Genomic DNA, 58,437 nt, shown 5'->3' on the forward strand with positions numbered 1-58,437 from the left:
TTATGCAACACTCTGAGAAGAGGAACCTGCTCTGCTGACGGAGGGTGCCAGGAGCCTGCTTTGTGGTTAAGTCTTCTGGAATGAGTTTCTGAGTCAAAGCTGTTCTCTGGAGAGCACACGCTGGTGTTGAACTACACGTTATACAGAGGAACGCTGTATATGTGCTGCTGTGATCGTGGGTGCCACAGGGCTGTTCTTAAATGTAAAAACGGATGTGTACTTCCCTTTTTCTCTGCAGGACTGTGAGCGTTTGTTGCTCTTATCAAAAGTGGAGCCTGTACTATACACTGAACTGTTAGGAAGGACCCCGATAAGGTTTGAATTACATCAGAAGGAATCTAGCGTCAGAGTTGAAATTTCGACGTCTGAACGACGTTTAGTTTTGTTAGTGTCCTTTAAAACCACCCATGAGACAGACATAACTTTAGCCAGACGGTGGGTTTCGGCTGGCGGGGCTGCCCTAACAGGATCCACAGGCGGCGGGGTTGCTGCTGGACCGGGTTGCACAAGCTCAGCGGCCACGTTCCTCCCGCGGCCGCGCTGCGCTGCGCGGGACAGCGGCACGCCAGGCTCCCGTTAGTGAACAGCGCGGCAGCGGCCCGCTCCGCTCCTCAGCCAAGTGAAGCGACGGCGTTTAACGCCTTCCGCAGCAGCGGCTCGGCCGTGCCCGCGCGTGGCTCCGGCCGACCGCGCCCGGGCGGCAGCCGTTGCCGGCCGCTGGCGGGCGGGCGGAGCGGAGGCGGGCGGGTTTGAAAGGGAGGCGCCCGCTGCCATGTAAACGCCTGCCGGGAGCGCCGCGGCGGCGGCGGCTGAGCTGGGGCGGCCGCCGCTCGGACCGGCCCGGCCCGGCCCAGCCCCGCCGTGCCGCCGCGCTCCCTCCGGGCATGGGAGCGGAGAGGGGCGGAGGGGAGCTGCCGCGCGGCGCCGAGCGGGCCTGGGGACGGCCCCCGGCCAGTCCCCGGCCCATGGCCTTCATCATGATGAAGAAGAAGAAGTTCAAGTTCCGCGTGGAGCTGGAGCTGGACGAGCTCTCCTCCGTGCCCTTCGTCAACGGCATCCTCTTCTGCAAGGTGCGGCTGCTGGACGGCGGCAGCTTCAGCGGGGAGTCCTCCCGGTAGGTGCCTCCGGGGATCGCGAGTCCTGAGACTGCCCTGGCGCCCACTCCCCTCTGCCGCGTCCCGCCCGGCTCCCGCGGTGCAGCGGGCGGAGGTCCGGGGCCGGGACGGAGCGCTCGCGTCGGTGGCTGCCCCGGGGCTTCGGGCGGCCCCGATCCCCAGCCAGGGCCAGCGCCGGCGCTGGCGAGAGTGCTGCTCGCCGTTCCTCTTGGGAAGAGAAGCAGGCGCGGACGCTCAAAGCTCTGTGCCTTTGCACAGCGCGGGCGGACTGCCTGCCTCCTCGTCCCGTCCGCGTTCCCGGCAACAGAGTAGCTGTGGGAGCACTTGTAGGCTCCCTGTTTGCGGGGCTGCTCGCTGCCTGGAATCATAACAGGGGAAATGAATCCATGAGTGCGTGAGGGCTATACTGGAGAAACCGGCCTTTTGTGCCCGGAGCCGTAAGGACTGCTATTGCATGGGCGACGGGAGGGTGCGGACACATTTCTTGCTACCAAGCCTGAAGTCAGAGCTGCCGCCTTTGAATGCGAATTGTGCCACCTGAATGCTTTATTCTGTTGGACACTGGCTCACTGTAATTTATTCTGTGGATGTTTACATGGATAGTTAACAGTTCCATGGAAGAGTCCTCTCTTATTTCCCATATGTATTTAGGTCATATGTGTTCATGCTTAATTCTGCAGTGGAAATGCAGCAGTAGACAGTGGTCTTTTATTCTTTTTCTTTCTTTTCTTTCTCATCTTTTGTACCTCTGCAATAGAGCCGTTACCTTCTGTGACAGTAGCTTCTCCACCCGATGGGTAAACAGACTGCAAGTGGGCTGTTTGCAGGTACCAGGCAGAGGCAGAACCTTGTCAATAGGAAGGGTGTGCTGTGGCTTCAGGTCTGGGAAGGATGAGACTGCCTTCCCATTACACTTGTTCATATTGTGTGGGTTATTGTATTACTTTAATGTTATTACAAAAAAAGATTTACTGAAAAGTGTCCCCTGGAATTCTGGGAGCAGACAGAAATCAGTAATAAATCTATGAATATTCAGTTATTTTCTTGTTAAAGTACTGCTGTTACAGAGCTTGCAAGATTATCTGCTTTTGATTCTATAAATAGAATTCATGAAGGAGAATAAAGAGCATAAAATTGTAACCTTGGCCTTAAACCTCCTTATTTAACCATTCCGTTATACTGGCATCTATAATTGAAGATTAATTTTTCATCTGTACAGTTGGAGGGTCTTCAACGCATCAGTGTTCTCATTTCATGTCTATTCAACATTTTTCTTGTGACCAACTTCTTCATGAGTAATAGATGATGATAATCATGATTTCAGGCACTAATGTGCCATTACTGTCCTAATGCAGCCCTTCCTGCCTTGAAGTAATTTTCACAGCCTGACATACATCTTCTGGATAGTATCTCTATTTTAAAGGAGCTGATTTCAGAAGAGCAAATGTTTTTGATACATTATTGTTATCTTAAATTGTTTTGCCATGCCTACTTCTGATGCTAAAATTAAAAGCTTGAAAGCATACATGCAGATCTTTATGAATGTGAACAAGATATTAGATTAAATATGCATGATGGGAGGCAGTATGTGTATGTAGGAAGTGTCAGTGGAAGTGTGAGGATGTAACAAATGGTATTGAAGTATTGTGTTGGAGTCAAGCTTTGAAATTCTTCCATTTTCTTTTTTCTGGGGGTAGGGCTTAAAAATAAGAATGGCAGCAAAATATATGCTGGTAAATCATATGTGAGTGTACCTGTTCCATCCCTGCTGGCTTGAAAAGTATGCTCATAGGAGGTAAAGAATTCTTCTACAGTGACCCTTCAGTGCCAATTTAGGGAGTGTCTTTGCTCTTGGCTTAAGGATTAACAGATGGATTTTCATGATGGTGATTCAGCAAAGGTCTGAATAAATAAGAAATTAAGTTAACATCAGAGTAACAGCATTTCAGAACTTGTCAGTTGCAAACTTTTTTTAATGGGCATCATCTTCTAGTTGCATGCATATTATTAATTCCACTGTGAGCTGTCAGTCATATCCTTAAAGTAGTGATCTTTATAGTGTTACAGAAGAAGTTTGAAGAACTCCGTTGTTTTCCAGAAGGTAATATACAAACACTTTCCAAATGTTGCATCATACAGGAGAAAACTGACTTGATTTTCTTAACAGCTTTTAGTTTTGTTACTGAGTTTAAGAAACCTACAGTTCTTCAGGGAGAAAATATGGAGAATTAAGCTCTCAAATTGGTACTGCTTGAGACCAATACCCTGCTGCCTCTTGCCTTATAAAAAAACGGTGTCATAGAACAGTCTATAAACCAGCCTGACGTTATTTAGCATTTTCGTGCTGAAGCTTACTCATTGAGAAAGAAATGTCATAAAAACACAGGCTGCCAGCATTGAAACAAAGGCCTACATAAAGTGAGTTGTGATGAAAACAGATTCAAGTGGTTGCCTTTGGAGCCCTGCATGGGTCATGCTGTATGAATGATTAAAGACCTGATCCTGCAAGCAATGTGATACCTACATCGTCCCCCTGAACACTGAAGTGGGATGAAGACAGATAAAAATTTGAGCATGAAAAATACTGAGAAGCATTTTTTTTTTTTTTTTTTCCACTTCCCAGATCTTTACTGGGAAAGAGATATGTAAGAAATATGAAGACATGGTCCATATCAGTGGAAATTTGTTGTCACAGTCCAACTTGGCTAACACAGATGTGTGCCTCAAGTGCACAGAAATTCTGTGGCCAGATAAAAGCAACTTGCATATTGCAGTATGTAGTGAGCTGGTTTGTGTATAAACAGCAACCATGTTGTTTACACAGAACTGTGAATTTTTGTGTTTGTACGTAGGCATTTAGAATTCCAATTTGAAAACTTCTATTCCAAACATCCCTGTGTATATTTGTGAATATTTACTGTTGGAAAACTGTATTCTGTAATATAATGCTAAATGCTTAATTACATGAGAAAACAGTCAACCTTTTAAAGTTATCTGATACTGTCAAATAATATTTTGATTAAAGGACATTGAACAGCCAAGCAGTACCAGTGTTTATACTGGGGGCGGGGGGGGGTGGTGGTGGTGGTATTTGCCTGCATGTGCAAGAAGAGGATTCTGGAGTTCTAGGGAGAATAAACGGGTTATACACTTTGACTCTGCGACATGGGGAACCTTGAAGGGAGTTGTGGGAGGAGGTGGATTTTTTCAGTAGTTTTAGTAAACTGACAGCCATACAGTATCATTCCTGCCCTCTCCTTTTTGAATTTGCTTTCTAATAGAACTTCAGAATCTTTTCAACAATATTGTCAGATTTTATAACAAAGAGTGGACTGTCAGCAGACTGTGGAGGTATGCAAAGCCATGCTAACAAACCTCATTTTCATTTACAAAACTTTTAGCTTAAGCCTGGCTTCCTATGTGGAAAGGCTTCTTTCTACATTTTATCCTTCCCTGGGCCAATGGTAATAGATATTTCTCTCTGAAACAGGATACATTAATACAGGATGCTTATGCAGATTTCAGGATGCTGTTTATCTATACACTACCTGGTCAAAAAATATTGTGCACATAATGTCTATTGCACCATGACAGGACAGAAGATTATTCCAGAGCAGAAATTTCAATTATGAATATCTTCAAGAGAAAAGTATTATTTTAAAATATAGACTTGACTAAATACTAAGCATATTTATTCAAGGCCAGTGTAATGCAGATGTAAATATATTGAAAGTGTCTGTTCTTTGCAACTGCCCTCATTTTAATAGGCTGAAGAAATAATTGATGGGCCCCTGGGGTTAGATAACTACTCATAGACTTTGTTGCTCAACTAGAAGCAAAAGAACAGATGGGATATGAGGAAATCAAAGAAGTTTTGGCAAGTAAAGGATCTTATTTCTTGAGGATGCACTTTCAACATTGTGCTGTGTAGATTTAGAGTACAGGAGCTGTAAGCCTGGTAGTCACATTTTTAGCTCTGTCTCCACCTGCATCCCATTCAAGGAAAGGTCTCCTTGGTTGGTGTGTTCTTAGGACTGCACTCATCAGTTTGGTCATATTCCCCTGTCTTTCAGATGCGATTTCTGACACTTCAGACAGCTGATGTCTCTCTCTTCATTCTTTTACAAAACAACATTCAAGACTAAGAAGCTGATTATGATTGATATCTGTGTGACAGATAGACATTAGGGGTGGCTGAGATCTATAACTTTGTCATCAAAACATTATTCTCCAACAGACTCTAGACTCTTGAGAGACAATCTCAGAGACTTGCATTACTTGCATGAATATATTCTTGTTTCTAACAGATACAGGCTAGAGTATGTAATTGTATTCTGTAGAAACTGATTTCTTATCTTCCAGATAAGAGCTTCTTCCAGATAAGTACTTCTTACTTCTGATGATTCGTAGCTACATCCTTCTCAACTGCCTAAAAATACATCTGGTTTTTGTGACTCCAGCAAGTACATTTTCTGTCTCACTGGATTCTTCAAACTGCTTTTAAATCACTGTTTTCCCTGTTGTATTTCAAAGGGAATCTTTCTCCTCATAATAATACAGCTTAAGCAGCTTTCTGTTTTTAAACAAAAGTACTCGTTAGAAAAACCTACCTGTCACATGCAATTACTGTCCCTATCACTCTCATCTTCCTGCATGGTGTATGAATCCTGCTGATAGTCTTCAGAGTTGGTAATGGATAATGTTACTTCTAATGGCCGTTTTCAGCTGTAACCAGATTTGCAGTTGGTTAAACTGAAACAAAGTAAGTTTTCAAGGCAAATCAGCAGTAGAATAATAATCCTGGCTTGCAATTTTTTACTTGCTCTTTTCCCAAATGTCCATTTAGTGTTTTCTCAGTTGTGAAGACTGATGGTTGAGCAGCTTCCAGGCCCAGTCCTTCTCTGAAGAAGAGGTAAAAAGGGGAAGTTCTCTACAGAAATGATGACTTTTTTAAATGTAGTTTCTTTGTACCTCTTCAACATTTCATTAATAATTATAAGCAAATGCATTTAGTCAACAGATTTAGAGAATATGCTTGAGAAAGGTAACATGATATACAAGAATTGGTGTGGATGTTCTGGACAGGGCTGAAGGGGAAGAAGCTAAGGCTGAAATATTAATGGGAGAGTTCATGTATAAAAATGTAACAGTGTGGAAATAAAACAGATGAAGGAATTAGGTCAGAGGAAAAAAATCAAAGAATTAATCAAATGAGTGAAGAAAATAAAATTAGATCTGAAGAGGGTCATCTTTGACCTACAGTAGGAGATGAGAAAATGTTTGCATAGACTGCATTTAGCATGAGATGCAACTGGTATTGCAGATATTTTCAGGGCTCATTCTTGTGAGGCTTTTGCTGCTGTAAGTACTGGTAAGAGATACAGCATCAGCAAGCTTTTCAGGAAAAAGTTCCTGATAAGAGGTGCATGACCAGCATCTGTTAAAGAGGAAGAGGTAGGTGGAGAAAGCTTTAATGCTTCATATGTCTATCTGGCTTGGGCAGCTTGCACAGCTTTGGCTTACAAGAGCTGGTAGTGATACTGTTGCCCTCGCTCCCAGCACGGTACATGGAGCACAGCACTTCCCTGTCATAAATTTGCCATGTGCAAGGTCCAGAGCACCTGATTGCCTTCATATTTTAAAGACTATTTCTGTTCATGGAACAATTTAGCGTGGAGGGAACTGCTTGAGACCATGTAATCCAACTTGCGGCTCAAAGCAAGACTAACTTCAGTTAGATCAGGAAGTTCAGACCTCTGTACTGTCAACTTTAGAAAATCTGTAAGAATGGGGATTCCAGTCTTGGCAGACAACATGCTGTTCTGCTCCACAGTTTTTATTGTGAACATTTTCCCCCCTTATTTTATTGGAATTTCTCTTTTTATTGCCTCTTTTCCTTTCTCTGTTCCCCACTAAGAAATGTCTGGATCCATCTTCTCTCTAGCTCAATAGAGGTGGCTGAAGATAGCAATTAGATTTCCCTTCACCTCTTCTGCAAATTGTAAAAATCCCATGTTCCCTACTTCTGCATCAGGTTACTTCACCCCTCTCATCGCTGACTCCAGGCCCTCATCACGTCCCTTAGGACTTGCTTTAGTTTATCAGTGTCTTTCTTCTACAGAGAGTGCCCCAAAAATGGATGCAGTGTTGCAGATACAGACTCACAAATGTCCTACAGAAGAGAACAATCATTTCAACTGCTGGCTACAGTCTTACTAATGCTGTTTGCCCTTCACAGTGCTATTTCCCTTTCAGGTCTCTGCATTTGCTGGAACCAGCAGTTTTTCATAAGCAAAAGTATTCCAAAGCAGCTCTATTCCCATGTGATGATCAGTTTATACATATAAGAAATAGCTGACATGAAATATTGTTAAGGATTTACCCTGATTATTATGAGTAAAAACATGTGGAATAGAAAATGATTGCTCTGTTAAAGTTTTGTATGTACTAGCAGCAAATTCACTGGGGAGTTGTGCACTGTAAACAAGTGGAGCCCTTCCTGCAGAGCCAGCTGTTTGCTGGTTTGCTTAGTGCTGAAATTTGTGAAACACTGAAGCTCTGTTTGTAAATGACTGGTTTTGTTATGGGGTTTTTTTGTAATGCTTAGGAAAAAATGTTTTTGTTGGAATGTATCTTCTTATATGCCTCAGGCATGAAGGAAACACAATATTAAAGGAAAAGTAAACTGTATTTCTTCCTGAATATAAGAAATAAGTCGAAGCTTTACATGTTTATTACTACAGTGTATACTGTGGAGATCATGCTCTGAGGTCTAATTTCAAGAGTTCCATCTTTCTGTACAGACTAAATTTAGCATTCTGGTTATCACATAATTTAAAGTATAATTTGGTATTTGGAAAGTTATACTGAATATTTTTCTGCTTCTTTGTAGCTTCATGCTCATATGATGAAGTTGGAATTGGTACATGCAGGGGCAGCCTGTACAGGGCAGCATGTTACATGTATTAGATGTGTATTAGATGCATAGACTACATTTGAATAAAACTGGTACTTCTGTTGGTATTATATCTTTTTATTTGCTTTAAAATACCTGTGTTAATTTCATATTTGTCTGTTTGTATTTGGTTTTACTTCAAATTAAACTAAAATTCTTACTGCTAATTGATAATGGCAAGTGACAGATCCCTATTGGGTGATCTTGTTTATAGTTTTGCTTGCAAATACAGTACAGATATTAAAAGATGGGAGTATGGATCTAAACCAAACAAGAAGACTACATTTCTGAGGTTCTTAATGGTTTACAAGTACCGAGCTACTTGGCAGATGCTGGGAGACTGAATAGTAGTGCAGTGTTTTGCTTGGAAGTGGACCGATAAGACAGCCACTCAGTTGCTCTGGGAGCTCCTTGCATGAATGCCTGCATCTTTCCCTCAACTGCAAGACTCTAGAGATTTTAAATGGAAGTAGATTTTGGGGTGCAAGAGGGTATTCTTCTCTTGCATGCCAAACCGTTATGTGTTCCCAAGTATAAATGCAAACTCTATACCTTCCTAATGCTAAAGATAGATAGCCTAGAAGAGGTCAAATCTTACCATAAAGTATGTGAACCACTGAGGGCACTGAAAGTGTGATTGCTAAACTGTGAGATTATAGGCTAATGCCTTAACTCATGTCTCTGCCAGGTAGGATAATGACATTGGCATTCTTTGTTAGGTGCTCTGGTATTCTGCAGGAGAAAGATGTTTGTGAGTGTATATATAAAATATATATATGAATGGGATATTGTTCCCGTTTTAAAAGACTATTTCCTACATGAAAAATAACTGTTACACCAATCCACAAAACACTGTATTTGTACCAGGATAGAGCTCACTTTATTAAGTTGATGAAGGGAAGCTGTTAGGTTAGGTGATAAAAATTCATACATACACCCACAAATGAGTGCAGGAAACAAAGGCAGGGGAGGGTGGAGCAGCTAAAATAATACCCTGCCCCAGGTATTCCCAGGCCTGTCACAAAGCCATCAGCCCAGCACAGGCCCATCTACACAAGCCCAGGACACAGAGGCAGGTGGGGAACTGAAACTGTCTGAACGTGACAAGGGGACACCCTGTCCAGGCCCTTCCCAGGCATGTCCCAGGAGAGCCTCAGCCCCATTGTCCAGGCAGGAAGCCCATCACATTGTGCTAATTCTAAAGCATCTTTTGGGCTGAGGGGAGTTACTGCATAGCACTATTTGATGCATTAGAGGATGCAGGGGAAGAAGCTTATTATGGGATATTTGAGGGAGGAACTAAAGGTGGAGAAAAGGGTGAATTTAGGTGTTCTGAGGAAGAGGTGTGGGGAAGATAACAAAGAAAGAGGATGAAAGGGCCAGATAGATATAAAGTTTGCTGATTAGTATATCGATCTGGTCATGCACTGTTTCTAATCAATGAAGTATATCTTCATATTGAACTACATTCTAACTCTTTCCTGGGTGAAGGACACTCTTTTGTGTGTTGTATGGGGGTCTGAGTGTCAGCAACTGAAGTGAAGCCTGCATCAAAGGGCTCAGGTGCCTGTGGTGCCAGCACCAGGAAAGACCTGAGTGAGATGACTTATGTGCCAGCCGTAAGAGTGGGACTGTGAGTCTCAGTTGCTGCTGTGCCAGCAACTGGCCTGGAATCATGGGCCAGCAACTGGAGAGACCACATGAGTGAAGCCACATGCCAGCCCCTGGGGTGGGACAAAGAGTCAGAGATTTGTGTGCTTGTAGTGCCAGCACCTGAACCAAGTGCAGGCATGCAAGTGTGTAAATGCTATCAGGGATCTAGCTGGACTAACTCTTGAGCCTTATACATACATATATATATATATATATATATATATATATATATAGGTCTTGCTAGCAGACCTCTGTCCTGTTCAGCCAGAGGGGAGTGGGATGAGGCTGTTGGTACTGGCTGTTTCTGTGAGTACTCTGCATGTCTGTGATCTGTGTGGCCAGCTCTGTACATGTGATGTGCATGGGGGCTTACTTACATCTTCAGCCTTGCTAATGGTTGAATCCAGGGAGTGGAGCTGCAGCAGCCTCACTTCCCTCAGCCTGTCTCATCAACATGACATATTTTCCCCTAAAAGAAGCAAGCAAAACTTAGGCAATACTGTAAAAGTTGTACTTGCTCAGAGATAACTCCTGTAAAGGCATTTTATTCACTGTACTTTGGACTCTAAGAACCTGGCCTCAACAATTCTTAGAAGGCCAAAGCAACCCTCCCATCAAATTACCAGCTTTAAAAAGATAATAACAACAATATTCCCATTTATCTCACGGAGCTATTTTTTCAAGGTATTTATAGTGAGTAGGTAACTCATGTTCTGTCCAAAAGCTGCAACATGTCTAAGCAAACACCCCTTTCTGTAACATACCAATGAAGTTGATTCCAAAAGTAGTTCCAGTAGTTTCATGTGACAGTGGTCTGATATAAAGGCTGAATGGCACCTTAAAACTGAAAACAAATGCTCCCAATATTATGTTTCTTCAGCAACCAATGACTCTAAAATAACTGCACCAGAAAAATAAAACATTTAACATAATCATCCTAATATGGGTAAATGTAGTAATTGGCTATCTAGAATAATTCAGATAAAAACTTGACTACATGATTTTGTAATTAATGAAACACAGTGTTTTGGAAAATGCCAACAATACCTTCTTAATTTCTAGGGCTCTGCTACCAAAGCTTTTCCATTTGGCAAAAAGGGATTTTTCCCATGACACTTAAGGTCCTTAAAATGATTTATTTTTACATTTTCATATCCTTTATCCACATGGAAATGAACAAATGACCTGCTCTTCATAAACACCATCCAAAAAAAAGAGCCAGGTGATGACCTATTGGCAAATTAGGATAAGGAGTTGACTGGATTAGGATTTGTTGTTTCTTTTGTGTTGGTTTTTTTTTTTTTTTTTTTGCTGATTTTTCTCTTTGGTGGATCAGAAGAAAAAAAAAATCAAGACTTTTATTCATCATTCTAAATGGCAATTGCATACAGTACCTAAAACATACAGAAAAAGACTTGGTCACAGCTGAAATCTTGCATTTGAAATTTAATTAATGTGAAATTGTCCTTCTAAAGGAAAAACAATTTGTTAAACTGATGTTAACTTATACCATACTTCGGAATCATTTTATCTTGAAATATCTGTCTGTGGAATTTATTCTTGGTTAGATATTACTGACAGCACTGTTTAAATTACACCAAAGCAGTACAACCTAGAGTGTATTTGAATGCATCTTGGTAACTAAGATATATTTTGATTCATAAACCAACTGTTTTTTGCTTTGCATGTGGTAAAGTAACTGGGAGGTTCATAGGAAACTGACTCATAACGGAAAGCTTTCTCCAGCATGCACTGTAGCAAAGGCACAGTTGCCAAGAAGTTATCTGGGTTCATTTCCATAGCAACCAATCAATATAACTGTTTATTTTCAAAAGGCCTTTCACTTGAACTAAGAATCTTATAAACTTCAATATTACTGTTGAAAGTTAAATGTTCTGATTATTTGACCTTTTTTCAGCACAAGGGGAATAACTTGCTGGTGATTTTCTTTACACAAAGATTACATTCATTAAAATACATCAATTTTTCTTTATATAATGGAATTAGAACTGTTTGGTGAAGTGGGGGCAGATGCTTGAGGTTTTTTTGCAGATCATGTACAAATATTTCAAATATCTTGTTTTTTGAAACAGTGTGCCAGTGTTATACTTTTTCGACATTCTTACAGGGAGGAAGGGGTAGTTGTGGTTTTACTTGATTTTATTTTTACAAGAATTGAAGCATCAGTTTCTGTAACTGAGGCCTTTTTCTTGTAACTTTTACTTTGTTTGTAAAACTTAAAATTCTGATCATCCTATTTAATGTTTATGAAATTATTTGCCTGAATAAGGCCTAACCTGTGACATGAGTAGACTGACTCTTCCAAAAAAGTAGTGGTTTTGTGCTATTCGCCTTACTTGAACAATGTTATACATACAGTAGTATTGGTATGTTGAAATCAAAATCTTTAAAAGTTTTAAGGACACATTTCTCAAGCAGATGTTACTTATATTTATCTTGTATTTACAAGCCAAAATACATTTAATGTTCACTAAAACATGTTTTACTATAATGTTAGTGATGTCTGGAATACTATATAACTCTACAATGCAAAGCTGCTTTTTACAGCAAAACTGTAGCTTGTTCTAGAGGTAGAAAGCTGTTCTGAGAAGCAGAAACTGTAATACTGAGAGTTACACAAAGATTTTGGCACATTATTTTGACCCTATGAGTTTACAGAAACTTTTTTTTTGTACGAAAAAATACTATTACTTAGTAACTGGAAATGCTACAGATGTAAAAACACTAAAAGAACTTAGCACAATGATGAATAGGAGAAAATGTGATTCTGTTACTGGTAGTCCCAATGGTATCTTGGGTGACAAGGGAAGGGTGGTAAGGGCAATGACAACTGTCCTACTTGTATGATGAATAGATATGAGAAGGGATTTTCTGACCTTTATGGAGGATAAGTGAACACTTTTGGTCTTGTAGCACTGTTTTACAGCATTTTAATGAATAGCAGAAAATCTACACTGCTTTTAGTTTCCAAAAGGACAGTCAAGTCAAATTGTTTTGCAGATACTATTGAATGCACAGTGATGTGCAAACGCAGGCTCCCTGTGGATTCATGGCCATATCTGGTACGCCTGAGAGTAGAGACAGAATGCAGGAGAAGGTTGTCAAAGGATTAAGAATTGTTGCTTTTTGAAACTTAAAAAAGGTTTGTATAATTGCATGTATTTCAGTATTGGTATTTCTGGCAAGGTTTAATTTCAGCAATTCTTTAAATCCCAGCAGGACAGCCACTACAACAATCACTTTGTTTAGGCAACAGCATTTTTAATTATTCTCTAAATGTAGAGGTTTTTTAAGTATGTGTTAAAACTGAGATTCTTACTCTGTGCTGAAACTAGATATAAAACCTGATTCTGGGATTTTTTTTCTGTCTATACGTTTGAGGGTTTTGGGGAAGAATATTACCAGTATGCCCAAATCTGATGGGTTCAGTGATAGAAAACTTTGACCAAACATATCATTTAGTTAATCTGCATGCAAGTTCACCTTCTTGCTCAGCCTTGTTAGTTCTACAAGCTCCTGAAAGTTAGGGTGACTAGCAGCAGGGTTGAGGCAATGAGCAAGTGTATTGTCTTTCAGTATAAATGCAGTCTGCTGCATCTGGTACTCACAAGAGGACATTTGGTATTGTTTTATGAGTTTCTAGCATTCTCAGTCTATCCTGATAGAACTGTTGACAGAAAAATCAGAGTACTTCTTGATGACTTAAGATAGTGACATGAATATCCCTTCTCTATCTGAAGAAAAAAACTGGCTAGTCAGGTCATGCAAAAGGTTTTGTTCCTTTTTTTTTCCTGCTTGTGGTAAAACTGCGTTTGAGGTAGTGGAGTTTCTATGGCAGAAGAGGGCATTCTATTTTGTTGTTGTTTTTTTTTTTGTTTTGTTTTTTTTTTTTGTTTTGGTTTGGTTTTAGGTTAAATTATTACTTAGGGAAAAAAGAGTTTAAACTCAATTCTGAAGATTTCATTTCTAAGTTAGAGTAAGGCTGGACCATTGTCATCTGCAGAAAAAAAACAAAGTAGAGTGTTCTCAGGAGTTGCATTATATTTAATTACAGTATATGACACCTGCAAATATACAGACCCTGGATATTCCTGCACTTGGATAGCTGTGTTCTGCTTGACAGTGGGTATCTACTTGATTATTTTCTTCACCTGAGAGTTGAGCAACCATCACGTAAGAGCTACAATAGTTATTCTTAGGCCTTTTAAGCGTAACAAGCAGTTATGAAATATCCCTTTAATCTCCTTAAGGTTGTATTTTACATGATGACTTCTTGCCTTAGCCTCTTTCCAGTACAGGAACTATGTAACTATTTGTAATTTGGTTTTTTTTGAATTTTAGTTCTACTTTGGGTTTAAAAAACTCATACGCTGACAGTTTGGGATTTGATTTTTTTTTTTCCAAAGCACAGGAAAGTTTACAACATAAAACACAACAGATAAAAGGTAGCTCATGGTATACAGAGCCTGTTCCTTTCAGTCACATGCTGGAATATGACTCAGTGTTGTGTCATCAGAATCCGTTACTCTGTTGTGGTCATTAAACTGACTCATTGCAGACAGGCTAGTTTACTCCTACCTTAGGAAGTCACAGTGCCTGTGAGCAGTGTAGCTGGCAGTCTCACCAGCACAACAATTTGGAGCTTCTGCATGAGTCTTGCAATTCGTCATTTCTCCATACACGTGGTAAACTCTGACTCCTGCTCATGCGGAGAATCCTGCCTCTGTTAAAAATGTCAAACTGGCTCTTCAATAAGATGCTCTAAGAAGTTAATACAAAACACAGGAAATGTATCTACTAGAAAAAATGGCAGAAAAAGGATGAATATTGCCCTAATATGTGAAGACTGTACTTGAATAACTATAGTGGTAGAAGAAATTATCACAATTTCTCCACAGTTCCGAGTTTAGGAATGTGGGACTAGACAAGAGCTTCTGATCACTGAGGGAGGTCCCTCAGAATCACAGTCCTTATGTCTCCTGTTATTGATAAACTGACCAAACTTGTCTTTAAAAATTGTAAAAATTTTTTGCTCCTACTTCACTTATTGAAAGGCTGTTCTAGAAACTTGATCTGTGGTGTAAGACCTTGTAATGCTCTGTTTTAAATGGGTGTTTGGTTATGCCTTATTTTGGTCCTAACCACTTTGTACGTGACTAATGTTACTTGGTCTCTAAAGTGTTGGAATCACTAGTGTATTTTTATTAATTTATTCTCGTAAGGTACAGGAGTTTTCTAGTTGTATTCCCTGTACCCATTCATTTTGGAGTCTGTTATTGCTCAACCAGATTTACTCAAGCAGAATAATGTGTTCCATTTGCACCTTATAAAATAATATCAATGTGGCTGAAAGCATCTTCCATTTTGCCTTTTCTCAGCTACATCATACTATCATGTTGTAATCCTTCTGTGATAAACAAATATGTTCAGATATTAGTTGTCTTATTTTGCTCTCAAACAGCAAGGTCCTGGTATGTACCTGATATTCCTGTTTGTCCCAAGCGCATGAATTTCTATCTGGTTATACTACATCATCTCCTTTGTACTTTTCCAGGCCTCAAATTTATCTGGCTCTGCTTGTATCTCTTTCTCTGTATTGATAAAACACTTGTCAAATACAGTATCTTGAGCACTTTCCAAAGCTCAGCAGCTTGGAAGACAGTGCTTGGGAGCTAATGTTCAAGAAAACTTCACTCACCTGAAGCAAACTGGAGAAATCACAATCCCATTCATTTGCAAAAGCACCAGCTATTGAACTTTTCTGTAGGTCTTCTACTGTGGTCAAGGTTTGAAACAATTATTAGTCTTGCTACACAAAGTGAAGAATGAAGGATGACAATTCAGACCGTGAACTGATTTTGCATGACATGACTACAACCAATGTTTGTTCTTGAGCTGTCCTATGTTATTTTAGGGTCCTGAATGTATGTGCAAGTAATATGAAACATGTTCTCTTTTTGCAGGGAAGTAGTACAGGCAAACTGTGTCCGCTGGAAGAAAAAGTTCTTATTTATGTGTAAAATCAGTGCCAGTGCCACAACAGGGATTTTAGATACTTGCATTTGCAGGGTGTCTGTACGGAAGGTAAGTAGCCTTTTTTTCCCTTCTCTCCATTTTTCCTGTTCTTTCTTCACTTATTTTGGTTTAATTTTTAAATGTCTGCTCAAATTCATAAAGTAAATTTTAGCTGCAATCATGTCAGGTATTCTTCTAGTAGAAATTCCACAGTAATCTTATTAATTACCATAGTTTGAATAATTAATTTCTTTTTCTTATGGAAAGAAACACTTATTCCAGCAGGATAACAAAGTAATCACTCATCAGTCTTTATAAAGTTAGCCCTTGATAGATACTTCTAAGAAGGGTGAGAAGTCTCTATCCTAAATTTACTTAGGATATCCTGAAGACACTTCAGCAGTAAACTTAGAAGTCTTGAACTATGCTAAGAATTTTTAATGCAGCACATCCTACTGTTGAGGCTAGACTTTGCAAGAGCCAAATACTGGTTGGCATAATGCACTCATCCTTCTGTTCTGCCTCTCCGCAAGATGACAGTCTCCTGCTGGCTTGCACAGAGAACATTATTAACATTAAGTTCTAAATGACAGCAGCACAGCCTAGCAAATGTGTGTTGAGCTATTTTAAAATGAAGATTAGTATTTGCTTTTCTTAAAAAAATAAGAAAAAACAAAACCGAAACCAACAAAAAACCCAGTCAGTCTGTTTAATAGCTTAATGGCATTTCTCTTTTTTCCTAGGAGTTAAAAGGAGGAAAGGCATATGCAAAGGTAAATTGAGATGTATCTAATTTTGCCCTTTAATTACCTTTTCTTTCTTGTAATTTTATGTCCTTTTAAAGTAATTCCAGAATACTACTCTAATAACACATGATTTCATTATGTGCATTATAGTGACACAGTGGTGTTGAAACTCTTGATCAGTGTGTTTAATAAATAAATATTATACCACCAGAATGCTTTTTTTCTTTCAATTTAGTATGTTGAAAGAGCTGATAAAAGTAAACCCTTCTGCATCTGTTTACTTTTAAAAATACAGAAAACTGTTCTTTTTCTTTCTTGAGACTGAAAATAGAATTATGCAGAATTTGACACTCTCAAAGAGCCAAGGCTTTTTGCCTTGGGCCACTCCCATTAAGGGGTATCCTCTTTTTCATATCTGAGTGAAACTGCTGTTGGTGGTACGCAATGCTGTGCATGCAACAAGTACAACTAATATGCTTACTACTAATTTTGTCATTTTCTTTTAACAGCTGGGATTTGCAGACCTAAACCTTGCAGAGTTTGCTGGATCAGGAAATACCACTCGTCGATGTTTACTGGAAGGTTATGATACCAAAAATACAAGACAGGATAACTCCATTCTCAAAGTAATTTGTTTTCTTTATGATACTTAAACTAATAAAGCAGAGAACAAGTATTATTAAACACAATGAAATTTAAAGCATATTTGGTGAACCTCTTTCTAGAAGGAATGCTATTTAAAGTAAAAGCATCAGCGCTGTTTAGAAAGAATCATTAAAATCCATGCAGTCAAAACAGAATTTGTCCTATTCTTTGTAAAGGAGTTGGATAGCTGTAAAAGAAAAGCTTTCAAACGGTATTCATAGTCTAACAGGAATTGAACAAAGGAATAGGAAAGTATGATGAAAAAGTTAATACATTCATATATATGTGTAGCGATTATATCTTTAAAACTGGACAACTTCCTGTGCAGCTTTATAGGAGTGAATCTCCTAATTGGCTTATTTATGTATAAGCCAGCTTCAACACCTCAACGACTCCTGGAACATCCCCTTTTCTGTTTGATAGTAATGAAAGTAATAATTGGGGAGCATTGTTGCAAGAAACCCACCCTGCCATTCTCTCCCATTAATCCAAGGAGTTTAAAAAATGGAGTAAGCTGCATAAACCTGAAAATCATGACATACAGAATGTTACAAGTGAATTAAAAAAATAAATAAATAAGAAAGTGAATAAAAAAAAATTTCCAAGACACTAGGATTAATTTCTGACACTACTGAGCACACTGTTTAAGCATGCACTATGTGATTTCTTAAAGACAGTCTTAGACTTTAAAAACTTTTTAATTGATGGCTTTGACCCAGCTAACAAGCCTTCTCAATGAATTGTTGTCCTACAGCATTAGTTACCCTTCTGTGGTTTTATTTACCTCTGGTGTTAGCACAACCAGCTCTTGTGTGCTAGCTGTTTGCTAAACGCTCTTGGCAAAGAACAAACTTCAGCACCCACTATTTTAAACAATATTCTGTTTTCTCATTAATCTTAGATTTCCTCTTTTTTTCCCTTAAAGCCATTTTAAGCTTAATTAATTAATTAAAGCCATCTTAACTATTAATGATTCTAAGAGTCTTCTTGATCTATGCATCTTTTGCGGAATCTTGTACATGTAACTATGTTACCTTAAATGCCATTTTGTGGTGTTTGCATGTGTAATAGGAAAAAAAAGCTAGCTTTTTTTCATACATGTGTTTACTTGCATATGTGAACATGCCATTTTGTTTTACTTAAATATAAGATTTGTGGCAAGTGTAAGGTAGTGACATGACCATGTATCACAGACCAACTCCATTTTTCTTCTTATAGCGGGTTTTTGTTTTATTCGTGTGTAGGTTTTGATCAATATGCAGCTAATGTCTGGAGACCCATGCTTTAAAACGTAAGTTAAAAAAAAATATCTGTGTGGGATAGTGTTTTGGTCATACATTCCATGTTCAGAATTACACTTCTGAGTTGCATTTATAAATCTTTCTAATCTGACAATATTAACAAAAAAAAAAAGTTAGAAACAAATGGGATGGTAGCTGAATAATGGCTAACATGGTAAAAATAACAGAAGTCTCATAATTCTCCTTGCTGCTGAATACTTAATATATTTTCTAGCAAACAATACTAGCCTGCAAACCTGTAAATAAATAAATAATGAAAACAAAAACCATATAGGAAACTGTCCCTGCTGTGAGGTTATATAATTATTCTTGGTATGGGGTGATTTGATTAATACTTGTGTTTGGAAAACGTGCTTTTATGCCTTTTATTCACAAGTCTCAGGTGATTTTAAAAGATTTATAAACAAAAAAACCCCAAAAAAAATAACAACTAAAAAAACCCACCAAACCCAAACCCCAAACCGGAAGCGTGGTATGACTTACAAGAGAAAGCACTTACAAATATTTCTCTGTTAGCAAAGACATTATGCAAGTTAGTAAAAGATGCAAGAGGTAACATCTGAGGGGAGAGGTTGCTAGGAAAATACAGAGCGATGTATCCAGGATCCTTTGGCCTCATTATCCTTAATCTATAGTTAATGAAATGAAATAGTTTTGCCAGAGCATGTTAGCTCCCGTAACTAACCACAGAACAGACAAACTGTGCATGCTAAGGAAAAACCCAGTCATGAGTAAGATGACATTGTTGCTTTCTTTCTAGACTAATGGGCCATTTTGTTATGGGACACCTAAACTGAGTGGATAGCTACACTGAAACAGAGCAAGTGGCTATTGCTAACCATGACTTAAGTATCCCGATCAGTAGGAAGTGAAGAGCTCCCATGTCGTATTATAAGGGACACTTTATAATAACCTGAAAGCCATTAATTCTAAGGATAGGCTTAGACATATGTATAGAATTTGCTTCCATGAATGCAGTGTGGAAAACTCCTCAGTACTTGCAAAGATTCTTAATGCCATTGCTTTTCTGTAATTCAGAATGTTGGCAGACTGAGTTTTTCGAAGTGTATGTGCTTTCCAGTTCAATGTCAATCTTTTCTCATTTTACATGACAGTGTATGGCAATTTTGTCTAGACCACGTTTAAACCAACTTAGTTGTATTTTACTTGTCACAAGATATTTAGGGAGAGGTTGATTACACAATTCCTTCAAAATAAATTTGATCTTAGTTTAACTCAATTTTTTCTACAGTTCCCTTCATTGAGCACACTGTTATACTGAAACTAGTAGAAGACAGAATAAAAATTCTTACCATAACATGTGATTAAGCTGTGGAACTCCTTGCTACTCCACGTTGTGAATATTAAAAGCTCAAGAAAGAATTAAGACAAATTCCTGAACAAAAAATTATTGCAGGCTATTGAGCATAAAACATTATATGAGGCTCAAGCACTTACAGATGAGGAGATACTGGAAGAATATTCAGGAGATGGATTACTACCTGTGTCATGTTCTCTCAGCATCTGTTCTTTGCTGTTGATAGAAACAGGACACAAGGCTGGACAGACCTTTAGGCTGAGACAACATGCTTGTTCTCATGTTGGCCCTTTCAAAAACAATCTAAAGCAGAATTCCAAGTATTACATATAGCTTGAAAACAAAAAATGAGCTTAAGGAAAATAATCGGGAAAAAACCTACTAGCTTCACTCCTGTTACATCAATCTCAATTTTTTATATAGGTTTGTAACCTTCCTTTATACTTTCAGACATTACGTTTCATCTAAGGTATCTCCCATTGTAAAGATATAATGCTTGCTTACAAACTGCTACACTCAAATGCTTTTACTTCAGTATGGAATATGGTTTTTATTCAAAATATTATCATAAACTGATTTTAAATGCATCTCCTATCAGATGTAGGAGCAATCAATGTCCCTCTTAATAATCCAATGACTAGGGACAACAATCTCATGCACACCTGTAGCAGTGAACATATATTCAAGTCTTCTTTAAGTTAAAAAGATTGCAATTAAAGGGAAATGAGGCTGCAGCTCCAAGAAAAGCAGCACTGATCCCTTAACTCAGTCTCAGGTAGAAGTATGAATTAGCTTATGATCTGTAGGTTTTAGCTAGTTTGAGGTAGGTTCTGGTGTAATTAGGACAATCAAGAACTCAAGTAGCAACTTGAGACCTTGTTCATTATTGCTGTACCTGTGTCCTTACCATCGTTTCTGAGGAAATCTGAGAATGCTACTTGCATCAGCCTAGCTCAGATGATTCACCACAGGAACTCTTCAGTGTCCGCTTGCACCATTAAAGACCCTTTCAGCTCTCCTAACCTTCAAAACGAACAGAATGCTATAAAAGCTCATCTTGTGCTTACTGAATAAATAGTAAGACAGTATTAGCTGAATTTGATTGGTCAAAGCTTTTCTATGTCTCTAGTTATTTAGTCGCTAGTTATTTGATTTACTTTTGAGTCAGAGCTATTAACAAATACATCACTGGTACTGATAAACAATTTCTCAAAGGCATCTAACTAATCATTGACCCTGCATACTAATAAACAATGTGTTCCTGTTCTTACTGGCTGGTACTGAAGGAGTTCAAATTAGTACCTAAATAGTTTTCTACCTCCCTAGGAAAAAATCTCTAACTGAAATTATTCAGACTTGGCATTTTCTTCCAAACTCATGATATAACCATTTCCTGGAACGTAAACTTTCAACACAAACAGAACAAAAAATTTATCTAATCCAGATGTCCTCTGCAGAAGAAAAAAAATAAACCTTAAAGCAATTACACAACTGAAATCAGCTACATATTTTATGAGGCAGCTTAGGAGGCTTGGTGTTTGATCTGGGGTGACATCCCTGAAAGCATTCGGTTCTTGCTTTCCTAAGATAGGAAGATAAGTCACACAAGCATTGTATTTCTAGAAGCACTTTTTCTCTCTTTTCTTTAAAACATAAGGAGGGATATGTTACTGTACAAAGACAATATTAACTGGATATGTCAAATCTAAAAATGTTAACAAAAATCCACTTATATGCAGACTAATAGTCTGTTCCCAAAGTCAAAAATAACAAAGCATTAGAAAAACTGTAGGTAGGTAACATCTTGAAATGTATTTTAGTTGTACTTGCTTGCAAGAGATTACTTTGACTTTGTTGTTTTCTAATTAGATTCTTTTGTACCAGCAAAACACAAACTTAAGAGGTCTAGTAATTTAAAAATATTCCCTTAGGTCTTGGTATAAACCAAAACAAGCATTTAACCATTACACAAAACTTTTAAAATACTGAACCAAATTTAAAATATGTTGTGCATGATGCTCTTTTTATTTTGCAGGAGGTAGAATACTGAGTGGAATACATGGAGATGGTAACATTGGCCCCCACTATTAGGAGAGGAAGGGTTACAGCCCAGAATCTCCTCAGGTCTTGTAACAGATACAGAACAAAGAACATCACAATGTGCAAGTCAAGCAGGCCAACTGTTGTTGCATGGTGTTTCGTTTTTTAAACTTACCATCTTGTCATGTATTCCATGAAGTACTGCATTGTATATATTCTTAGTATGTAAATTAGCCTAATTCATAGACTTAAAAAAAATTAAGAACTTGAAAACAAGCACATGTCACTTCATTAACCATCAAAAAAGGAAAAGCCTTTCCAAGGAACCTGAAGGGTTGAGAGCTGAGCAGATTGATTTTATTTCTATATTTTTCCTTTTTTATCCTTTTAACAGGGGGCTAGGTACCATGTTTTCAGAAAAAAAAAGTCACAAGCATATTAACTTGAAGCACAGTATAATTTATGCCAACTTACTTGAAAAATCTGTGCTGATCAATCTGAAAGAATTACAGCAGAAGTACAACGAATCTTAACCACCTTTTTCTTACAGGCCCCCTTCGACAGGAATGTCTATAGCAATTGCTGGAGAATCAGAATCTCTTCAGGAAGACAGGAAAGGTGGAGAAAACGTAAAAGTAGTACATCTGGGCATAGCAGGTATAAAATAATGCTCTTAATTTCTCAGTTCTTTTATACTGGCTTCATAGCTTCAAGGAGATGTACAAAATCTTAAAGGGATGATGACAGTTGGCCCACAAAGGGACCTTCTTTGGTTATTTGTTGAGACACACTCTCCTAGGTGACATCAGTGGAATCTCTATTACTTTTTTAACAGTTTATTTAATGGAAAGATCAGAAATTGGATTGATAGTTAACCTTTTTAACATTTTAAATCTTACATGTTCTGTGTGACCCATTTCTTGATTGTTGTGGAATTGAATTTTGAGTGAGCATTTAATTTGGCCCTTGATTTGCAACTTGTAAATCATCAGGATATGTGTAATTTAGAGTGGTAAATTTTGAGTGGTAAAAGTTCTAAGTATTGTTAAAAACTGAAGTAGCTACTCTGAAATTCAGATTATTATTAAAAAACCAAAAGCATTAAAAAACCTTATTTCAAAATTGGTGGGGGGGTTGTGGGTTTTGTTTTTGTGGGACTTTTTTTTCTGTGTTTTTTTACAATCTTCAGATTCTCACAAAGCTCATTAGTTTCCACCATACACAGCTTAAGTTGTATTAACCACGGTTACTTTTTCAGCCAGAAAACATCTATCATACCATTCTACTGTAATACCAAGGAAAGCATGGTAATCCCTTTAATGTCGACAGTAGACAAATCTAGAGCAACATTTCATATAAATATTTCTAATCCAATGGTACTCTCTGTTTTACTTGGACAGAAACATGATACTTCTATTTTTTCTAAGGAATGCGTATTTGTTAACATCCATGGTATTTTTGCAGCACTTGACTCTTCAAAGGGTTTGTAGAAGACCAGTGTCAACCCCTAATCCTTCAGGGAAATCAGACATTTGAGTCTGATCACAATTACAGACAAAGAAATAACAAAGCTGGCTTTAGCAACAGTATAACAGTATCTGACTTGCACATGTTGCAGATGTGTCATCAAAGAGTGCCTCAGTCCCAGATGAACTTGGTGCATGTGGACATTCCAGAACATCAAGCTATGCAAGTCAGCAGTCAAAACTGTCAGGTAGTTGTTAACAATTTTGTTGTGAGTTTGGGGGGGCTATTTACTTTCATAGTTCTAGACTGTAATAAAGTATACTTCATATGTTTGAAAAAAAATTTGAAGTTGAAAGGTTTCCCTAGTCATTTCAGGTGTGTGGAGGGTAACATTTTTTCCTCTTAAAAGCACAATGAATTATCTGTTCAGATGTGAGACAGCTTTTTCCCTTAGCTCTGTCCAATTAATGACGCATCTGAATGATATTTTTACCTCTTACATGTGTAAAAATAAGTAACACAGAAATGAAGACTTAGCTCTAAAAGCTGAAGTGGAAGTAATGACACCAAGTCATTATATTTGTTAGGAAGCAGGAGTTAGAACAAAAAGGAAACATTCTAGCATGTGCTAGAATACAAAACACAAAGTGAATTGCCTAGTTGATGTATGTACATGAATTCCAAGGCTTTTGAAGTGTCTTTACAAAAAAGAAAAAATTCTGCTTTCAAAGGATGGTAAAATGTAAGTAACGATCTTGGCTCTCAAGAACATGCCTGACCTATCTCTCCTGCACTTTCCCAACAGGATACAGCACATGCCACTCCAGATCATCCAGTCTATCTGAACTCTCTCACAGGAGAAACACCTCAGAGGGTAGTACCTCAACAGGAATTGGAAGTATTCTGGAGCCATGTGACGAGTCTGAGCCAAAAGTAGCTAATATCGATACTTCTGTTAAACATGCACCATCAGAAAAAGTCTGCAGGTACATTTGACAGCCTTACCTAGCAGAAGTAAAGTGCAATTTAATGTATCACTTCTAAGAGCCTAAATATATTTATTTTTGCAGACATCCTGTAAAGCAAGACTCTGTGGAGTCACAGCTGAAGAGGGTTGATGCTACCAGAGTTGACGCTGATGATATAGTCGAAAAAATACTCCAGAGTCAAGACTTCAGTTTAGACTCAAGTGCAGAAGGTATAGAAATAAATAAGGAAGCTTAGGGGTTTTCCCTGAGCACATTACAGGCCTTAGGCAAATCCACTCTCTTTGTAGTCCCTGTTGCTTCTAGTCATAAGGACAGTCCACATGAATCACTAGATTTTCTCCTTTATCCTGTCTCCCACAAGTTGAAAGACAGTTGCATGACTCAGGTAACCTTGGCAGAGAATTACTTTTAAGCCTGGAAAGAAAAAAACAGGGGCAAATCTACCTACAAAGGTAGTTCCTCCAACATACACCATATGAAGTTTGGTTCCTCATTACTTAAAATATTTGCATCTCAGTGCATCAGTTACAAAACTGGTAGATTTAAAATTATGTAGTTTCACTAGGGCAACATTAAATGAAGCTAACATGTTGATTCCATTGCATTTTAGAAGAAGGTTTAAGATTATTTGTGGGCCCTGGTGGAAGCACTTCTTTTGGAAGCCATCATCTACCTAACAGGTATGTAGCATTAACAACCAGTCCATAAATAATACTCAGCAAAAAATGCATCTTATACAGCAGTTGTTCTGTATATACATCGTTAATCCTTGTATCTTTCTATTCTGTATCATTTAAAAGCACCAAAAGAACAAGATTTCCAGGCTTTAAAACAAAGCACGTAGATTAGTTCCAAAACAGAACTGATGTGCCAGCATTAGAATTATAACTTCCAGAAGTTCTGAAGAGTTTCAGTTCCAAAATTTTCAGAACTGAGCAGTGTTTCAGTATGTACACAGGAAACAGGCACCAGTTTGAAATCTTAGCTCTACAGCCTCACTACATCACTCTCTGGAGCTGGAAGAAAGTCTGAAGTGTTTTCTTACACCTCTGCCTTTACAATATCCAACTTCTATGTCCTCCTGATAACAAGCCTGATTTTCTTCACTTCAATTTTGCTCACAACTCCTTCTGTTTCTCTACACTACACTATTACTGATTCAAGATCTTGTCCATCTTTCAACTACTGGTAGCCCTAAACTCTCTTCTTTGATAATCTGCTTCAGATTATTTTCTTGCAGTTGTTTTAGGAGAGATGTTTTTCCTGTATCTTATCATAAGACCCTCACTGTTGTTCTAAATACATTTATCTGTGTCTATGTGTAAATATAAAGACAATTATTGGCATATGATATGACCAGGGTCAGAGCATAATGTTTAAGGAACTAAAGAGAGGCCCAACAATAACTTCTCAGGAATATTATTTATAATTAATTTTTACTGCAGTATAACACGAAACACTTTAATGTATTACACTGTAGGTTAGTCAGTGGCATGCTAATTCCATGTATTTTCCACACTTTACATGTAGCTGCTGTGGTACTAGCTGCTCAGTTGTGTTTTTTGGGGGGGGAGGTGGATATTTGGGTTTTTTTAAACAGTGAATTTGCTGGTGTGCGATACTTCCTGTTTAGTTTCTAATTAAATTGCAACTGAATTAATTTTTCCCAAACATTCTTTCAGAGTAGGATCTGGAGCTTATGAGCAAGTGGTGATAAAACGCTAGACTAGAATGAAAAACAAGAGGAAAACTCGGAGCTCTGACATTGGTATTTGGTTTTGTTTGCTCTGTGGCAAAAGTTGTCAAAGCCAAGATCAACTCAATGTGGTCTTTTCTTGAAAGGCAATGGAATGTCTCTTGCTTACAGAGCTTCATCCTCTGTGGTTTGAAAGCAATGTATAGCTATGTATACCTTGTGCAAGTAGTTGGACTGTTTTTGTAAGCGCCACTTGACGTTAGTGGAATTGCTTGCTCTTTAAGTTGTGCAAAACATTTTTGGAAGTATGATGAAATGAGAATTCATTATTTCATACAAGAGCTCATTTGTGGTGACGAACTTTGTTCATAGCTTCTTTTCTAAAGAAGATTCTTAAAGTTGGTCTTAAATGAACCTAAAGAAATTAATTACTCAATTTGATCCTACCTGCCATTTTAGTGTTACAGAATCTAATTCTATCAAGTCAACATTATTATTAAGTCAAAGTTCAGGCCTCCACAAAATAGCACAGCTATGTTTTAACATAACAAAAACCTTCCCTTAAAAGTACTGATCATAAATTCATTATAAGGTTGAACTGTAGAGGTGAACTTCACATGCATTTATAAGAAAAAAAAAAACAAAAAACAACAAAAACCCCAAAACCAAAACATGATAGATCTAAACCAACCAGTGACCAGTTCTGTTAAGTGTAAATGAAGTCTAAAGGCTCTTAACACATGAAACATGACATCTGTTTTCATGCAAGTGACAAAAGAAGCGGGATTTCACATTAAAATACTAAGGTACAGTAGTGTATTATCAAGAAAGCTGGCCTGATTGTTAAGTCTGGAGTTCAAAAGCTGCTTCCACAGAAACTCAAATAATGCATGAACCTTGAGATTCAATGGGATAGTACTGTTTACAAACCTAGTCAGTAGTTTACTACCACTTAGAACTTTTTATTGTAGCTTAATCCTTCACAGTTAGTGCTTTGCTTATGTGTTGAATGTGCCTTGCAGGACTGGGGAGGTATAGGGAAATTAAACCATTTACTAAGCAATTTTAGCTTTAAAACTAGGTAAACATCTATGCTATTATCAATATAACTTATTAAGAGCACTTTATTGTAGACATACTCTGCACTCTGAAAAAGTCTTACTGTGCATCAAATTTGTTGAACATTTCTTCCTTCACTATCTGTCCACTGTTACTTTAAGGTCAATGTACTGTATTTAAATTTGCACAAATAATGATTTTGCCTGACAGGCAAGAAAGATGAAAGCTCCCTTAAAATTTTCAATAAGTATGAAAGACTCCATTTTGAAAGGGATGTGGTAGGTGACAGTTCTAATTCAGGCTTGGCGCTACTGTACTTAATTGTAAAGTGCAAATTACTTGTTTATTAGTAAGGCTTAAATAAAAATACAAATAGTGTGGCCATTTCTGAAATTCCTGAATGTTTCAAAATCTACTCTTTGACAACCTTTTATTGAAGAATAAGTAGGCCATATTTAATAGATTATATTAGGAAAAGCAGGCTTTGTTTTCCATAAATCCATAGAATAATTATTACATTAATTTTTGTTTGGGGGGTTAAGGAAATTTCAGACTTTAAAGCCTGAGTACTGTTACTGAATATGATTAATATAAGCTATTTCTCAGATATGGTACTTAAATACGTTTACTTCCTACTGTTAATTATAATCTTTTTACAGTGTTTTAATGGGCAAAATAATTAATATAAAGGTTATATTTTACCTGCTCTTAATAGAAGTGTGGTATTATCCGTTTCTGTCCTCCACAGGAATTTCATTTTAAACAGAAAATACATAACTGCTAATCTACTATATATCTCCCAGAAAATGGTATTTTCTTTTCTTCTTACATAACTAATTTGTACCAAAAGAATCCTACTGCAAGCCAAAGGATGCATGATACTTCAATAAATTATTTGCTTTCAGTACTCTGGAACACTGCTACACTTCTTGGTAAATTTATTAAAACTAACAGTAGTTTAGATGGTAGCTTACTTAAGTTTACTAGGAAAAATACACACAGTTTGAAGAAAGCAGATTTTTTAAAAACATTGTATAGCCATTCATGCAATTCTTAAGGGAACTTCCATAGCCTAGATTTGTATTCTGTGTTAAAAGATGTAGCTAACTGCCATACATTGGGTATTTTGTTTACTGGAAACCAATTATTTTCTTGCCTGAGCAGATCTTTTAAATAGTATGGAAGTTTACATAGAAATCAAGCTTTTAATAAAAGTGTAACCTAGTAATTTATTGTTCTGACTTACAGCTACAGCTCTTTATGAAGTGACTCTCTAATTGTGCATATTTTAAGTGGAATATAACCTTCATATTTAGATGTAGGTTTGTTTTGTTTTTTTTTGTAAACTGTGTTATAAGAATATTGAAGACTCATTTAGGAAACTGTTCAGGATGTATTGGTGGTCTTTTTTTTATTGTATTTAAATGCAAATCTCTCAGACATTCAATAAACTCATGTCTTCAGCTTGGAATCTGTTTCTTCATTCTGTCCTTTTTTAATGAAAAAATTATGAATTTAACTGGAATTTAGTGTCTATCTCAGCTTCCCTACAGCTTTTCAATTTTGAGGCTTACTAAACCTCATCTCTGGTCCACAAAGTATTTAACAGCACTGTTATTAGTACACAGTCATTTATCTGTTTCTCAGAGAGGAAAAGTAATATGTCAGTCTTACACAAATGAAAGATCAAACTTAAAGTGTGAGGCATAGCAGTAAGTTATTATTAAGCAGACTTCACAACTAGCAGTATTTTGGGTAAGTAAGGGTACTCTATATAGACCCTCCTAACAAAATCAATCCTCCTCAGTGAAGTGTACAGACTTGCTACTACTTATTTTATACAATTTATATAACTTTGTAAATTACCTTCTTATTTATCTAACATATTTGGGGTATGTATTTTCTCATCAATGTATTCAAAATACCAAGCCTTTTTGTACTGCAGTAAGCACCTGTTCTTACATTAAAAAAAAATCTAGACTGGTGAAAATTGCAGCTAATTTTAATACAAACTATTTGGCACTCAGATCAGTTCAATAATCAACACATTGTATAGTAAGGATTAAAAGAAGTAACTGTACCACATAAAACCAACTCCACTCTCCACTGTCTTTCAGTACAAAGAAGACAGCGCTTCCAAATTTCAGCAGAATATCCCAGAATTTCTTTTGTAGTTGTTGTCTCTCTTCCGGTTTTATGAATTGACAGGTTCCTTACAGAATAAAAGGCAAATTTCATCAGCAAATACTTGTTTATGATCTCACAGTGGAGAGTTCTCCAGAAACACAAAGTATACATGTATATACATAAAATATTCATAGCTGCTAGTCACCTTACTGAATACCAGCAGCTGCAAATATAATCACTAAGGGGTTTATTAAAATGTTTTGCTTTTTCTACCTCCATGTTTTCAGACTGTTTTAGTGACATTTATATTGTAAAGGAAATGTGTCATTTAGACACTGTTTTTTTAATCTGGAAGGAAAACATCTTGTGAATGAAAATAAGGCTATGCACCAATGTTGCATGCACACATATGCCATATTATATATGTGTGCATATATGGCAACATGGCAATGGGAAAACCATTGTTGTAATATGGGAAAAGATGTTTCCCTTATTACTACATTAAAAAAAAAAGGCAGAGACATGAAGTACTTCAAATACTGTCACTGAACACTTGAGTGGATTTTGTAGACATTCTGCCATGAGAAAACAGAGACAAAGATTAACATAGGAAACATTTATTTTCTGTAATTCTTGAAGCAAAATGAGTAACTGCCTTCTCCCAACTCAGCTGCTCATTCTGGCCTCCTCTCCTCTTCCCACTACAAGTTTCTGTGACACAATTACTTGATTCAATTCCCTGTGTGGCCTCACAGTGGGATCTGCCAAGGCAAAACAGATCATAATATGCCTGTTAACAGTTCTGTGGGACAGGCAATTCCCATTACTGCTTCCTTGTTAAAAGCTAGAAACCAGCAACTGTTTGAGGGTGTTTTTATGTGAAAACTCCAAGCAAACGCTAGCAAACCTTTGCCCAACTACAGAATTGTATGTACAAGTAAAAAGTCCCAACAACTAACCATTATGAGTTAGACAAATTCCAGTTGTAACTGAACGATCCAAACCTCACTTACCAATAAAATGATAACACGCATGGAATAGAGCCTAAAACCATGAAAACCCATGGCCAGAACAACAGAAACACATCAGAGCTACCACATCCATGTGTTTGAGAAATCTCTGGTGGAGACACAATTAACTCATCCAGCTCTCTCCACTAGGCTGCAGGGGTTTACTTATTTAGGTAAGTGAAGCAGTATCTTTAGGATTTACTTATACCACTTCCTCACTTTGTTATTAACTTAAAACAGTGATCAGAAACATTCTGTTCAGCTATTTGACCTATTTACTTGCTTGATAACCTATCAAGTTATACCCCTTATATTCAAGGTACTGCACTATTATTTTTAGTTTTGTATGTCTGGGGTTGCTTTTGGGGTTTTTTGGGTTGTGAGGAGTGGTGTGGTTTTGTTCATTTGGGTTGTTTTATTTTGTGTGTGGTTTGGTTTTTTTTTTGGTAGTGGTGGGTTTATTTTTATTCTACTTTATTTGGATTTTAAAGTTTTGAAAAACCTAAGGGTGACCTGTTTTGAGATGCGTGTGCCATCTCCTGGTCAGTGATATTGTCACATGCATTCTAAAACATTTCACCTTCATTACCTTCCTTTCAGCATGCTCATTTGAGACATCAGAATTCACCTTTTGTCAAACTGCAAGTTGATGTGAGATACAGTAAGTACTGTGGTTATTCACAAATACGCATAATAGTTTAATCAAAAGACCAACCTGACGATGAAGAGGTATGCCCAGTGAATCCTGTGAAACGGCTTAACTGCTCCTGAAAAGACTGTTCAATCCTTTAACAAAAAACTTACTTAACATTGATTTAAGCCAGTGGAAACCTGGTAAGCTAACACACAAAATAGCTTATTTCAATAAAAAACAGCAATCTCAATTTAAATGCTTATTCCCTAAATAATGCTTTTGTATACGCTATGTAATAGCTTCTTTGCTTGCAGTTCACATAGGTATACTAACACGGAACACATGAGGCCAAACATCTGTAGTCTGACTTAAAACCTTTCCCAGGAAAGGCATAAGCAAGAACATTAAAGATTAGCATTTCCTATAGCTATCATTAAAAACTAAACTAACAAGGGTAAAAAGGACCCACAAACCCCTTAAAAACTGGATTACTGTTGATGCCCCTTCACATTAGTCTATCAAATATTCACATAAACCATTTTCGAAGAGTAACTATAAAGAGGGTACACTGTTGTGGAAAACCAAGCAGGTATTTGTATGCAGTTTAGTCAGTTCACAAGACAGTCCTGTAGTTAGATACTACCCGAATACAAAATTTAAAGTATCACTCCAAATCTGATGGAAGAGGAGCATCTTTTCCTTATTTTGAAGTGATCAATCATGCTATGAAGTACACTAAATATAGAAAGTTTCAAGAAGAGATGACACAGGAAGAAGTACGGTTGTAAAAAAAAAATCTTTTAACTATAATAAATGAACTATAATAAACCATAAAATGAACTTGTTCTCATAACAAACCAATGCAACTCTCAAAACAGCTATGCTTATTAGTGTCCTAAGAATATTTACCGATTTTGAATTTTACATTTACGTTAATGTACCAATTATGGCAAGTTCATATCACAACGTAAAAAAAAGTAAAACCATTCTAAACATTGTATTAAAGATGAATTCTTAAAAATCTAAATGGTTATTTTTTCATAACCACTGTCCAAAGGGCATTCAGAAAGGAAGGAGAAGGAGATGGGCCCTTAGAGGCAATGGAACAACTGCTTCTCCATTACAGGAATCCTGACTTCTAAGTGGATGCTTCCATCAAACCGCAGTCCTCACCTGATTTCTCGCATAAATCTGGTTTATAATGGCTGTACGTCAGCTGCTGAGAATTTCATTCCTGGTACATGTGCCCTTCCTGCTTTGTAACTGGGGGAGATTCATCACGTATTACACATGCAGTTCAGCTCTACTTAAGTTATCTTAGTCAATCCAGTAAGCTCAACTATTTCTAACATGTCTGCCTTTCATGTCTACTGAAAGTATTAAGAGACAACAGCTACATGAGGAAATAGAAAAATTTTTCCAAGTGCAAAGGGGCCAGGTTAGCATTCACAGTGACAGGACTTTTTGGTTGGGTTTTCTTTTTTTTTTTTGTTTTCTTTTTAAACAGAGTAGTCAAAGATACCGGTTTCAAATTAATTAATTTCAGCTTCTGGAAAGCTACATGATGCAAGTTATTTCCCAAGCAGCAGTTAACAAGAAATTGGACAAAACAACACTGCTGAATCTACCTTTTATTCCTACCTTACATCCAACATCATGGCACTCTTCCCAAGTATGCAATTTACTGAACAAGAAGCATTTGCAGCATATTCCAATTTATCAGAACAATATCCGGTTTTCACAAAGGCCAAGTATGGGCTTACCTTGAAAGCAGCATCTAAAAATTCAATCCTATTCAGGAAAAGCTTGCTTTAAACCTATGTCCAACTTTTATTATTCAGCACAACCTAACTGTGTTATTAACTATCCCTGGAACTAACAAAAGATTATCAAAACCAATCTAGTCATGACAGCTAGAATATGGTAATAGAAAACAAGGAGAAAAATTTTTTCTTCACAGGAATTAATTCCCTGATTTTAGCCTGATGCTCTACTTCAAAACCTTATGAGTTACTGTGATCTTTGTCAGAAGCACTCATCTTCACTAAATGAGAGAGGTGCTGACGGATGAATACTGGAAAGTTTATAATTTGGTTCTAGTTCACACACTAAACACACCATTTCAGTGAGTTAAAAAAATGTTTTCATTATTTTAACAACCTCATGAGAAATTTGTGATTTAACTATCTTCATGTTCAGTATTGAGCATCACAGCAGAGCCATCACTGCTCAATGTGACCTGGCCAACAACAAGCTTGCTTAACTTCTCAAAGGTACCACAAAGTTGATTCACTCTGGGAAAAGAAAAGATTGTTGCAAGAGGTATAGAAACCACATTTCCACTGACAAATGATTCCATGCTTTTTTCAACAGCCAGTTTCCCAAGATCTGAGAAGCAGTTCACTGAAGGTTGGAATTCGGATTTTCTCTCAGTAGGATCATCATTATTCTCCTCGTGTTCCGACATTAAACGGTTCAGCAGACTTTGCTTAATGATTTGTGCTGTGAAAATAACTTCACTAACCACTGCATTCTGCAGGTACTTCTCATCCTTAAGACTTGGATACACTGCTTTGAAGACCTTTATATCACAGAAAAACACAGAGAACAGTATTTGCTTGTCAAAAAGAGCTTCTAAAATGTAAACATGACTTTTAATTCAATCCTGTTTTGCTTACTACTTTAAATATCTTTGCATAACAGAAAAACTAGACAATATGACTATGTATTACAACTACAATGGTAATTAGGTTAACAGAACTTAAAAAAAATAAACAGGCTTACTTCTTCAATCTATGCTTGTAGATCAATCAAGGTGAAAACCTGCAATTCTTCAATTCTTCTTAATCATTCTCTTTTCCACATTGCTTATCCTAAGGCTCTGGTGACAGTTCCACATCTACATAGATTCTAAACTACTTCTGCACTGTCATCTGGAAACCAGGATTGCAGCTGTGTCTTTCATTCTGCTTCCAGAGTAAAAGATTAAATATGCCCTCACAGATGCAGAAACTGATAAAAAAAGCCCACCTCTAACATCAAAATATGTGAACTTGTACTGTGTTTTACACCGAGATTAACTCCAAGGCAATTAAAGAAACTAAGCAGTCTTATTACCATTAGTTTACTAGGAAGTTCCTTATACCAACACACAACCACTGAAGCCCCAGAGTCTATAACTATGTCCTCTTACTTTCTCATTACTTCTTGAAATGTTGATTTATTAATATGAATTACTTAAATAAAAACTAATTTGATGACATATAAAAGTCTTGTTTAAGCTTAAAGGACACTGATGTCAAAACTCCCTCCATAATGACAGAATACAATAAAACCAATTTCTAGTACATGTCAGTCATCTAGACATATATAAAAGTTTGATGAACATTACAGACCACTTGATTCTATTAAGGGCAGTAGATGACAGGTAAAATATCAAATGTACAGAATGTCTTCATATCTTGGAAACTACTAATAGACATTCACCTATCTTCACATTTCACTTCAGGTCACAAGTCACTTGAATATACATATGCCTCTATAAACAAAGTCAAATACTAGAATATGTTCACTGAACAAGTAACTTAAGGCCTTCTAAGATTAAAGAAAAAAAAAAAACCAATGAAACAAATCAATATACTTTGCTTTTTGCAGTGTTACTCCATGTTATCTCCAAAAAAGAAAAAAATTCCCTTTGATTTATACTACATAGCACCTACATGCACTGGGCTTTGTTGGACTGACACACTGCAACACACAGCAGAGGACTATACACAAAAAATTATCTCATGTTATCTAAAGGTAAAGCCATTTAGCACTACATACCAAAAAGGTTTCATGCCTACAACTATAGAACAGGTTTCTTGGAAAGATGCCATGCCTTTACAAAAATCTGAACTCTCTACCTGAATACAGATAATAGGATGTAATATCAAATACTAACAACTATGGCAAACCATACAAAATAGGTCCTGTTGATCCAATTTCTGGGAAGTGTCTTCTTTCTCATAATATATTTGACAAGACTATGCATTTTTTGCAAAAGATACACCACTAGAAATGCTTTTTTAATGCTTTTTATTTTTTATGTATCTGAAAAACAAACTTAACACCAACAACCACATGACAAAAGAAAAGGAATGATTAGAGGAAAAATCGTAACTGTCATAGAATGCCTGGAGGAAAGAAAATTTTCATTCTAAAGATATCACTATGTCAATGTAAGAATGATCATCCATATTGCTATTTCACAAATAACCTAAAACTGTAAGGCCTTTATACAACTAGAAACACAAATCATGTACTTAGGAGACTTTTGATCTGACTGTATGTGTTAATCAGAGCTAAGATTGGATAGTGACAGTAGGCCACAGTAAGAAGACCTTTACAGCCAAGTCATACAGAATTTTACCCTTTGTTCACCCTCCTAAAGAAAGAAAATAATACTTACTGTTTCGTAAACTGTTTCAGTGGGTTTCTCAGACTGAGTGGTTACACTGATTTGAGGGTATTTTTTAAAAAACACACCTATTTGAGTACAAAACCCAACATTCTCCATTCCTCTTGGTGGGTGCCCCACACCAGTAAATTCCACTGAGTAGCCATGACATCTAGCAGTCTCTAGAGCCCTAAGAAACAAAACATTCTGGTCATACTAAACATTAATCTTTTAATGTGATAAAGATGAGTTCTCTAACAGAAGCAAGACCCTGAACTTGTGAATGCTAGAGCAGACTTTTCTTTAGCAATACTCACATGCCTGAAGATAGGCACTGTCAAAATTTGCTGAATCAGAGCTGTAGTCATATGCCTACCCCCGCCTGACTCATTTAGTATTGGTAATTTAGGAAACCAAACATGACTTATTTCTCAAGTATTTGCATAGAATATGCACGTTCACAGCTACTTAGTGTCTTAAATGCAATGAAAGTGAGCTAAAACCTACCAATTTTAGAGAACAATTTGAAAAGAACTCGTAAAAGACATACACACCACAAAACAAGAGACCAGTTGATAGGCAAGAAAAGCGAGGTTTGTTACAAACGTACAAAGAATGAAAGCTACCTAATCAAGATTACAACAATATACATGACACCTAAAAAAACCCCAATCTTCTAGTACTGCACATTAGCCAGTGTGAAAAAGCGATGGAGCAGGGAAGTAAAATGGTACTACCTACTCGCAACATTCTCCAACAAAAAACTCCTTCAGCAGTATCAGTAATTTTTAATTCACACACATCCAGAAGTAGAACCTAGGTTTACTTATAGGCTGTATAAGGGGTCTCTAAGGTATTCATCGTTTAGCTAATAATGCAAGCAGGTTTTAAGATCATTATTTCAGGGAAAATATACACCTCAAGCTTTGCAGAACTACATAGTCAAAAACCACTCCATGCTTCGAAGTCTATGGCAAAACAACAAAACACTAATTTAAGGGGCAAATTTTTTAAGACTGTTTCTAACTAAAAGTTAGCTACTGAGGTATGGCATCCTTTCTGTACCATGCATTTTCTTCCATAACTGCCTGACAGCTGAATGATAACACAGGATATATATATCCTATTCTCTCTTTGTTTTTATTTCATCTACTGATATTAGACTAACATACAGCTCATGCAACCCTCTGTTTTGTACAGATGCTCTGCACAGAATCTGTCATTGAGCCAAGATTCACTAAACTATACTTAACCTCATTCAACATGCTATGCTACTATGAATATTTGATATGTCTATTGGCATGCTCTTACAGAAAGATCTGGACTAACAGAACGCTTTGATTATACCAGCATACATAGTGAGCACATTCCTTGGGGTTTTACGAAGCATTTCTGTAACAGGCTACTATTATGTGCAAAGGTTAATTATTACTTTACACTTCAAACATATTAATTGTAATTAAGGCATACAAAAATGTTTAAGAAATAGTAAAAAAAAAAAAAGTTTTAAATATTTTTTTGCAGATAATTTACAATCAAAGAAAGACAACAACCACCCTAAAATACAAGCCCCACAGAATATGCTTAGCTATTTATAATAGCAAAGAAATATTTCACCAAATCAGGTGTGGAAGCCCACTGACACCAAACCACATACACAAACCATTTGAAAACACATAGCTGTTCCTTTCTCGCACTACTGAACACTCAAAGCTGGCTGGCTGTGATGTTCAGCAAACTTACCAGCTTTGAAACTGCAATTGGGTCCATTCAAATTTGTGGTCCGGATTTCTGAATAACTTCACTCCTGGAAGTAAAGGGTTGAATTCAGAATTTGGAGTACTGATAACAACCCTGCTTGGCGCCATGAAACCAAACACCACTTCAGGAAACTTCTTTAGTTCCGATTCTTCCAGGTGCTCTATTCTGTAAAAGATAAGTTTATGTATGTGTTTAATAACACCCTACTATATCTTAATCTTCTTAACAACCAGTCAAAAAAAACCCTAAACCTGTATCTGTACCTTGGAATTTTAAGCTTAGCACTGCAATACTGGCACTGGCACTGTGGCTGAGTGGCAGCTTAGAGGTTTTTGTCTATGACAATTTCCTCTTTCATTGTGTACTTTTTCCATCAATATCCTTTTCCTGCCATTATGCTAGCACCACATCAGTTTCTTAGTATGCTTAATTTAAGCACATGTTGGAAGATGACATACTCTGCTACTCTATTCATTGTAAGGTTTGATCAACTCTGTTTCTAGTACAGACAAAATTCCAAACCAGGCCCTGATGAACTTGGAAAAACATAGTATGTTGGCTTAATACTCACAGTTCAATGCACGTTACCAAGTCAAAACCAAGCATGCAAGGATCTTTATGGGCAACTGAACCATGATGCAAGGTAACAGTTAGGGATCTTTCACGTGGTTGCAAATAATCAACAGGGAGAGGAGACAACTTATGCCTACAAAAGTATTGAAAATACAATGTTACCGAAAGAACCTTAGGGCAAGATAAATTGTTTGTGCAACTGAACTAGCTAACACCTTACACAGATCCCTTGCAAATCTCGAAAAGGTTAACAATTTTACAGGGATTTAAAAAAAGTAAAAAAACTTTCTAATACAAACACTTTTTATGACCATCTACAGTGAGACAGAAAATCCAGCAGTTGCCCTGATAGCTACAAAACTTTCCACTGTACTCTCAAGCCATTTGGAAAGATGTTTTTAATTTTTACAGTAGCTCAGCTCTAGACATAGTTTAGAGGAATTTGGGGGAATTATTAGGCAATCATATAGACTTATTTTTCCCAAATAAAAACAAATAAAACATATGAGCAAATTTCATTCTGAAATATTACATCACACAAAACACACAAACATGAAATGTAACACCTCAGAGTCCTGGAGTAATGCTTGGACTTGATCATCTTAAAGGTCTTTTCTAACATATCTGATTCTACAAATTGCATGGTACTCATCTAATGTGTAAATTTGTAAAGTACATTCACAAATGCTTTATTTCCCAGGTGTACACAACACACCTTCAGGGTCATTCCATGACTTGGATCTCTGGCACATAAAGTGATGTTAAGCACATCTACAGCCAGGTGCACGGACCCAGGTGCAATGTAGCTAACAACAATAGATAGCTCTTCATTTGCCAAGCTGGTATTTCCACATTTACCCTTGTTTTGAATTTCTTTACATGAAACAAGGTTAACATGCCACTAGGTCAAGCCAAACACAAACCTTAAATTAACAAAATGCAAGAGCTTACATTTTCTCTTTCATTACACTTCCACAGATATCTACCCCAGCTAACACTTCAATGCAACTGCAGAATTTCAGCATACAAAGAAGCGTGCAGTCAGCACATCCTAAATCTGCCACCTGTAAATTAGATATTAAACAACTTGTCAATGCTGTGCATTTCCAAAAAATTTCACCTTTCATAACAAATTTTGTATTTATTTCAAAATAACTTTTTAATGACGAATCATTTCAAAATCATAACCAAAATATACAGTTGCAAGCAGGATAGATGTGGATTTGAAATTTCTTTGAAGACCCTACAAGATACTTTAAATGCATTAACTTTCTGTTTTTACAGCTATAAACAACATTCCACTGACTCTGAAGATTATCTTCCATATGAGTAATTATAAGGTATTAACTATGAAAGCTGTGGCAATTTTCATGTCCACTGATGTTCACTGGACTGCTCTCCATCCAAACCACTGTGAATACAAACCAAATCCCACTGTTCTTTCTCAGTCCAAAGTCAAGGTTGGAGGGCTCAGCTCTCGATGCGTTAAGTCATGAGTTGTTTCTATTCAGCCTACCCCTAACCCTGCAGGTAAACAGAAAGTTTACACACACACAACACTTTACACCCCAAGTCAGAAAATTCAAACACTTAAACACAAATCCTACTCTCATAGTTACACCCAAAAGCACATCTCAGTGCCATGACCTCTACATCTACAAATACATAAATGCACTGCTGCGGTATTTCTCACAAATTTGTTGCATGTTCCCGAAGACATTAACACCATTTTCAGACCTAAACCTGAAGACAGAGGTATTCCACAACTTCTTGCGTTTTCAGAGGAGGGACACATTAGAAAAGAGCAAACAATACAAAACAACCTGTATATTAACTTACTTAAATTTTCAAAACGAATATCAAAGCAACAGCCCTGGGGGGGCATCAGGGTTATTGCCAAAATACCTAATGACCTTTTTTTTTTTTACCTTTAATTTCTAACATAAAAAGACAAAACATACCAACCTTCTTAGGTTTGTATTTCTCCACTAAATCTTTAACAAACTGGTAGCGTTGTCTGTACAAAGGAGGTGAAAATTTAGTAAATCCTGTAAACTTTTCTTCCTTAAAGTTCTTATCCATAATATTTTCCTAATACTGAAACAGAAAGGTAACACTTATCTTTCAGATTACTTTATAACATACGAAATTACAGTTGGCTGTTTTCAGCAGTCAATTCTCAATTAAGCAGAGGTAGACTTGATCCCCGTTTTATTCAGAGAATGTCGAAAACATAGCATTTAGCAAGATCAGGCACTATCTGCTCCTTCCACATATGATGCAAATAACCTTTTAATGAACCATTATATATATATATGCAATCATTATACAAAATTACGTAATTTATCACTCTCCATCCAGCATACCTACATAGCGTTTACACAACTACAGCTTATTTCATCTTCCCTAGCTCTTCTGGCAGGAGAGGAAAAATTGGTAATTTCTCACTGAGGTGCCTGCTTTCTTGCCTCTCACCTATTATTTTCTTTATCTTACAACTCAAATGACTCAAATAACAACCTATGGAATAACTACTATATAGTGCAAAAAAGAAATGCCCTGCTGGGCCTCAGCTTCAGATCTACAATGAGCTAATCTTGTTATTAGTGCCTGTATTCTATAAATTAACATAATCCAACACGGCACTAAGAGTCACAGCTATTAGTGCAATTCCAACTCTCCCACCTTTTACTAAAAACTACACTTCAGCGCACATAAATATTTAACAAGATATATCCCCACTAAACTTAAAAATAAGGCCCTAATGAACGACGACTGAGCTCCCAAGGGAATCGCATTAAGTAAAAGACGGTGAGCACAGAACTCCCCAGCACCAGCAGCCTCAGCTCACTACCGGCTCTAACGAACACCAGGCTCAGACAACCAAAGCAACTAGACTGAGCCTGCGGACAACGTGAACGCACCAGAAGATCTTACATATGTAAACGTAGATCTATTATACATATATATATTTATCAAAAGAAGAAGTGGCCTCAGTGTTCAGAACAATCACACGTCTCCCCAGAAACAAAATAAGCCTGCTGAGGAAAGAACTCACAAGCACCCACCGCCAGCCCCCCGCAAACTCCACGCCCGCAGGCTGCGCCCCGGCCCTCCCCAGACTCTGCACAAGTCCGGCCACGGCTACCTCAGCCCTCGCCAGCGCTGCCTCAGGGTAGCCACACCAACCCGGCCCTGGCCCTCCTGTCTCTCCAAAGGGCCACTCTCCGCAGCGACTACGAAGTGTATGGTGGAGCGACGCTGGCCTTCCCCGGCCTCTCGATAGCTTTCCCCTCAACCCCTGCCTTTAGGCTCCCCCACGCCCCTCCCTGCATTTTCTCTCCCTAGGACTAACCTCGAGGAAACAACCACCTCCCCTGCGAAAAGCGCGCAGGAGCTGAGGGCGGGCCCTCACCAGATCACCTGAGTAACAGAAGCCGCCTGTCTCGAAGTTCTCCACCCCGTGCGGGTTATTGGAGTGGCACCTACCCCTTCGGCCGGAAACGCCTCGATGCTGCGTGGTTGTAGGGAGCGTTGGGAAACTGCTACCCTTTAACAGGGAGGTGGGTGTTCCCGTCTGGAGCTTCAGCTCACCAAAGCAGCGCGGCAAAACCTCTGTTTACCTCTTTTCACGTAGGGTGGTGTCTTTTAATGTTTAACGGAACAGAAGCACAAGTGTGATGAGGAACAGCTTAAGGGAATTGGGGCTGTTTAGTCTGGAGAAAAGAAGGCTCAGGGGGGAATCTTACCCCTCTCTACAACTACCTGAAAGGAGGTTGTAGTGAGGTGGGGGGCTGGTCTCTTCCGCCAAGTAACAAGTGGTAGGACAAGAAATAACCGCCTCAAGCTGCACCAGGGGACGTTTAGATTGAGTATTAGGAACAATTTATTCACAGAGGCAGTGCTCAGGCACTGGAACAGGCTTCCCAGGGAAGTGGTGGAATCGCTGTCCCTGGAAGTGTTCTAGAACTGTAAATGAAGCCTTTAGTGACACAGTTTAGTGGTGGACTCGGCAGCCCTGAAGTAAAGAGTGGACTTGATCTTAACGGTCTTTTCCAACCTGGATGATTTTACAATTACCAGCAAATGAGCATCCAGAGATCCACCTGCTGTTATTTATCTCTGCCTGTGCCAGCTTCCCTCAGTATATTAAAAGGTGATTGGGAGTGGTGGTGGCCACTAATTTTTACACTAAAAAGGCAAAAATTCCCCTACTGCTCGTGTTGGTACTGCCAGGTGCTGTATGCTTCAGTACAGCTCCTTAGCTTGCAGATGGATTTGTTACTCTCCATAACAGAAACTTAAGGCATTGCAGTGGTGGCATGTGATGTGAAGTCCAAGTGTCCTGTCAAGGTCACTGAGGTAGACTACACACAACCCAAATCAGATCAATGTATTTTGCAGCAATTTATGGAGTATTTTCCACATTGGAGCAGGATTTGTCCCTCAAAGAGCAAGTAGCTGTGTGGATGAACAGTGAAACTGGGAAAGAAAACCTGGAGCTGAATTGCTTGTTACTTTTTCTGTTCACAAGTATGTAAAACATTTTAGTAATGCTATATAAAAAGAGTTGTGCATCGACTCTGCCCAGGATTTAAGGAAAGGGTTGGTGGGAGTGAGGGCAGAGAAGATTTGTTAGCTAAATGATATTTCAATGCTTTTTGGTTTAGTTTTCAGAAAATACTGAAAGTCTTTATGCTGAAACCTGCCTGTGATTGTTTAACCTTGACTCTTGTTTAATGCTGTAAGTTTTGCAGGATGTGGCCTATGCAGAGCATATATAAGTAGCTAACAACAGTCTAGCTATCTTGTTTACTTAATAGCTAGGGAATGTATCTAAGTGTGCTTGCAAACTGGTAATCCAGCCACTTTCAATTAGTTCAAGATACTGGAATGATTTCATTCTGTTTGAAGCCGTTTTTTAGGTTTTGGAATATAACAGCAATTTTCTTTATATTATTTTTGGCTTATGAGTACTAGAAATATGGAACCACCCATACAATTTCACAGTTGGTGTCTTTTTCTGTTACAACAGTGAAGTGCTAGCAACAGTATATGAGGCAGCCTATGAGCTGCTATTTCAATGAGAGTTTGGCTTGCAAATAGGGTTTAGATACATAAGGATCAGTGATGTTACAACATGTATAGAGCAAACTTCTTTTAAAGTTTATATATAATACTTGGTCAATTACTTTTGTGAGATTTTTCCTCAACAGGCTTTAAAGACCTGCATAACCCAATTTGGCTGTAAGCAGAAACTATGTGTAGAGAATGATTCCCATTAAATGCCTTTGAGAAGTCTAGTAAATTGATTTTAACTTTTTAATTAGGTCCTTTTTAGCAAAGAAAATAAACTGTTATTGAACTAAGGGTGTGAATACCTTGCACAAGAAAAGATAGGTTCAAGTCTCTTTGTTTTATAACTCAGTTGTTCTTTTTGCTTGAATCAGAGTTTAATCCTGAACTATCATTTACTACTTGTGTCTTAATTAGACAGTCCATAAACTGTGGATAATATTTGTATCTCAGTGAAATATTGTAAAGTTTATTAATAGAAGTCTTTAATGTCCTGGGTTAAAATGAGATAGATTTTGGTACCCTGTAAAATTCTACTCATAAGTCAATATGACATTATTAAGAGAAAAAAAAAAAGGGGGGGAAAGAATAGTAGTGAAGTTATACAGAAATTTGCAACAGATTGTGAATTCACACCATTTCCTTTGTAAGACTTCACCCAAAAATGTACCACTGTAAGTAAAACCTTCAGAATTATCAGATGTTTAATTCTCCATTATCAAACAATGTAGTCATAGAAATCTCTGTTTTCATTGTTTTGTATTGGGTGGCAAAATTGACTAGAGATCACATCTTTTGAAGATTGGCAACATGAAAGAAATAGACAGCCCTATTAGTAGTTTTAAGCTGCACAATCTGCTTTGAGACCAGGGAATCTGATCTTCTTGCTAGAAAAAAAAATATTTGAAAAAATATTGTGATTATTCCTCATGAAATTTATGCATTCTCTCATTAAAAAAATAATCATTTAATATGTCTAAAGTCTGTTTTGGTCCATCGTGTCACACATCTCCCTCCTTCATGCAGTGGTGTATCTACTTGTCATGACATCATAGAATCATTTCTGCTGGGAGGGACCTTTAGACGTTATCTAGTGCACCCTCTGTTCAAACAAGGTCCAAGTTGATGACGTTCCTCAGAAACTTCAGCTCAAGGGTATTTCTAACATTACAATCTGTAAATTCAAACTGAAAGTTCAGGTTGTATTTAGTTAAGTATCCCCACAAATTAAGCAAGCTATTTTTAGAGAAGCATTTTACTTTTGTACCATACAAAGAGCAAAAAATATATGACTATACTGGAATAAAAGTTGCTAAAACCTATTTTATCCTTAAGTGTTTGGGATGAGAAAGAGAACTGTATGCAGTTCCTGGACTTTCCCTTTGAAGCTGAAGTGCACATAATTAAATGTGGTAAGAGTAGGCATCTAATGCAGCACTACTGCCAGAAGACACTGCACTGATATTTGACAGAAAAATACATGCAGCAATACTGCTTAACCTATAATTCAAGAAGAGCTAACAGGCATTCCTCTCACACCAGGTTCAGAGGATGTTCAGTGACTAGGTACTGATACTTTTCTCCTGAGATTCAACTAACAGAGTAGGCCTGTTTGAGAAAATTCAGAATTCATCTGTTGAATGAGAAGGGAGGCTAGGCTTTTGCATACAGCACCATCCTCTTACTTTTTTTATTATTATATATATAGTTCCTTGAAGTTCTCCTTGTTCAAGTGTGTGTTTGTTTTGGCTCTGTTCTGTATAAAGACCATCTGGGATGCTTGAGGAAAGAAAATCTCATTTTGAGCAAACAGCTTCCTAGTTTGCAGGTGTAAAGGTTTCAGCATCACCACCAAAAAGGATCTGCATAAGAAGAACAAAAATGTCATGCAGAGGAAAACCACTTGAGGTTTGAACCATACTGACTAAATATTCCAACAGCAAAAGATAAACACATGAAAACACAATCTGGTAACATAAATTACAACAGAAATACAGGCTGTCTTGAAATGATTACACAAGACATTAAGAAAGTGCTCAGAGAGTCAAGGATACCCTAAAAAAAACACACCAGAATCAATCAGCTTCAAATTCAGTACTCTAGCTAGCTGTCTCCAGAGCAAGATTACCTCACTGCTACAACAACTCCTTAGAATTAATTTTGTGGTTAGTTCTTTAATTTCATGAGATTGTTAAATGGATGTTTGCTGCCTCAGGATGGTCGAGTCCTCTGCTAATAAATGGTTTTGTTAGTATCTTTGGGACAAGGAGGCCAAAAGGAGGCTGGACAAGTTATTCCTAGAAAAGGGGAGTGCTTTTCTAAGCTAAGTGAAGAGCTTAGATAGCAGAGCAGGCAGTTTAGAGAAAATGGTAACTGTCAAAACTGAGCCCTGATAAGAACACTTCTCTGCTACAGTATGAGCTCTAAGATATGTTAAAGGGCCAGATTAATGAAGATGAGTCACTGTTTCTCAGGGCTTCAGTTTGTAATGAAGAGTGAAGATGTTCTATTTACAAGGTTTTCAACATCTAATGAAGAGTGATTATACTCTATTTACAAGGAGGTAAATACTGCTGGAAGTATTTAAATTCAAAATCAATTACTTCTCAAATTCAAAATATAAATAAGTTTTAAATAGTATACAACTAGAGATGCTATTTCCACAGATGCTTCCAAACCAACTTCACTTTGCATCCCTTTCCTTTTGCGCTGAGCAATGCAGCGCCCTTCTCTGTGTACAATGTGTCTTGTCCTAGGTTGCTGTCACTTTGGTGGGCTTTCAGTTATTTCATTGCACATTCATTCCATGTTTAGAATCTCTTGGCAATTCCTGTACATTCGGTTTCCCTTTTGTACTTGTGGTTAAAGCTTGACATCAAAGTTTGTAACTAGTTTTTTTAATGTATTATTATTTTGCTTTTGCAAAAGAGCGTGCAGCTAAAAACCTGCTGGAAAACTTTGAATAATGAGTTAAACGTAACCTTGACATATTTAAGTTTCAGGCAAAACTGAAGGAATTTATCTTTTGTTTCCCGCTGGCATTTAACAGTTACTTTCTTAAATCTTAATGCTTTAACCTAATTCTCATTGTTCCGAGTCTGTATGCAGTATTACTCATTTCCGAAGATGTTCAGCTTGAATTTAGCAGCACAGTTTTTTTTTTGGTGTATGACAAACCCTCAGAAGCTGCTCTACCTGCTGGCAGAGCAGGCCTCATAGCCAGCGCTAGTTTTAGTGCGCCAGCTTTGCTGTACCCTGGCCGCAGATACACGTTTCCTCAGAGATCCCTGCAAGCTCAACGACTTTGACCTTATTTGTTAGCGCCGCCGGTGCTCGCTCCCCTGCTGCGCCCTGCTCTCGTTAGCAACGGCCAGCACGACCGATGGCCCCACTACCGCATTAGCTAAATGTCTGGCGTGGACTGTGGCGTTTCGGTGACAGTAGCTGTCCGACCGCCGCGCACTGTGCTCGGCCTGGCCATTAGCGAGCCTCGAGCAAAGGACAACGCGATCCCCGCGACCCAGAAACGAGAAAGAAAAGCTGGCGACAGGTCTCGCCTTTAAGCTACGTGAGGGGCTGGCGGCTGAAAGAGAAAGACCTCCACAGCCACACCGCGGGAAGGGACCAGAGGAAGGGGGGGTATTCTCGCGCCCAGTGCCGCTACTCTCCCCCGCTGGGATTGGCCGGTTCAGTCCCGGAAGGTGCTTCCGTCACTTCCGTGGAGTCCGCCATCTTGTCAGCGGTTGGTGGAGGCTGCGGCTGGCTCAGGAGTCCGCGATCTGGTGTGGTGTGGCCCGGTTGTTCGTGCGCCCCGCCGGCCGCGTGCTGCCGCCCTGCCCCGGGCCTGAGCCGCTATGGCCAACAACAGCCCCGCCGTCGGCGCTGGGAACTGCCAGGGGCAGCAGGCGGCCCAGCACCAGCCTGGTGCCGTCCCACCGGCCCAGCAGCAGCTGCAGAGCGGAGCCCCCAAGCCGGCGGCCTCAGGCAAGCAGGGGAATGTGCTGCCACTGTGGGGCAACGAGAAGACTATGAACCTGAACCCGATGATCCTCACCAACATCCTCTCGTCGCCCTACTTCAAGGTGCAGCTCTATGAACTCAAGACTTACCACGAAGTGGTGGATGAGATCTACTTCAAGGTGAGCCTGCGGGCCGCGCCCCGGGCCCCCCGGGGCTGCGCTGGCACTTGGCCCGAGCCTCCTCGTGGTGGGGGTTTTTGAAAGGGGGAAGACTTTGGTTGCTGCTGGTTCTCTCTTTTGCTTTCCTGTCACTTATCATGCTGTGAGCGATGGGAGCAAATGTATTTTTTAGTGCTTGATTGGGGATTTAACGGTGCTGTTTTCCTTACACCACAAACGTGTTCCGCTTCGGATTTGAAATAATGGAGTTCCAGGTTATTAAGTGGGCAGCGTGAGCCGGAGCAGTGGGGATGAAATGGCCGTCTGAGGACCGCGCTCTCATTTGAAGGGAGAGGAGACCCGATCTGCATGTCACTTCACAGACGGGCACTGCGCGCAGCCCAGGAGCTGACGGCGCTGTGTAACTGCGCAGAAGTGATTTCAGCAGGAGTTTGCATGTGGCTTTCTTCCTCAGAGGTCAGGATCCACCCCTCGCACCCAGTCAAAAACCTGTTCAGTTTAGTGCTGCTTTTGGTGTTAAGTAGGCAGTGCTGGGAATATAACTGAACGGTATCAGTGCACCCATGTCTCCGTTCTTGTTTGTTAGCAGTACTGAATCAGTTTTGCAGCAAGGCTTCCACCAAGCCAGTCTCTCAGGTGGAGGTATGCATAATTAATGCTCATCAACACAGCGCCATCCTTTGTTCTGATAATGAGAGCAAAACTTATATAATTTAGAGCTGATGTCTTCAGTCAGCTGTGCTTTGGTGGTGATTGAGGTGTTTTTTTTTGTCGGGTGAATTGATTCTACTTGATGATGTTACTGTGTCAGAGGGTTTCAGTATACTTGGAAATAAAAATAAAAGGTAGCCTTTTTGTCTTATTTAAGCAGGGGAAATCTAGTTACTTAGGGCACTGTCATTAAAAGTAACTCCACAGAAGTGTTTTGAGATTTTTTGGCATTGTTCGCACATACTTATGAAGACAGTACTACTATTTTTCATCTTAACGGTAGCACTTCTCTCCTTGCCTCTGTCATTTGGAGTGGACTACTCAGTTCTCCTAATACTTAAAGTAACATCGATTGTTGACAAAGCTTCTTTTCAGTTAATTTACCACTTGCTGCATATTAGATAAATCTTTATTACTGTCAGAATTGAAAGCAGCAAAGTTTATTTTTGCAGTTGATGGCCAGTGCTGAAAATTTTTTAGAAGAAACCTATGTGATTTGTCTTCTTAGTATTGGTAGAGCTTAACTGCAGTAGGTCATATAGTTCATTTGCTTGTCTCAGTGTTTCATTCCTTAAGTGTCTTAAATTGTGTAAGAAATTTGATAAACCATTAACTATCTGCTTATTAATCCAATGTAAATAAAGATTGTTTACGCTAATTGACAGTTTATTCTGTGTTCTAAATAAAGAGAAAGCTCAGCTTCTTACTCAATAGGTGTGAGGGAGAAGATGACCTGATGGTTAAGGTACTTCACTGATGTTCAGATGATTTGAGTTCTGTTCATATTTCAAGATTTCTGAACAATTGCAGACTTTACCTCCTCCCCCTTCCCCCTCCCCTTGAATGAGCACCATGCGCACCGTAGCAGCTGTATTTTCAGGTGTATTTGTTTGGGAACCAAAATAAGTGCCTCATTAGAAAAAACTGAGAATGATGGGTGCTGGTTTATTGGGAGAGATGACCTTAAGTTACGCAGGCAGCTGGTGATAGGGACCATCTTTGAAGGTATGGATTCTGTCCAGGTATTTGAATATATTCACTTGTAGTTCTGGTCTTGTTTCAGTTTTCTTATCTGCAAAGTGGATGACTTTCTCTTCTTTATCCCCGATGTTAGCACCATGTGCATGCCTTTAACTTCATTTAATCTGTTTCTTCCAGCAAGTTAAGCATATACAGCAGTCTTTGTAGCATCGAAACTTTAAGTACTCCTGTGAAATGAGTATTGTTGTAAGGCCTTCTGGGTTTTTTCTTTGTTTGTTTTGTTTGTTTTAACCAGCATGTTTATTTTGATTGTGGCTAATAAGTAAAAAAATGAAAACTGCCATTGTGATAGTATTGTACTTGATCCTTCGACTAAAAAAAAAACTTTCTATTTCCTGTGAGAGGCAAAAGTGTAAAAAATGAGAAGGATGTGCAGTATTGTTTACAAAGTATTTGTGAACTTCTTGTATGATGCAAATAATACAGGAAGTCAAGTGGATTTTGATTTCCGCAGTACTGGCATCTCACAAAAAAAAAAAAAAGCACCCAAGAGAGTTCAGCAGCTCCAGCCGTTGGCATATCTCTGATTTCAGGTGATCGTGCACTTAGTTTTGTTTCAAGTATTGTTAAAGCGTTTTGAGTGTAAACTACAGGCCACAAAATCTTATCCCAGATCCATTGTAACACTACTGTATCGTTTTTGCTTGCTTTTTAAAGTTGATGTGTTGACGAAATGTACTTGCTTATTGAGTCAAATTTAACTTCTCTGCATTTCACAATTTCAAATATAGCTTGAACGCTTTCATAGTTCTTAAATCCCTTGTGATTTATTGTCAAATTTGTGGAATGGTGTTGGGTAACTGTGTTTGTGCACTTGCTTCTAAATGCATCTTAAAAGACTGGAATTAGGGAAGATTTATCCAATTAGTACTTAGAAACCATTTTATCCAAGAACATCACTGCAGTGTACAGAAAAAGACCCTTTTTCCACTACACACTACACTTGATTGACGTTTTAATTTTTGCCCTAATTTTAGGTGGTACTTAAATCTCTAGCTAAATTCATGGAATATGACTATGAGACTGTAGATTTTGACTTCTGTACGTGTCATCAGCAGGTGTTACTAAACTTGGTTAGGAGATAGTTTAAATGAAAGTAATAGTTTGGTTGCCATAGAAAATGGTAATGATGCAATTTAGTCATAAAGTACTTGAAAGTATGTGGATCATAGAATAAACATGGATGCTTGCTTTGGGGGTGTTTGGGGGTTTTATGTTTTGTTTGTTTGTTTTTAAAGTTAATTTGTCTAGCTATAATTTCTTAATGTGGTAATTAAAAAACCCAAATGTTTTGCTTTAATGACAAAGCAGTCTTGATCTTGAATTTTGCAGAAGACAAGCTATTTATGATTGATTAGGATATCTGTTGTTTACATTAGGTTTGTGTAAAACATTATGGAGGTTGAAACTGTAATTTTCTTTTTTTCCGCCAACTCTTTCAGGTTACACATGTTGAACCATGGGAAAAGGGGAGCCGAAAAACAGCAGGCCAGACAGGGATGTGTGGAGGGGTAAGTAGAAGTACGTGCCTCCTTACATTTTTCTGTCTGATAAACAAATTTCTCAGCATAGGCCAAAACTTGCTTGTATGTTGGCTCAGTCCGTAGATGTAACAATGTTTATTACAAAGAATTGATGTGTTCCCCATGCTTCCAGAGCTGTGGATGCAAGAAGTGTTACATTTTCCACACAGATCTATTTGCAGATTTAGATTTCATCCTATGTTAGTTATAGAATCATAGAATTCTGGGTTGGAAATGACCTTAAGGTCATCTACAAACGCCCCTGCCATGGGCAGGGACACTTTCTGCTAGACCAGGTTGCTGAAATCCCCCTCCAGCCTGGCCTTGAACACTGCCAGGGATGGAGCATTCACCACTTCCTTGGGCAAGCTGTTCCAGTGCCTCACCACCCTCACATGGAAGAACTTTTTCCTTATGTCTGACCTCATCTATAGTTCTCATATTCTTTTGCAGAGCTGGGGCAATGTCTTTGACTTTCAGCGTTGTCACCTAACTTTTTTCTTCCTAAAGGTGCGTGGTGTTGGAACTGGAGGAATTGTGTCTACTGCGTTTTGTCTGCTCTACAAATTATTTACACTGAAACTCACCCGTAAGCAAGTGATGGGCCTTATAACTCATACAGACTCCCCATATATTAGGGCTCTTGGATTTATGTATATTAGGTAAGTATCAATATAATAAAACTAATGATTAATTTAATACACAGAAAGCTGTATTAAGATTCTGCATTCTTTTTGTACTTAAAGGTACACACAGCCACCTACAGATCTATGGGACTGGTTTGAATCCTTTCTTGATGATGAAGAGGTATGTCGGCGAGGGTAATAATTCATTTTCTTTTGTTTCTTTTCATGTAACTGCTATAAATTTAAACATTCCTTGATAACGTTTTCTGTAGTTTGAATGTTGCAATGTTATGTTCTTGTTATTTAATTCATTAGTGCAAGAAGCAGGCCTGAGCTGGGACCTGGGTCATTAAGCTTAGGTTTCGAAGATTTAACAGAATTGTCTATTGCTTAGGATGTTTCTGTGTCAAATACTACAAAGCCACATGAAACAGGTTTATTAAACCAGACTACAGACAGCAGGCGCTGTGAGTGTAGCTTCCATGCAGTTTTTAGAAAAAGAAGGGTTTTTCAGCAAGGTATATTCATTCCTCAGAGTGCCAAATTTGTGTTTTGCATTAATGGCTGGAACAGGAGGAATTGGTGCTTAACATAGAAGAGTGGGAAGTACATAGTGGAAACCAAGACTGGCCTTGAAAAATCCACCAAAATCTCTATGGTGGTTGTTCATGTCCAGGATTTTTTCAGAGTAGAAACAACCAGCCTAATTACTGTGTAAGGTGGCATTGTTTCTAGTAATGTCTTTGTTAATGGGGCAAACCCCCAAAAGAAACAGTGAAGAGACCACATTATTATGTGGTCAGATAGGAGTATGCTGTTTGTACGATAGTTCTGATGTGTATTGTCTGCAGAAGCTGACTAGGAGCTGGTGGGTGAGGTTGCTCAGTCCATGAAGTTCAGTATACTCTTGCAATTTGTATGTATTGAGGAGGTTTTACATTGCATCCTAGATTTAAGAATGGCACAGGAAGGATCCCTTGCCCTCTTCAGTGTGACAGTAGGGATCTACTTCAAGAAATTTCAAATGTTGCAAATGATGTCCAAATGCTTATATTAAAAATAGTGTTAATGATACCTGTATCTGACTGCCATGCAGTGTATTTATTTTAAACAGCTTCTTTCATGCTAAGTATCAAAAACACTGCCAAAGGAAACAGCTGTTATTTCAGGTAAACTTATGTTATTGTATGTTTGTAACAAAAATCCAAGCAAATTGAAATCTCGATTGCATCACTGTGATATCCTCCTTCTCCCCCAGGTGGTGCTAGTTAACATGAGCTCTTCTCTGCAGTGTGGTAATTTATGAATAGAATTGGGGTGGCTTCATTTTCAGGGTCCCACAAACAGCTTGATACCCAGGACAAAAAAGTGATCACAAGCGTGATTCATTTTGCAGGTCTTAACTGGTTCGTTATTCACAGCAGTTCTTGTAGTTTATGCATTTCAGTTCTTGCAGATACTGGTGATCAGTATATGTTTTTTAAAACCTCCCAGTATATTTTTGGAATCAGTGTTTCTTTCCTTGCTGCTTTCAGTAGCTTTGTGGTATGTAGGGAAAAAGTGCTTGGGGCTGCTTGTAACCAATCCTCATCAAGCTCATTAGAATAAATCAAATATATTTATATATATGGAATTACTTAAACCTGCAGGACCTTTTTCCCCCTCCAGTTCTTAAGATATGTGGAAGCAGTTCATCTTTTGTCATGCTGCTGTGAAAATCTTCCAAGGATACAGAGTTAATTTTTAAAAATGCTTCTTATGTTTATTTTGCTTAACTGTACATACTCTCCAGGTGCTACGTTTAACTCCTTTTTTTCTTCTTTAGATCTCTGCAGCGATTATATTTGGAAAAACTGTATCTCTGAACACTTAAATGTGTGTGAGTGCAAGCAGTTTTACATTTAGATTTTCTCTTCCTGTTTAGATAACAAATCTCACTTTCCTTGTGTGCTTGCACTATAGGTTTGGGACTGACAATAGCTGACTAACATGTCCTGAGCTGTGAGAGGGCATAGCAAGAAGGCCTTCATGCGGTAATGACCCTTTTCAGAGACAATGGTCATCATGGATTATGCGTTTCCAATTATTTGTTCATTTATTTATTTTTTTACATGTTTCTAAATTAGAAACCTCACTGCTTCATGGCAGTTGGTTTGCTATTGCTTCCAATTCTGGTAGGATGCCATTTTGTACTAGAGGTTTTTCTGTGATCATTTTTAGATAGGCAGTTATGTAGTTCTTAAATGATTTAGGCCACAGGGTTGGGTATGATGGTATGCAGTTGTGCATCCACAAAATGGAGTATTAAATGTAGTTTGAGAGGACTTCTCATCTTTGTGGCATTCAGATAACATACAAGATCATACTGTATAGCCAGACTGTGTAAGGGGATTTTGCGTTAATCTCTTCCTCAGCAGTTCCGTACCATCCAGATGGCTGCAGGATTAGTATGTGCCTGCATGCATATATATTAAGTCCCATTCCCTTTCTGTAACATAGTGCCAAATTTGAAAGGTGCAGACTTTGAATTTTTCTGAGGAAATGTATTAGAATATGAGACAAGTAACTTTTCATAATCATGAGGCTTCAAGAGGGCAGTAGTGTAGCAGCATTTTTTTTTTTATTATTTTTTTTTTTTTTTTTTGGAAATTAGCACAGAGTATTTTTGACCATCAGGATATCTTTTTGCTTGTATTTTGTAGGACCTGGATGTGAAGGCAGGTGGGGGTTGTGTCATGACCATCGGAGAGATGCTTCGTTCCTTCCTCACTAAGCTTGAATGGTTTTCCACATTGTTTCCAAGAATTCCTGTGCCAGTCCAGAAAGCCATTGACCAGCAAATTAAAAGCAGACCTAGAAAAATCAAGAAAGAGTGCAAGGAGGGAATAGAAGAAATAGACCGGCATGTGGAACGTAGACGTTCAAGGTCATTTATGTGTTAAAAGAATGTCAAAAGTTTCATACTGAACCTAGTGGTTACCAGAAACATGTTGTCTTTTCAGTGGGATAGGCTTTAAGGCAAAAGACAAACAGTTTATGGATGCTAATGGATCAAAATAATCAGACAATATTTGGTATTTAAGATTAAATGAAGATTGTTCACATAAAGTATAGATAGGAAACTAAACAGGGTCCCTTAACTTCAGAAGGTGGTGTTTCATGTTTGATATCTCTTGTTTTAAAAGGTCTCCAAGACGATCCATCAGTCCCAGGAGGTCTCCCAGAAGATCCAGAAGCAGAAGTCATCATCGGGAAGGTCATGGATCATCTAGCTTTGATAGAGAACTAGAAAGAGAAAGAGAACGGCAGAGATTAGAACGTGAAGCTAAAGAGAGAGAAAAAGAAAGGCGGAGATCTCGCAGCACCGATCGCACACTGGAACGAAGGCGAAGCAGAAGCAGGGACAGATACAGAAGCCGTAGTCGAAGTCGTGACAGGAAAGGAGATAGAAGAGACAGGGACAGGGAGCGAGAGAAAGAGAATGAACGGAGCAGGAAAAAGGAGAGAGATTATGATAAAGAAAGGGGTAGTGAGAGGGAAAAAGATCGCTCTAGAGAAAGATCAAAAGAAAGGAAAAGTAAGAGTGATACAGAAGAGAGAAGACACAAAGATGACAAGGATGACAAGAAACACCGGGATGACAAGAGGGATTCCAAAAAAGAGAGAAAACATAGTAGAAGTCGAAGCAGGGAAAGAAAGCATAGGAGTAGGAGCCGAAGTAAGAACACAGGTAAGCGCAGCAGAAGCAGGAGCAAAGATAAAGCAAGTAAACATAAAAATGAAAGTAAAGAGAAGTCAAATAAACGAAGTAGAAGCAGAAGCAGAGGAAGAACAGATAGTGTTGACAAGTCCAGAAAACGAGACCAGAGTCCCAGCAAAGAAAAGTCTAGAAAGCGTAGCAGAAGCAAAGAACGTTCCCACAAACATGATCACAGTGACAGCAAGGACCATTCGGAAAAACATGACCGTCGAAGGAGCCAAAGTACGGAACGAGAGAGCCAAGAAAAACAACAGAAAAGCAAAGATGAGACTGTGTGAACTCTTTTCAGAAGTGGATCACATTGAATCCTATAAATGTTTGATTAAATCCTGCTTATTTTTTCTTAAAGTTGAGATTGTGCAGTAGTTGATGAGCACTCTTCTCCAACCTCCCTCTAGGCTGCAGATTGTCATTTCCTATTTTGGGTAGGGAAGTGCCTTTGTAAACCCATTCAATGCATTGACGGTTTCAAACCATTTGTTCAGTTTAATTCGTTATGCAGAGATTGTTCTTGAATTTTTATTGTTCAGATGTTTCTGAAATGTACAGTCTGTACATATGTCCTGAAAATGTTTTAATTCCTTTGGCATGGTTGCCATGTTGGTTAAATTTGTATGAGGCAATAAACTGCCACTAATTCTACTTTGATTTTGTAGACGTGGAATTATGGGTTGTATCCTGAAGTTAGCGTGGCTGTGCTTTACATAATACAGCTTTTAGGGATGGATCTTGAATGTGTATTATAGCTGAGATATTTATGTGCATACAGTGTACATTGAGGGCTGCAGATATAGAACTACCATGGATGTCCACTGTACCTGCTGTTTGGTTGTTTTTTTTTTTTTTTCTTTTTTTTTTTAAAGCTTTTAAAATGTATTATGTTGATTGCCACTGGTATTAAATTGAGAGTGGACTTTCAAGGAGATAGTGGTTTTGATGCAAGGATCTGGACGATGTTGGGGCTTGTTTAGTAATTCTTTAGAAAGGCTACCTCAAGCAGACACTAAAGGTTGGCAGATGAGTACCGTAGCCATCTATGCATTTTATTTGTTTAAAAAAAAAAATCCACGTAAGCTTCCATATTTTTTTTTAACACAGTTTATCCATTAGTGGTTTTCTTATGTTTTTCATCAGCAGCTGCACTTTGTCATTTATGATAATCCTGGGCTAATAAAGGCATTGAAGGTTGGAAGAGGGAAGTAGGAAGAAGAAAATTATCACAAAGGATATTAGTTTCAAGCTTCCAAAGCATTTTTGTAAGTGTAAACATTAAGAATGACCTGATAGTGTCCTTTTTTAAGTCATATTTTCTACAAATAGCAAGGGTTGCAGTTTGTGTTGAACATTTCATCTGGCAGATTTTTTTTTTAACAGATTGTTAGAAGCAAAAACCAAAATGCATTATAGAAAAAAAGTCATATCATTAAAGTCCAAGTCTATTTGATAGATTATTCTGATGACTTGTGTACTGAGTGAGGAGAACCGTCTGGAATAAACTCTCAATTAATTCGTTTGTATTGGGTGTCAGCTTTTCCCTGCATGTTCATTGCCAGCTGAAGAGTGTTTGGGTTCATCCACATTTTGTTTTCAGTCTTTGTGACACTTAGTACACAAAATCCCTTATTCATACGAAGTACCTTGTAGGAAGGTGTAGCAAAGAAAGAAATGCAGCAGCCCAGAAATAGGAAGAACATTAAGTGTGACTCATTCATGATCATAAAGTGACCTGAAGGTAGGAATAAATTGATATTTGTACCTTTTTCACTTCTGTGTGATGCAGATCATTTAGGCATGATATTTAAATATTAGGATTTTTTTTTTAAAACCTGTAGGAGAAAACAGGGCTTAAATTGCTAACTACATTTCATTCCATAGTATTCAAAAAAGCAGAAATAGCAAACTCAATTTTGTCTTCCTCCTGCTCTGTTTTCTGAGTTAGTCTTTTGTCACAGTCATCCTTAGCATTCAGTATCTAATACTGACATTCAGTTATCATCTGTTTATATTTTTGATACCTTGAAACAAATCTTACACTTAAGAAGTTCATTTCATTGTAGTGTGAAACTAAAATACTGAGCTGTCATCATGGGAGGAGAAAAACTGTATTGGCCATTTAAGAAATGCCCTGGCTAGCTGATGAGAGCTGTCCTTGAAGGCTGCCAGGGCAGTGCGTGATTTCTGGCAAAATAAGAAGTGTAATTTACCTCATTTGCCACTAGAGGCTTCTTTCGGCCTTGTTAATTTTCCCCTTCAGTTCAGAAATTTTTAAAACGAGTACTCCCTTGGGCAGAGGCTGCAAGGCCAGTGTTCTGTCAAGGGAAAATTGACTGTTGATTCCAGTTCTTTCTTCAGCATTCCTCCCCCTCTACCATGGTTGAGAAATACAGTGAAAGAACAGTTTATTTTCAAGCAAAATCCAGCTATTTAAGAAACAATCTTTGACCTGAAAGTGGAGAGTGCTCTCTTACTACAATTAAGATAGTGAACATTTTGATACAGCTTGTGCAAAGACTTATCTTCAACTGATATATTTACAACTGCAGAAGAAACTGAAGAAAAAACATTCTAAAAAGAAAATTGTAATCACAGTGTGTTTACTGAAGTTAAAAGTTTGTGGAATAAAGGAAAATAAGGAATATAGAGAAATACTCTAGTCAGTTTGAGCAGTTGCTGTGTCTTGTTCAAGAAAACAGCATCTTATCTGGCTTTATGGAGGATACTACTTAAGTTTAGCTGAAAAGTGAGTATGATTTTTACAAAACAAAATATATGCTACCTTCACGTTGTACAGAAAAAGATCTGGTTAAGGAGCCACAAAACCAGAGGCACCAGGCAGTTTTTCAACAGGAACTGGCACAGTCTGTGCTCACAAGTAGTAATTTTGGATGACAGTCTGAATGCTATCTTGAATGGCAGTTGACATCCAGAAGCCTTTATGTAAAAACTCTTTATATATTGGTATGAAACTCACTGGCTGTGTCTGAATAGAGAGAAAATACAATGCTCTTGAAATCACTACTGAAAATTACCATTATTTAACTGAGGTTGCACTGAGAGGTCTCTGTTTTGTCTTTATATCAAACTATATACTGCATGTTTGTAGAAAGCAATATACAAAGCAATAGATACAAAGAAGTGGATGTTTATACAAAGCAGTCTGAAATAGTATGCTGAACCATAGGCATTTCTGTATCATTGCAAAATACACTAATTCAGTTTAGAAGGGACTATGGGAAGTAGTTTTATCCAATCCCCCTGCTCAGCAGATGTAAGTAGATACACAATAACATGAAACATCAAACAATACAATTAAATTATTTTTTATTATGCTATGCTGCAGGCAATTCAGAAAGAGCTCTTGTGTACTGCAGTAACAAAAATAACTACAGAGGTGGTATTCCTTAACCACAAGTAATTTATGTTCAATATTCAGGATTTTCAGAGTAGAATTACCATATTGGTAAAGCAAGGCTCAAAAACCTCACTAGAAGAGAAAAAAGATAAAATGGTATATCCCACTTATATTAAGAAAACAAAGTAAAAAATATTTGGGGCAAAAAAGTACGCATCTTGAGACAAATTTATGGCAAGGCAGCAAATCTCAGATTTCAGAGACTCTTACGTTATGCAGTTATACAGCTCCTGAGCGTTATCTCTGCTGTCACAGTCCCAAGCATTTTCTTACTCAGCTATAGTCAGACACCCTCTTTTTTGGTAAAAATGGTAACATACACTCTATTTGACCATGTTTACAGAAAATTTTTCATGTCTTGTGATCTTGGAGCAAGCTATTGTACTATGGGTTGGTCTTTTTTCCTTTTAACATATTGTCTTTAGTAACAATCAAATAATTCTGTGCAGGAAATCCTTATGCAAGTCTAAGGGAGTTCCTCACCTAACAGTCAAGTAGAGAAGATATAGCACATGATTTATATCAGAAATAAATTTTACAACAATTATATATGTTCTAGCTAAGAGGGTTTTTATACTTACCAGGA

The 58,437-nt window shown here is 38.0% G+C and overlaps 3 protein-coding genes and 1 long non-coding RNA gene across 6 annotated transcripts; 2 read left to right on the top strand and 2 right to left on the bottom strand.

The window, feature by feature from the left end:
* Positions 1-794: 794 nt before the first annotated feature.
* Positions 795-33,540, top strand: EEIG2 (EEIG family member 2). 2 transcript variants are annotated; one of them, XM_061345986.1, is made up of 11 exons: positions 795-1,114; positions 15,708-15,828; positions 16,503-16,532; positions 17,015-17,131; positions 18,395-18,441; positions 22,360-22,466; positions 23,428-23,523; positions 24,082-24,262; positions 24,347-24,474; positions 24,876-24,945; positions 33,331-33,540. In XM_061345986.1, exons 1-11 carry the CDS (start codon positions 885-887, stop codon positions 33,434-33,436), a joined length of 1,233 nt encoding a protein of 410 aa, XP_061201970.1. In that variant the 5' UTR covers positions 795-884; the 3' UTR covers positions 33,437-33,540. The 2 variants fall into 2 exon arrangements, with proteins under 2 accessions (XP_061201970.1, XP_061201971.1); XM_061345987.1 differs by lacking the exon at positions 33,331-33,540 and adding an exon at positions 25,948-28,491 and having other exon boundaries at positions 798-1,114.
* Positions 32,932-45,993, bottom strand: HENMT1 (HEN methyltransferase 1). Of its 2 annotated transcripts, XM_061345989.1 has the most exons (8): positions 45,717-45,993; positions 44,325-44,501; positions 39,529-39,660; positions 38,515-38,627; positions 37,562-37,696; positions 36,973-37,155; positions 35,242-35,419; positions 32,932-33,372 (listed from the first exon to the last, which is right to left on the bottom strand). In XM_061345989.1, the coding sequence occupies exons 3-8, from the start codon at positions 39,643-39,645 to the stop codon at positions 32,971-32,973; spliced, it is 1,128 nt and encodes a 375-aa protein (XP_061201973.1). In that variant the 5' UTR covers positions 39,646-39,660; positions 44,325-44,501; positions 45,717-45,993; the 3' UTR covers positions 32,932-32,970. The 2 variants fall into 2 exon arrangements, with proteins under 2 accessions (XP_061201973.1, XP_061201972.1); XM_061345988.1 differs by lacking the exon at positions 45,717-45,993 and having other exon boundaries at positions 44,325-45,368.
* Positions 45,994-46,343: 350 nt separating this feature from the next.
* Positions 46,344-55,956, top strand: PRPF38B (pre-mRNA processing factor 38B). The gene is made up of 6 exons (XM_061345985.1): positions 46,344-46,778; positions 49,973-50,041; positions 50,564-50,715; positions 50,800-50,860; positions 53,382-53,605; positions 53,865-55,956. Exons 1-6 carry the CDS (start codon positions 46,494-46,496, stop codon positions 54,715-54,717), a joined length of 1,644 nt encoding a protein of 547 aa, XP_061201969.1. The 5' UTR covers positions 46,344-46,493; the 3' UTR covers positions 54,718-55,956.
* LOC133208252 (uncharacterized) lies at positions 53,687-57,009 on the bottom strand. Its single transcript, XR_009724303.1, has 2 exons — positions 56,644-57,009; positions 53,687-53,964 (listed from the first exon to the last, which is right to left on the bottom strand). It is a non-coding gene; the product is annotated as an uncharacterized LOC133208252 (long non-coding RNA).
* Positions 57,010-58,437: the final 1,428 nt, after the last annotated feature.

The sequence above is a fragment of the Neopsephotus bourkii genome, unplaced genomic scaffold (genome assembly GCF_033783945.1).
Source record: "Neopsephotus bourkii isolate Nb327-2 ecotype Australia unplaced genomic scaffold, CSIRO-AGI_Nbou_v1 NB_250, whole genome shotgun sequence".
Lineage (NCBI taxonomy): Eukaryota > Metazoa > Chordata > Aves > Psittaciformes > Psittacidae > Neopsephotus > Neopsephotus bourkii.

Bases quoted from the DNA above. Each gene is read 5' to 3' on its own strand.
- EEIG2 (XM_061345986.1), top strand. From the start codon at position 885: ATGGGAGCGGAGAGGGGCGGAGGGGAGCTGCCGCGCGGCGCCGAGCGG. The intron at 15,829-16,502 runs GTAAGTAGCCTT...CTTTTTTCCTAG, and splicing joins GCAGGGTGTCTGTACGGAAG to GAGTTAAAAGGAGGAAAGGC. The intron at 22,467-23,427 runs GTATAAAATAAT...CACATGTTGCAG, and splicing joins AGTACATCTGGGCATAGCAG to ATGTGTCATCAAAGAGTGCC.
- PRPF38B (XM_061345985.1), top strand. From the start codon at position 46,494: ATGGCCAACAACAGCCCCGCCGTCGGCGCTGGGAACTGCCAGGGGCAG. The intron at 46,779-49,972 runs GTGAGCCTGCGG...CAACTCTTTCAG, and splicing joins TGGATGAGATCTACTTCAAG to GTTACACATGTTGAACCATG. The intron at 50,716-50,799 runs GTAAGTATCAAT...TTGTACTTAAAG, and splicing joins CTTGGATTTATGTATATTAG to GTACACACAGCCACCTACAG.
- HENMT1 (XM_061345989.1), bottom strand. From the start codon at position 39,645: ATGGATAAGAACTTTAAGGAAGAAAAGTTTACAGGATTTACTAAATTT. The intron at 37,156-37,561 runs GTGAGTATTAAG...TATCTTTTACAG, and splicing joins TTGGTAACGTGCATTGAACT to AATAGAGCACCTGGAAGAAT. The intron at 35,420-36,972 runs GTAAGTTTGCTG...TTTGTTTCTTAG, and splicing joins CAATTGCAGTTTCAAAGCTG to GGCTCTAGAGACTGCTAGAT.